This window comes from Aegilops tauschii, chromosome 5, assembly GCF_002575655.3.
Source record: "Aegilops tauschii subsp. strangulata cultivar AL8/78 chromosome 5, Aet v6.0, whole genome shotgun sequence".
NCBI classification, from domain to species: domain Eukaryota; kingdom Viridiplantae; phylum Streptophyta; class Magnoliopsida; order Poales; family Poaceae; genus Aegilops; species Aegilops tauschii.
Genome location: NC_053039.3, coordinates 165,125,607 through 165,197,695, shown reverse-complemented (window position 1 = coordinate 165,197,695; position 72,089 = coordinate 165,125,607). Strand labels below are relative to the sequence as shown.

Below are 72,089 nucleotides of genomic sequence, written 5' to 3'. Positions count from 1 at the left end.
AGCTCGGACTTGCGCTCCTTGGGGAAGCGGTCCTTGCGGATATGTAACCATACTAGATCGCCCAGTTGGAAGACCATCGGTGACTTGTTGATGTTGAGCTTGGAGGTGAGGCAGTGTACTTGATGCTCGATCGTGGAACGTGTTCCTTCATGCATCTTATTGAGGTAGGTGGCTCTTGCGCTAGCGTCCATGTTCACTCATTCTTGTAGCGGTAGAGGAAGGATGTCCAATGGCGACAAAGGGTTGAAGCCGTAGACAACCTCAAAGGGGGACTTGCCGGTAGTAGAGTGTGTTGCACTGTTGTAGACGTACTAGGCGATGGGTAAGCACTCCTCCCACTCCTTGATGTTCTTCTTGATCAACATGCATAGGAGAGTGGCGAGCGTCCGGTTGGTGACTTTCGTGCCATCGGTTTGAGGATGATATGACGTGGAGAAGAGTAGCTTGATTCCGAGCTTGGCGCATAACGTCTTCCAAAAGTAGCTTAAGAACTTGACGTCTCGGTCCGACACAATTGTCTTTGGCACTCCGTGTAACCTCAAGATTTCCCTACAACAAAGATTTGCAACATGTCAAGCATCGTCTATCTTATTGCATGGGATAAAATGAGCCATTTTAGAGAATCGGTCGACAACAACAAATACAGAATCCTTGCCATCTTGAGTCCTAGGTAACCCGAGCATAAAATCCATGCTAATATCTTCCCACGGTTGATGTGGAATAGGAAGTGGCATATGTAAACCGTGGGATTGAGATTGTGACTTAGTTTTGCGGCATGTAGAGCACCCATTGGTGAAGCGTGAGACATCGCGGAACATCTTGGGCCAAAAGTAGTTCTTGGAGAGCGTGGCAAAAGTCTTGTCACGTCCAAAATGTCCCATGAGTCCGCCTCCATGAGCCTCTTGCAAAAGTAACACACGAAGAGAAGACTCGGGGATGCATAGTTTGTTAGCTCTCATTAGATAACCATATTTGATATAATATCGTTCCCAAGATGTATGCATCACACACTTAGCAAAAGGAGTAGCAAAAGTCACATCGTGCTCATACAAATCTTTGGTATGATCAAATCCAACAACATTCAATTCAAGTTGAGTAATTAACATGCATTTGCGGGAAAGAGCATCCGCCACAACATTCTCTTTGCCCTTAATGTACTTGATCACATAAGGAAAAGATTCAATAAATTCACTCCATTTAGCATGTCGTTTATTCAACTTGGTTTGACCTTTAAGGTACTTAAGTGTCTCATGATCGGTATGTATGACAAACTCATGTGGGCGAAGATAATGCTCCCAAACATGCAACACACACGCTAAAGCGTACAATTCTTTGTCATAGATGGGATAGTTAAGTTGAGCGCCGGAAAGTTTTTCACTAAAATATGCAATGGCTCGCTTTTCTTGCATCAAGACTCCACCAATTCCATTACCACTAGCATCACAATGAACCTCAAAAGTTTTGTCGAAGTTAGGCAAAGCAAGAATCGGAGCATGAGTAAGCAAAGATTTGAGCTCATCAAATGCGGTAGATTGCAAAGGTCCCCAAACAAAGGGTGCATTTTTCTTATTCAAAGCATGCAACGGTACGGCAATAGTGCTAAACTCTTTCACAAAGCGACGATAGAAACCCGCTAGACCAAGGAAACTACGCACTTGTTGCAAATTAGTTGGTTGTGGCCAATTTTTAATTGCTTCAATTTTTTACTCATCAACATGGACACCCTTTGAAGAAACAACGAAACCCAAGAAAACAAGCTTCTCAACACCAAAAGTGCATTTTTTCATGTTGGCATAAAGATGTTCCTTACGAAGAGTTTGCAAAACGGCCCCAAGATGATTTAGATTATCTTTGATGGATTTTCTAAACACAAGTATGTCGTCAAAGTAGACCACAACAAACACGCCAATGTAAGGACGAAGCACAAAATGCATAAGACGCATGAAAGTACTGGGAGCTTCCGACAAACCCATAGGCATAATAACCACTCGTACAAGCCAAATTTAGTTTTAAAAGTGGTTTTCCATTCATCACCTTCTTGAATGCGGAATTGGTAATAGCCACTTTTAAGATCAACTTTTGAGAAAATGGTGGCACCGCTAAGCTCATCTAGCATATCATCAAGGCGAGGAATGGGGTGCCTATAACAAACGGTGATAGCATTGATGGGTCTACAATTGGAGCACATGCGAAAACTACCGTCTTTCTTAGGCACAAGGATAACCGGAATTGCACAAGGGCTTAAGCTTTCACGTACATGACCATTGTCGATGAGTTGTTGTACTTGCCATTGGATCACCTTAGTTTCGTCGAGGTTGACGCGGTAGGGAGCCTTGTTTGGAAGAGGTGCTCTGGGGATGAGGTCGATCCGTTGTTCGATGCCATGTATAGGAGGAAGACCCGGAGGTAGCTCATCGGGGAAGACATCCGTGAATTCCTGCAACAAGTTAGAGAACACTAGAGGAAGAGGATTAGAAGTGTTAGTTTTTGCCACCTCATCTTTGCATAGTAGGACATAGTGGATGACACTTGATGGGTTCTCACACACTTCTCTCATCTCTCTTTTTGTGGCTAGGAGGACTAAGTTTTCTCTCTAGGCGAAGAGTCACTCAATTTGGGCTTGTGGCGCTCACTTTCTTTGTAGTGGTTCATTCTCTCACTAGTATCTCCATGATGTGTGGATGCTTGCTTGTCGGCGATCACTTGGCTTGGTGACATTGGTCATAGCACGTACTCCTTGCCCTTCATCTTGAAGCTATAGTGGTTTGTTCTTCCGTTGTAGATGACGCTGTGGTCGAATTGCCAAGGTCTTGCTAAGAGAATATGGCACACGGACATAGGAACCACGTCGCACTCCAAGGTGTCCTCGTAGGCGCCGATCTTACAAGAAACTTGCACCATATGCTCCACTTGAATAGTGTCAGAGTCGCTTAACCATTGCACCTTGTAGGGACGAGGATGCTTCTTCTTGGCCAATTGCAGCTTGGAACATAGCTCTTCACTTGCCAAGTTGTGGCAACTTCCTCCATCGATGATGACTTTCAAGAAACGCCCGTTGATGCCGGCCTTGGTGTGGAAGATGTGGTACCGTTGGTCTTCTTCTTGGTGGTGTTGGAGCGTCAAGACCTTGGGGACCATGAGAGCGGGACTTGAATCGTTGTCACAAAAGACTTGATCATCTTCATCTTTGTTCACGCGCCGGTGCATGGCCACGTGCTCAAGGGCTTCCATTTCTTCTTCACTCATGGAGTTGTATCTGCCATCATCGTTGAAGATCATGGTTCGCTTGTTGGTTCATTCGAAGGACTTGTGTCCTCGGCCACCACATGTGAAGCACTTGATAGAACTTGTCTTGATGGGGTCATTCGGTGGCGCCGAAGATGAGGGAGTCCTGGATTTGTAGGTGCTTGCCGGAGGACGACTCGAGGAAGGCGTAACTTGCTTGGAACTTGACTTGTCGCCGGTACTTGGTGATGCTCTAGTTGAGGTAGGAGGTGCCGAAGTCGTGGGAGCTTGAGTGTAGGAGCCGTAGGTCTTGGAAGAGTACTTGGCATATTTGAAGTCATCTTGCACTTGTCGCTCGGCCTTGGTCGCTTGATGAACTAGCTCGAGAAGGTTGGAGTATGGTTGGAAGTCGGCAATCCGCTTGATTGGGTGGTTGAGGCCATTCAAGAAGCGTGCCATAGTTTGCTCGTCATCTTCCTTGACATTGGCTCTTATCATGGCAACCTCCATTTCTTGGTAGTATTCTTCCACCATCTTCGTGCCTTGCTTGAGGAGTTGCAATTTCTTGAAAAGATCACGGGTGTAGTGTGTAGGCACGAAGCGAGCTCTCATGACATCCTTCATTTGTGTCCAAGTTGTGATTGGTGGTTCGCCTCTTGCTTGTCGTCGCTCGATCACTTGTTCCCACCAAATGAGGACGTAATCTTGAAACTCGAGGGAGGCCATGGCGATGTTCTTTTCCTCGTCGTAGTTTTGAAGACAAAATATCTTGTCCACCTTCAATGCCCATGAGAGATATTCTTCGGGATCATTGCTTCCGAAGAACTTGGGCATGGTGAATGCGAGCTTGCCGTAGCGGAGTTCTTCATCGTAGTGGCGGTTTTGATGTTGCTCTTGACAAGGAGTAAGGTCCTCAAATGCTCGTTCCCCATGATGTCGCTCTTGTCGTGGAGGAGGACGAGGCATATGCGCTTGGTTTCTTCTTTCTTGTTGCTCTTCAAGTCGAGCGGCTTCTTCTTGTCGTGCTTGACGAAGTGCTTCTTGTTCACGGACTTGGCGGTTGCGCTCGGTGACGGCTCTAGCGGCCTCATTGAGTGTGCGTTGTGTTTGAGTGCTTGAGCTTCATGTTCGAGTGCTTGTGCTTCACGGCGCTCTTGTGCTTGTCGGATAGCATCACCGTCTTGAGGTGTTTGACGTTGCACTTGTGGAGGTATTTGCTCTTGCTCCATTTCTTCTTGTGCTTGTTGTTGCAACCTTTCACATGCTCGGACTCGGTCTTAGCCATTGCCTTGGAATGGATTTTATTGCACTTGCCGATCTTGGGGGTCATCACGTTGAGGAAAACGAGCTCATGGAGGACTTGCATCGTAAGAGGAGTAGTCCGAAGATTGCCGACTTGAGCAGCGGCTTGAGTGTCGCCGTCTTGACAAAGATGTTGAGGAAGACTGGCGTCTTGCAAACATGTTGCGGAATTCTTCCATTTGTGTGGTGAACTTGGCGTCGATGTAGTCGCGGTTCCTTGCTTCTGATTGACGAAGGTCGGTGGTGAGTTGCTCAATACGTTCACCCAAGGCTTCACTTTCTTGATGGAGAGCTCGTTGCATGATGAAGAAGTGGTTCTTGGTGACGTAGTCGCGATCGTCACCTTGCTCCTCCAAACGTGGGTTCGCCAAAGAACTTGGCCTATCCATCATAATCAAGTGGGGTGAGTCGGAAAATGAGAGAACAATGCCGAAGTTACCTTTTCCGAGGATTGTGGATGTATCAAGTGTCGCTCAATGTAATGCCACAGTAGGAGAATTGGTACCGGGTTGGTTTCTCACACCTAGACAAGTAAAGCTTATGGAGTAGCTTGGTTAGGGCGGTGGCCCAAAAATTTCAAGCAAATGTTAGTCAAGATATCGAGAAGGTTGAGAAGGTTCACAAAATTGCAAGTAAAGCAAATAGATCAAACCCAAGAATATCACTAGGAACACACACACGGACGATAGATGGGATCCGCACAACCAAGGAGTGAGCTCAAAATGTGTAACCATGGAAAATGCTCTTGTTGTACGGATGCTAGAGAGACGCTAGCTCGATTGCTCAAATGGGCAAGATACGCTTGTGCACCAACCTATGAGAGAAATGTGTCATCTTCAATCCCAACTATGCGATGTATGTGGTGACCAAGATGATATATCGATGCAAAATGGCTCAATGCTATTGCTTACAAGCTCTTTGTTTCTCCTCTTTTGCTTAAAAGCTTTTCTTTCTTTCTCTTTTTTTCACTATGCTTGATGCTCGAGCCAAATATGATATGAGACAAGTATGTAAGATATGCACGGGAGAGACTTAGGGCACAAAGATGATAGCAAGATCACTACGGTGCACAATAGCGTGGCCCGGCAATTCTCAACTCGCTAGTCTCTATGGGTAAGTGACACAAAATGGCTCGGGTTATCAATGCAAACGCAAGGAAATGAACTAAGTGTCGTCGAGGTTACCGTCCTTTCTTACGGTTAGTGGTGTCCACGGTGAAGATCGTTGGCGAAGACGACTCTGAGGCGATGATGAATGGCGGTGATGTCAATGTCACACATTCCTAAGTAGCCGAAACACCTTAGGAAACAGAAACCGCAACTCAAAATCGATCAAATGCGGAAGGTGGGCGCCTTTGTGGCCAAAACGGAGGTGGAGTTGGGCAGTTTCGGGGTGCGGGCACCCGCGGGTGGGAGGTGCGGGTGCCCGGGGTGGTCAGGGCAAACAGCCCGGGGGTGCGGGCACCCGGGGGTTCAGGGTGCGGGTGCCCGGGGGTGTCGGCTTTCGGCGAAATTTTTTGGGGAATGGCCAAATTCGGTGGATTTCGTGGTGGGAAGGGTGGGGGTTGATGGGTAGGGTCTAGATCCACTTGACAACCAACAAATCCATGGACCAAAACAACCAAATCTCACAAGATCCAACAAGTTGCAACAAACCATTTTTTGGGCTATTTTTGTGGGGATTTTCGAATTAAGACGAAAAACAACAAAATCAAGCGAGCAAATGGGGGGACGGGACTCCAAGATGTGAATCAACCTTGCTCATGATACCAAGATGTTGTAGGGTGAAACTCTAGAGGGGGTCTTTTCACACTTGGAGGGGGAAAGAGGAAGAATACACAGGAACACAAGGAGGAAATCACTCAAACAAACCCAAATAACACATCCACTAGAGTAGCATACATGAGGTTCACAAGCATATAAGAACAATTCAAGGAAAATAGCACTACTGTAAAAGTTCTTACCACTAGGTGAGGTCTTGATATCCAAGAGGATCTTCTCCAAGAGGAGGGCTTGATCTCCAAGAGGAGCTTCTCCAGGAGGAGGTCTAGATCTCCAAGAGGAGGAAGATGAGCAAAGCTCTCTCTTTATCTATGTAATACTTTGCTATCCTCTCAAATGAGCTAGGGGGATTTATATAGCCTAGGGACGAATTATGAGGGAGAGAGGGATACAAGGGTCAAAAAACCCAAAATGCACGCAGGCATACGGAGGGGTCCGGGCACCTGGGGTGAAGGGGCCCGGGCACCCGGAGATGGGGCGGCTGTAGGTGACCGGGCACCCGGGGGCTAAAAGCCTGGGCACCCAGACCGGTCAGGGCGCCTTGGCCGGGGCGCTGTAGGTGGCCGGGCACCCGGGGGTTGAGAACCCGGGCACCCGGGGAGGCAGCTGGCGCAGCCCGGGCAGGCGGCCGGGCAACCAGGGCGGGCTGGGGCGAGGCCCAAGCCGCCAGGCGGCAGCCGGGCACCCGGAGCCGAAACGGTCGAGCACCCGGGGTGTCCAGGGGGCTTTGCCCTTCCTGTGGCTGCGTGTCCGGGCACCCGGGGTCCTTCTGTCCAGGTACCCGGGGTGTCCAGGTACCCGGGTGTCCAGGAACTCCGTTCCTTCATTCTTCTCGTCCTCCTCTTCCTTCTCTTGCTCCGTGGATGCTCGAGTCTCCATCCTCTCCTTGTCATGATCATCTCCTTGGTATCTAAGAATGCATAACATGTCTCTTTGAGGTAGAACCCAATTCTCATGTGAATCCGAACGAAACTCGAAGAGGAAAGAATCGACCTCGTTCTCGATGGCGCGTGCACGTGCTCTTGTCATTGGTCCTCTTGGTGCTTGTGGTGGTGATGGAGTGTCCATGTGGGTGGATGAGGGATGCTCTGCATCATTATCTCTAGGAGAGGCGTCTTGCCCTCCAAGTCTTTTACTCAATATATACTCGCCCTCGAGGATCAGTAATACACACATCGATTTCATCAATCACTCTCTATCCTTTCTAATAGTATGCTCTTCCCATTGAAGTTTCAATACTTGGGTTTTAGAGCTGCATTTATAGACAACCGGCGACAAGTAATATGGATCGGGGGCACAATTTTTTTGGTTCAATCTGTTCCCGCACATTTCATAAAACACAAACTTGAAAACAAATAGGAGGATAGGGCTTTCAATTGGTTTGTCCTATATATAATTCTAAATCATGTACTTATTTTATTTGCTTCCTGTTGGTTTCATGTATTTTCCCTTTTGTTTTTCCTATGACAAGCTCACAATGAGTTTCTATTGAAAGGGGAAATAATTTGGTATGTGAGGCCGTTTGAATGCACCTATTTCTTGTTGTTGTATGTTGGCGATGGTATCAGCACTGCATCCCTCTAACGGCTCTACTAGAGTTTATGTGCTTCAGAGTCTAGCCTGCTCCATGGTGTCAGGATCCAAAACATCAATCTACAAGAGTTGATGTGCTTCAGAGTCTAGCCTGTTAGAAGGGAGAGAGACGGATTGTTGCGGAATATGATGGATGTATTATTGAAACTCGAGGGCGAGTATATATTGAGTACATGACTTGGAGGGCAAGAAACCTCCTAGAGATAACATGGAAATAACTCTATCTAATCCCGGGCAATCTCTACTACCAAATATATCTCTAATACCCCCCCCCCCCCGTTGGGAAACGTAGCATGCAATTTCAAAAATTTCCTACGCTCACGCAAGATCTATCTAGGAGATTCATAGAAACGAGGGGGAGAGTGTGTCTACGTACCCTCATACACCGAAAGCAGAAGCGTTTGACAACGCGGTTGATGTAGTCGAACTTCTTCTAGCTCTGACAGATCAAGCACCGAACGTACGGCACCTCCGAGTTCTGCACACGTTCAGCATGATGACGTCCCTCGCCTTCTTGATCCAGCAAGGTGTTGAGGAAGTAGATGAGTTACGTCAACACGACGGGGTGGTGACGGTGATGGTGAAGTGATCCGCGTAGGGCTTCGCCTAAGCACCGCGAGAATATGACCGGGGGTGTAAACTGTGGAGGGGGCGTCGCACACGGCTAACAATTGATGTTGTGTGCTTGTGAGGCGCCCCCTCCCCACATATATAAGGTGGGAGGGGAGGAGAGGCAGCCAGGGCGCCCAAGGGCTTGGCCGCCGCCCCCTAGGGGCTCTCCCTTGCCCTGCCCCCCCCCCCCTTTCCTTGTATACGGAAGGGGGGAAGGAAAGAAGGGAGGTGGGGAAGGAAGGGGGATTCCTATTCCCTCTCTTTCCTTTCCTCCTCCCCTTTTCCTTCTCCAATTAGGCCGGCCCATATGGGGGGCGCACCAGCCCCTTGTGGCTGGTGTGTTTCCCCTCTTGGCCCATAAGGCCCATACCTTTTGCTGGGGGTGCCCGGAACCCCTTCCGGTGACCCGATATGTACTCGGTACCCTCCGAAACACTTTCGGTGTCCGAATACCATCATCCTATATATCAATCTTTACCTCTCGACCATTTCGAGACTCCTCGTCATGTCTGTGATCTCATTCAGGACTCCGAACAACATTCGGTCACCAAATCACATAAATCATATAATACTAAATCGTCATCGAACATTAAGCGTGCGGACCCTACGTGTTCGAGAACTATGTAGACATGACCGAGACACCTCTTCGGTCAATAGCCAATAGCGGAACCTGGATGCTCATATTGGTTCTGACATGTTCTATGAAGATCTTTATCGGTCGAACCGTTATGACAACATATGTTATTCCCTTTGTCATCGGTATGTTACTTACCCGAGATTCGATCGTCGGTATCTACATACCTAGTTCAATCTCGTTACCGGCAGGTCTCTTTACTCGTTCCGTAATACATCATCTTGTAACTAACTCATTAGTCACTTTGCTTGCAAGGCTTCTTATGATGTGCATTACCGAGAGGGCCTAGAGATACCTCTCCGATACTCGGAGTGACAAATCCTAATATCGATCTATGCCAACCCAACAAACAACTTCGGAGATACCTGTAGAGCATCTTTATAATCACCCAGTTTTGTTGTGACGTTTGATAGCACATAAGGTATTCCTCCGGTATCCGGGAGTTGCATAATCTCATAGTCGAAGGAATATGTATTTCACATGAATAAAGCAATAGCAATAAAACTGAACGATCAATATGCTAAGCTAACGGATGGGTCTTGTCCATCACATTGTTCTCCTAATGATGTGATCTCGTTCATCAAATGACAACACATGTCTATGGTTAGGAAACTTAACAATCTTTGATTAACGAGCTAGTCTGGTAGAGGCTTACTAGGGACACGGTGTTTTGTCTATGTATCCACACATGTATCAAGTTTCCGGTTAATACAATTCTAGCATGAATAATAAACATCTATCATGATATAAGGAAATATAAAATAACAACTTTAGTATTGCCTCTAGGGTATATTTCCTTCAGTCTCCCACTTGCACTAGAGTCAATAATCTAGTTCACATTGCCATGTGATTTAACACCAATAGTTTACATCTTTATATGATTAACACCCATAGTTCACATCGCCATGTGACGAACACCCAAAGGGTTTACTAGAGTCGATAATCTAGTTCACATCGCTATGTGATTAACACCCAAAGAGTACTAAGGTGTGATCATGTTCTGCTTGTGAGAGAAGTTTAGTCAACGGGTCTGCCACATTGAGATCCGTATGTATTTTGCAAATTTCTATGTCTACAATGCTCTGCATGGAGCTACTCTAGCTAATTGCTCCCACGTTCAATACGTATCTAGATTGAGATATAGAGTCATCTAGATCAGTGTCAAAGCTTGCCTCGACGTAACTCTTTATGACGAACTCGTTATCACCTCCATAACTGAGAAACATTTCCTTAGTCCTCTTTAGGTACCTAAGGATAATTTTGACCACTGTCCAGTGATCTACTCCTAGATCACTATTGTACACCCTTGCCAAACTCATGGCAAGGTATACAATAGGTCTGGTACACAGCATGGCATACTTTATAGAACCTATGGCTGAGGCATAGGGAATGACTTTCATTCTCTCTCTATCTTCTGCCATGTCGGGTTTTGAGTCTTACTCAACTTCACACCTTGTAACACAGGCAAGAACCCTTTCTTTGACTGATCCATTTTGAACTTCTTCAAAACTTTATCAAGGTATGTGCTTTGTGAAAGTCCTATTAAGTGTCTTGATCTATCTCTATAGATCTTGATGCCCAATATATAAATAGCTTCACCGAGGTCTTACATTGAAAAACTTTTATTCAAATATCCTTTTATGCTATCCAGAAATTCTACATCATTTCCAATCAACAATATGTCATCCACATATAATATTAGAAATGCTACAGAGCTCCCACTCACTTTCTTGTAAATACAGGCTTCTCCGAAAGTCTGTATAAAACCAAATGGTTTGATCACCTCATCAAAGCGTATATTCCAACTCTGAGATGCTTGCACCAGTCCATAGATGGATCACTGGAGCTTGCACACTGTGTTAGCATCTTTAGGATTGACAAAACCTTCTAGTTGCATCATATACAACTCTTCTTTAATATCCATTAAGGAATGCATTTTTGGACATCCATTTGCCAGATTTCATAATCATAAAATGTGGCAATTGCTAACATGATTCGGACAGACTTAAGCATCGCTACGGGTGAGAAAGTCTCATCGTAGTCAACTCCTTGAACTTTGTCGAAAACCTTTTACGACAAGTCGAGCTTTGTAGATAGTGACATTACTATCAACGTCAGTCTTCTTCTTGAAGATCCATTTATTCTCAGTGGCTTGCCGATCATCGAACAGTCCACCAAAGTCCACACTTTGTTCTCATACATGGATCATATCTCAGATTTCATAGCCTCAAGCCATCTCTCGGCATCTGGGCTCGTCATAGCTTCTTCGTAGTTCATAGGTTCGCCGTGGTCTAATAGCATGACTTCCAAGATAGGATTACTGTACCACTCTGGTGTGGAACGTGTTCTGGTCGACCTACGAAGTTCTGTAGTAACTTGATCTGAAGTTTCATGATCATCATCATTAGCTTCCTTTCTAGTTGGTGTAGGCATCGCGGGAACGGTTTTTGTCTGATGTGCTACTCTCCAATTCGAGAGAAGGTACAATTACCTCATCAAGTTCTACTTTCCTCCCACTCACTTCTTTCGAGAGAAACTCCTTCTCTAGAAAGTTTCCATTCTTGGCAACAAATATCTTGCCTTCAGATTTGTGGTACAAGGTATACCCAATTGTTTCCTTAGGGTATCCTATGAAGACGCACTTCTCCGATTTGGGTTTGAGCTTATCAGGCTGAAGCCTTTTGACATAAGTGTACCAACCCCAAACTTTAAGAAATGACAGCTTAGGTTTCTTGCCAAACCATAGTTCAAACGTTGTTGTCTCAATGGATTTAGACGGTGCCCTATTTAACGTGAATGCAGTTGTCTCTAATGCATAACCCCAAAACGATAGTGGTAAATCAGTAAGAGACATCATAGATCACACCATATCTAATAAAGTACGGTTACGATGTCCGGACACACCATTACGTTGTGGTGTTCCAGGTGGCGTGAGTTGTGAAACTATTCCACATTGTTTTAAATGAAGGTCAAACTCGTAACTCAAATATTCGCCCCCGCGATCAGATCGTAGAAACTTTATTTTCTTGTTACGATGATTCTCCACTTCACTCTGAAATTCTTTGAACTTTTCAAATGTTTTAGACTTGTGTTTCATTAAGTAGATATACCCATATCTGCTCAAATCATCTGTGAAGGTCAGAAAATAACGATACCCGCCGCGTTCTTCAATACTCATCAGACCGCATACATTGATATGTATTATATCCAATAAGTCATTAGCTCGCTCCATTGTTCCAGAGAATGGAGTTTCGTTATCTTGCCTATGAGGCATGGTTCGCAAGTATCAAATGATTCATAATCAAGTGATTCCAAAAGTCCATCTGCATGGAGTTTCTTCATGCGCTTTACACCAATATGACCAAAACGGCAATGCCACAAGTATGTTGCACTATCATTATCAACTTTGCATCTTTTGGCATCAATATTATGAATATGTGTATTACTACGATCGAGATTCAATAAACCATTGACATTGGGTGTATGAGCATAGAAGGTTTTATTCATGTAAACAGAACAACAATTATTCTCTCACTTAAATGAATAACCGAATGCAATAAACATGATCCAATCATATTCATGCTCAACGCAACACCAAATAACATTTATTTAGGTTCAACACTAATCCCGAAGGTAGAGGGAGTATGCGATGGTGATCTTATCAACCTTGGAATCACTTCCAACACACATCATCACCACGCCCTCAACTAGTCTCTGTTCATTTTGTAACTCCTGATTCGAGTTATTGATCTTAGCAACTGAACCGGTATCAAATACCCATGGGCTACTATGAACACTAGTAAAGTACACATCAATAACATGTATATCAAATATACCTTTGTTCACTTTGCCATCCTTCTTATCCGCCAAGTATTTGGGGCAGTTCCGCTTCCAGTGGCCATTTCCTTTGCAGTAGAAGCACTCAGTTTCAGGCTTGGGTCTAGCTTTGGGTTTCTTCATGGGAGCGGCAACTTGTTTGTTGTCTTCTTGATGTTCCCTTTCTGTCCCTTGCCCTTTTCTTGAAACTAGTGGTTTTGTTAACCATCAACACTTGATGCTCTTTCTTGATTTCTACCTTCGTCGATTTCAGCATCGCAAAGGTCTTGGGAATTGTTTTCGTCATCCCTTGCATATTATAGTTCATCATGAAGTTCTAGTAGCTTGGTGATAGTGACTAGAGAACTCTGTCAATCACTATCTTGTATGGAAGACTAACTCCCATTTGATTCAAGCGATTGTAGTACCCAGACATTCTAAGTACATGCTCACTGGCTGAGCTATTCTCCTCCATCTTGTAGGCAAAGTACTTGTCAGAGGTCTCATACCTCTCAACATGGGCATGAGTCTGGAATACCAACTTCAACTCTTGGAACATCTCATATGTTCCGTGGCGTTCAAAACATTTTTGAAGTCCCGGTTCTAAGACGTAAAGCATGGTGCACTAAACTATCAAGTAGTCATCATACCGAGCTTGTCAAACGTTCATAACGCCTGCATCTGCTCCTGCAATAGGTCTGTCGCCTAGCGGTGCATCAAGGACATAATTCTTCTGTGCAGCAATGAGGATAATCCTCAGATCATGGACCCAGTCTGCGTCATTGCTAATATCATCTTTCAACTTTTCTCTAGGAACATATCAAAAATATATAGGAGCTATATCGCGGTATTGATCTACAACATAGATATGCAAATACTATTAGGACTAAGTTCATGATTAATTAAATTCAATTAATCAAATTACTTAAGAACTCACACTTAGATAGACATCCCTCAAGTCATCTAAATGATACGTGATCCAAATCAACTAAACCATGTCCGATTATCACGTGAGATGGAGTAGTCATCAATGGTGAACATCTCTACGTTGATCATATCTACTATATGATTCACGTTCGACCTTTCGGCCTCCAGTGTTCTGAGGCCATGTCTGTACATGCCAGGCTCGTCAAGTTTAACCCGAGTATTCCGCATGTGCAAAATTGTCTTGCACCCGTTGTATTTGAACGTAGAGTATATCACACCCGATCATCACGTGGTGTCTCAACACGACGAACTGTCGCAACGGTGCATACTCAGGGAGAACACTTATACCTTGAAATTTTAGTTAAGGGATCATCTTATAATGCTACCGCCGTACTAAGCATAATAAGATGCATAAAAATAAACATCACATGCAATCAAAATATGTGACATGATATGGCCATCATCATATTGTGCTTTTGATCTCCATCTCCAAAGCATCGTCATGATCTCCATCGTCACCGGCTCGACACCTTGATCTCCATCATAGCGTCGTGGTCGTCTCGCCAACTATTGCTTCTACAACTATCTCTAACGCATAGTGATAAAGTAAAGCAAATACATGGCGTTTGCATTTCATACAATAAAGAGACAATCATAAGGCTCCTGCTGGTTGCCGATAACTTTTACAAAACATGATCATCTCATACAACAATGTATATCACATCATGTCTTGACCATATCACATCACAACATGCCCTGCAAAAACAAGTTAGACGTCCTCTACTTTGTTGTTGCAAGTTTTACGTGGCTGCTACGGGCTTCTAGCAAGAACCGTTCTTACCTACGCATCAAAACCACAACGGTGATTTATCAAGTTTGTTGTTTTAACCTTCAACAAGGACCGGCCGCAGTCGAATTTGATTCAACAAAAGTAGGAGAAACAGACACCCGCTAGCCACCTTTATGCAAAACTAGTTGCATGTCTGTCGGTGGAACCAGTCTCATGAACGTGGTCATGTAAGGTTGGTCCGGGCCACTTCATCCAACAATACCGCCGAATCAAAATAAGACATTGGTGGTAAGCAGTATGACTATCACCGCCCACAACTCTTTGTGTTCTACTCATGCATACCATCTACGCATAGACCTGGCTCGGATGCCACGTTGGGAAACGTAGCATGCAATTTCAAAATTTTCCTACGCTCATGCAAGATCTATCTAGGAGATGCATAGCAACAAGGGGTAGAGTGTGTCTACGTACCCTCGTAGACCGAAAGCGGAAGTGTATGACAACGCGGTTGATGTAGTCGAACTTCTTCTAGCTCCGACTGATCAAGCACCGAACGTACGACACCTCCAAGTTCTGCACACATTCAGCGCGATGATGTCCCTCGCCTTGTTGATCCAGCAAGGTGTCGAGGAAGTAGATGAGTTCCGTCAACACGACGGCGTGGTGGCGGTAGTGGTGAAGTGATCAGCGCTGGGCTTCGCCTAAGCACCGCGAGAATATGACCGGGGGTGTAAATTGTGGAGGGAGGCGTCGCACATGGCTAACAATTGATGTTGTGTGCTTGTGAGGCGCCCCCTCCCCACATATATATATAGATGGGAGGGGAGGAGAGGCAGCCAGGGCACCCTAGGGCTTGGCCGCCGCCCCTAGGGGCTCTGCCTTGCCCTGCGCCCCACTTTCCTTGTATACGGAAGGGGGAAGGAAAGAGGGGAGAGGGGCAAGGAAGGGGGAATCCTATTCCCTCTCTTTCCTTTCCTCCTCCCTTTTCCTTCTTATTGTAGGGTGGATGTAACGCCCCGGATCCGATGCGCCAGGTGTCTGCCAGTTATTCGCCGTCCTTGCCTTGTCATCTGCTTGCATGTTGCATTTTGCCATGTCATCATCTGCTTTTCATATGCATGTTTTTCAAAACTTGCTTCCGTTCGGGTTCCGCAGGTTCTCCCCGTTGTCCGTTCCGAGCCCTTTCACACTCGCACGCGTCCGCGGCACCTCCAAAATATTATTTTTATAAGTGGCATAAAAATGTTCTCGGAATGGGGTGAAAGTTGGCGTGCGGTCTTATTATAGTGTAGACAGACAGCCTGTCAAATTTTGTCGCATTTGGAGCTCGTTTGACTGGCCAACCGTTAAACGTATAGCGGTACCGCTTCTGGTACCTGCGTCGGACGTTTTCGGTCTCCGAAAACCGTGCCGGGCTGCATTTTCTCCTCTCTCCTCTCAGCCCGAGCCTCTCTCACAGCCCACCTAGGCCCAGCCTAACCCCCCTCCGCTCCGGACCGTCCGATCGAGATCGAACGGCTCCGAAACAGAGCAAATCCCCTAACCCTAGACCCCTTTCCTATTTAAACACCTCCCCTTGTCAGATTTGGAAGCTTAGCTTCCCCTACCTCTAGCCTCCCACCTCCCTCCTCGGAATCCGTGCACAGCCGCTCCACCGCCGCCACTTGGCGCCGCCCAAGCGGGTAGCCGTCACCTGCGCCGCCGCCCGTGGCCAATCCGGAGCCTCCACGTCGCCAAGCCGCCGCTCCTCCTCCAATCCTGCGCTGCCACGCGCCCCCTGGCTTCCCCGCCGCCAAGGCCCGCCCGGCCCATGTTCGTCCCGTGACGGGCCGAAGCGGGCCCGAACCCCGCCGCTGCAGCGCCCGAGCGCCCCGGCTCCCGCACCGCTCGACCTCGTCGCCATGCCGCGCCGTCATCCGCCGTCTAGCCTCGACGGACCCTGCCCCGGGATCTCCTCCGCCGCCCCTTCGTGCCTCGTGTCGCGCCGCCACCGTCCCGGTGAGCCCGCGCCATCCCCGCTTTCTTCTCCTCCCTCTCTTGTCTCTCTCGCACCGCCTCTCTCTCCCGCAGGATCTCGCCGACATCGGAGCTTCGAGCTCGCCGTTCCCGCGCCGGATCCGGCAAGCCACCGCCCGGATCCATCCATCCCCGACGCGGATCCGGCCTCCCTCGCCCTTCTCCCTTCGCCGGAGCTCTGCCGCCCCTTGCCCGGCCTCGCTCGCCCTCCTCCCGTCGGGGGAGACGACGAGCGCCCGCTCGTGGGCCGCCTTCCCCTCGCGCCCGTGGGCCCCTCCCCGGCCCAGCGCACCCCGCGGCCCAGTTCGCCGCTCCCTCTGCTGCAGCCTACCCCCACACCGACCTGGGCCGAGCCCATTGGTGAGAAACCACTAGATCCCGCCCGTGCGCTTTTTAGCTAAAAAGCGCCCATCCTAATTTTTTTCCCTGAATTTGACCGTCCCCAGGAATCATAACAGCATGTGTGCAACTTTGATTGCTTGTAACGTTTTGCCTGTAGCTCCGTTTTGCATGCATGATATATCGAAATGTTCATTGAGAGATGCTCTACATTTCATTCCATTGTGCCATGTTTTTTTGAGCTCATCCCGATGCCCTAATCATCGTTGCAAGACTGCTATGTGATGTTAACTGCTGTTTGTTATCAGAACTTGATGATTTGCCTTTTTCGTTGCATTTTGTGTGTGCATCCTATGAGCATGAGCTCTATATGTGATTTGAACTACATCATGTAATCTTTATAGAGGTGCTTGTCTTGTATTTTTAGGAGCTCTGTGGTGACTAGCACAAGCATGCAAAGTAGCCTCCGTGATGTTGCTGATTTCTGTGACAGTGATTTCTGCCAAGTCTGAGTCTGTTATATTTTGTTGCCATGTAAACCTGCTGCTACAAGTCATTCTATGCATAATCTGGAGATGTTCACTAAGGGTGTTCTATTATACATGTTATGCGCTATCCATCCATGCCCTTGTTTGCATTTATAGCCTGCTGTAGCTTGTTGTTATCTTGCTCTACTTTTGTTATAAAATGTTCCTGGCAGATTGTTTACATGTTAATCAATTTTGCCATGGTTGTTACTAGTGATCCATGTACCCTATGACTATGCTATTGCCATTCTTAGCTTAATATTTATGCCTTCTTGCTGTTGGTTGACTTCACATGCCATAAAATACTCTGTGGTGAGTGGTTCAAGCTCACCAACATGCCTACTTATCGTTATTTCTGCCATGCTCTGTTTTTCTTCTAAGCCTGAATCTGTTTATGAAACTTGCTATGTTTACATGGGTGCCATTATATCTTCTGAGCCTTTTTGGCTCATGTTCATTAAGGGACATTTGTTATATGCTTTGAGTAGAATCATGCCATGTTTTCATTTGCCATGATAAGTTCCTGTAGCATGTTGTAGGATAGCTCTAAACTTTGTAACCTGTTGTTATTTCTGCCATGCCCAGTGATTTCTGCTAAGTCTGTGAATCTGTTATTATTTGCAATCTTGTCATGTCCTTTTGAGCATGTTCTAGTGATTTCTGGAGATAGCTCAGTGTTCATGTTTTGTCATGGTTTACCTGTAGATCATGTCCATGCCTTTTGTTTTCATGTTGAGTTGCTGTAGCATATTGTTTTGATGCTTGCTAAATGCCTAGTTGCTGTTTTGGACAGATTGTTGCTATGTCTTGTTTGGAGTGTATGTGTTGCACCGTTGCTCCGTTTTGAGCATGCTCTATATAAAACTTGCTTAGAATTGCATGTAGTTTCATATTATCATGTTGCATCCATGCTTTCAGTGTGTTTGTTTGATGTTTGAATGCATTTTGCATCAATGCCATGTTTAACTTCTTTTGCTCATATCTTCTAGGCCGTAGCTCCGAATTAAATGAACTTTATATGAAACTTGACTAGAATTTTGTGTAGATCATCTTGGTGCATCTTAACTTGTTGTTTAACAACTTGAACATAAGGCTTACTCAGTTCTGGACCAATTTCGAAATTTGCATATGAGGACTTACCGGAGTTGTTATATCTTGTTTCCGGCCTCATTTAAACTTGCTTTGATGTGTTGTTCTTGTATGCATCATCTCTTGTCATGAGTAGCTTCATGTAGCCTTGTCATGCATCATTCTTGGTTGAGCATCATGCCTTGTTCATGTGTGGTGTGTTTACCATGTTGTGTGCTTCTTCTCGATAGTTCCCGTGTCGTTGCGATCGTGAGGATTCGTTCGTCTTCGTGGCTTCATGTTCTTCATGGACTCGTTCTTCTTCCTAGTGGGATTTCAGGCAAGATGACTGTCACCTTGGATCTCATTACTATCATTGCTATGCTAGTTGCTTCGTTCTATCTCTATGTTGCGCTACCTATCACTTGTTCTTCAAGCCTCCCAAATTGCCATGAACCTCTAACCTTTGCCACCCTTCCTAGCAAACCATTGTTTGGCTATGTTACCGCTTTTGCTCAGCCCCTCTTATAGCGTTGCTAGTTGCAGGTGAAGTTGAAGATTGCTCCATGTTGGATTATGTTTATGTTGGGATATCATAATATCTCTTATATTATTAATGCATCTATATACTTGGTAAAGGGTGGAAGGCTCGGCATTATGCCTGGTGTTTTGTTCCACTCTTGCCGCCCTAGTTTCCGTCATACCGGTGTTATGTTCCTTGATTTTGCGCCCCTTACGCGGTTGGGTGATTTATGGGACCCCCTTGACAGTTCGCTTTGAATAAAACTCCTCCAGCAAGGCCCAACCTTGGTTTTACATTTGCCTCACCTAGCCTTTTTCCCTTGGGAGTCGCGCTCCCGAGGGTCAGTGCTCCTCAGAGTGTTGGTCCAAACTAGAGCCACTTGCAGCGCCACCTCGGGGAAACTTGAGGGCTGGTTTTAGTTGTACGTAGTGTTCATCCGGTGTGTCCTGAGAACGAGGTACGTGCGACTCCTATCGGGATTGTCGACACATCGGGCGGCTTTGCTGGACTTGTTTTACCATTGTCTAAATGTCTTGTAACCGGGATTCCGAGACTGATCGGGTCTTCCCGGGAGAAGGAATATCCTTCGTTGACCGTGAGAGCTTATAATGGGCTAAGTTGGGACACCCCTGCAGGGTATTATCTTTTGAAAGCCGTGCCCGCGGTTATGTGGCAGATGGGAATTTGTTAATATCCGGTTGTAGAGAACTTGACACTTGACCTTAATTAAAACGCATCAACCGCGTGTGTAGCCGTTATGGTCTCTTCTCGGCGGAGTCCGGGAAGTGAACACGGTTTCTGGGTTATGTTTGACGTAAGTAGGAGTTCAGGATCACTTCTTGATCATTTCTAGCTTCACGACTGTTCCTTTGCTTCTCTTCTCGCTCTTTTTTGCGTAAATTAGCCACCATACATGCTTAGTCGCTGCTGCAACCTCACCACTTTACCCCTTCCTTACCCATTAAGCTTTGCTAGTCTTGAAACCCATGGTAATGGGATTGCTGAGTCCTCGTGGCTCACAGATTACTACAACACCAGTTGCTGGTATAGGTTTTGCGATGATCATGACGCGAGAGCGATGTTGTTTGTTTTGGAGTTCTTCTTCTGCTTCTTCTTCGATCAGGGGATAGGTTCCAGGTCGGCAGCCTGGGCTAGCAGGGTGGATGTCGTTTGAGTTTCTGTTTATGTTTCATCCGTAGCCGGATGTTGATCTTATGTATGATGTATTGTTGTATTCTTGCGGCAGTTGTATGCCTTGTATGTATCCCCAACTATTATGTAATGTTGATGTAATGATATCCACCTTGCAAAAGCGTCTTCAAGATGCGCTTCTATCCTTGGTGGGACCTTCGTGTTCCTTTAGGATAGGGTCGCATCTTGGGTGTGACAGTGGAACCCTAGATGGAGATCTTTCATGAATTGGAGGGGAAATCCCCAAGAACAAGAAGAACACAAAGGGGGAAAACAAGAGGAACACTCAAATTGACTTGATCCAATCACACATGTGCTAGATCCAATTACACAAAGAGGGACACAAAGGTCGAAATCCAACACAAGAAGATACAAGAGGTAAATAGTTCATCCCAATCCTATGAGGAGAGAGGTCTTGATGATCCTATGATGGAGATCCTTCCCTAGATGGGGGCTTGAATCCACTAGGGATCTTCTCCATAGGAGGTCTTGATCTCCATGGGACAGGTCTCTCTCTCTCTCTCTCAAGAGGAGGTAAAAGGAGCAAAGCTCACTAAATCATGTCATATACTTTGCTATCCTCTCAAATGAGCTAGGTAGGGTACTTATAGTCTAGGGGTGAAATAAGAGGGGGAGAGGGTTACAAGGGCAAAAGCCCCAACTTGCACGCAGGCATTCGCGAAGTGGTCCGGGCACCCGGTGCAAAGGGGTTCGGGAACCCGGACCGGTCAGGGACCAACACACCGGTTCGGCCAGGCACCCGGGGGCGAAGGGGCCGGGCACCTGGCCTGTACAAGGGCGCGGTTGTAGGGTGGCCGGGCACCTAGGGGTCCCAAGTCGGGGCACCCGAGTGGCGTCGTGCGGCTGGGACAAGGGCCCGGGCACCCAGAGGGCGGCTCGGGGCAGGAGGCCGGGCACCCGGGGCCGGCTGGGAGCGGCGCTAGGGGGGCCGGGCCTCCGGGGCCAAAGTGCCTGGGCACCCGGGGTGTAACACCCCGCATGTAACTTTCCATATTTGTAACTCCAACTCTTGCCATTTTCGGCTTTGTGTTATGATATTCTCTTCGTGGTCGGGTTTTGTTTTTCGTTTTGCATTTTGTTCATGTCACGCATATCATATCATGTCATCATGTGCATTGCATTTGCATACGTGTTCGTCTCATGCATCCGAACATTTTCCCCGTTGTCCGTTTTGCAATCCGACGCTCCTATCTCCTCCGGCGCACCCCTCTTGTTTTCTTTCATGAGCGGGTGTCAAACATTCTCGGAATAGACCGAGGCTTGTCAAGTGGCCTTGGTATACCACCCGGAGACCACCGGTCAAGTTTCGTTCCATTTGGAGGTCGTTTGGTACTCCAACGGTTAACCGGGTAACCGCAGATGCCTTCTGTGTGTTGCAGCAAAACCCCCCTAAAAACCAGCCCAAAACCCACCAAACTCTCTTCCATGCTGTAGGTCGTTCGATCACGATCGTGTGGGCGAAAACCGCACCTCATTTGGACTCTCGTAGCTCCCTCTACCTATTTATATGCCTCCCCTCCCGAAATCGAATCGCAGATCAAACCCTAACCTTCGTCCCTCCGTGCGCCGGACACGTCCGCCCGGCGCCGGACGAAGTCGCCGCCACCGCCCGGCCAACCGCGTCGCGCCACCTGTCCCCGTCGGCTCTCCCACCGCCGCGGGCCCGCCGGCCCGTACGCCGCCCGCGCCCCGCCGGCCCGTACGCCGCCCGCGCCCCGCCCGGCCGCCGCCGCCTCGCCCGCGCGCCGCCGCCGCGGGACACCGCCCGCCGGGCCCCGCATCACCGTCGTCCGCCGCCGCGCCTCCCGCCGGCCACCGGCGCCGCCTCCCCTCCGACGCCGACCCCGCCATCCTCCGCCTCCCCAACGCCGGGCGCCTCCTCTCCTTCCTCTCCTGTCGCCGGCGAGCGACCCCGGCCTCGATCCGATCTGGGTCAACTGCGTACGTTGACTTTTCCCGAAGCCCGAAAATCCTCCAAGTCTTTTTCTGTTACAGCAAGTGCACATGTTCAACAGTGCGTAACTCTCTGCATATAGCTCCGTTTCGCGCGTATAATATGTCAAATTCTTCTTCTCGTGATGCTCTACATTTTGTTCAATTGCACCATATTCATTAGAGGTCATCTTGATGCCCAAATCTCTGTTGCAAGAGGGCTAGTTGCTGTTATCTGCTGGTTCTTAACAGAACTTGTAGATTTGTCATTTTTGTATCATTTTATCTGTGCATCTTATGGGCATGAGCTCTACATGTGTTTTGTTGTATGCCATGCCCTTTCCAGTGGTTTATGCCATGTATTTTTATGATCTCTGTGGTGACTATCACAAGCATGCAAACTAGGCTCCATAATGTTTCTGATTTCAGGGACTTAGTGATTTCTCCAAGGCCTTGTCTGCTGTTATTTTGTTACCATGTAAACTTAATGCTACAGAGAGATCCATGCATATTTTGGAGATGTTCAGTAAGGATGTTTTGTAGCTATTGTTGTAATTGATCTATTCCTACCCTTGGTTGCAATTATGGAGTACCTTAGCATGACTCAATCTTCCTCTACGTTTACTATAAAATATTTCTGGCAGATTCTTAACATGATATTCATTTTTGCCAAGCTTGTTGTAGTTGATCCATACATGCTATGCTTTTGTTCTTGCCATGTCTAGCTTCATAAACATGCCATCTTGCTGTAGGTATGCTTGTTTTGTCATGAATTGCTTTGTGATGAGTGCATCAAGCTCACAAAGATGCCCTCATATTATTGTTTCTGCCATGCTCTGTTTTCTGCCAAGTCTGAACCTGATAACGAAACTTGCTATGTTTACATGCTTGCCATCATATCTTCTGGTCCTTTTTGGCTTATGGTCACTAAGGGACTTTTGTCATATGCATTTAGTATAATACTGAGATGCCTTGTTTTGCAATGTTAAGTTCCTGTAGCTTGTTGATTTTGTGCTCTAAACATTGCTACCTGATGCTGTTTTCTGCCATGTCCAGTAATTTCACCAAGTCTGTGAACCTGTTATCTTTTGCACTTTTGCCATGCTTGTTTGAGCTTGTTATGTTGTGAACTAGCCGTAGCTCAATGTTCATATTTTGTGAAGCATCTCCTGTAGATTACTGCCATATGCTTTGTTGCTATGTTGGAGTGCTGTAGCATTGTTGCTTGTTGCATTTTAAGTGCTATCATGCTGTTAATCGCAGATTCGTGTCATTCTTGTTTTGCTTGCCATTTGCAAACCGTGCATCCGTTTCCGGTGATCTTTATATCGATTTCGACCGAAACCATCTCATCTTTCCAGTGCATGCTTGGTTTGCCAAGTTACTGCCTTGTTCATCATTTTCCTTCCGGAGCACGCATATGCATCGCATATCATATCTTGCATATCATACATGTTTTGCATCATGTTGCTTGTGCATTTCTCGTGATTGATTGTGGTTCTGTTGCTTGTGTTCTTGTCTTGGGTAGAGCCGGGAGACGAGTTCGTGAACGAGGAACCTATTGAGTACGCTTACGAGGATCAAGCTTTCGATAACTCTGAGAACCTTGCAGGCAAGATGACCACCCCTCGAAATCACTTCTATCTTTGCTTTGCTAGTTGTTCGTTCTATTGCCATGCTGCGCTACCTATCACTTGCTATATCATGCCTCCCATATTGCCATGTCAGCCTCTAACCATCCTTTCCTAGCAAACCGTTGTTTGGCTATGTTACCGCTTTTGCTCAGCCCTTCTTATAGCGTTGCTAGTTGCAGGTGAAGTTGAAGTTGGTTCCATGTTGGAACATGGATTTGATGGGATATCACAATATCTCTTATTTAATTAATGCATCTATATATTTTGGTAAAGGGTGGAAGGCTCGGCCTTATGCCTGGTGTTTTGTTCCACTCTTGCCGCCCTAGTTTCTGTCATACCGGTATTATGTTCCTTGAGTTTGCATTCCTTAGGCGGTCGGGTGATTTATGGGACCCCCTCGACAGTTCGCCTTGAATAAAACTCCTCCAGCAAGGCCCAACCTTGGTTTTACCATTTGCCACCTAAGCCTTTTTCCCCCGGGTTTTCTAGAGCCCGAGGGTCATCTTTATTTTAAACCCCCGGGCCAGTGCTCCTCTGAGTATTGGTCCAACCTGTCAGTCGCCGGTGGCCACCAGGGGCAACTCTGGTCTGGCCTATCGGAAGCTTGGACAATCCGGTGTGCCCTGAGAACGAGATATGTGCAGCTCCTATCGGGATTTGTCGGCACATTCGGGTGGCTTTGCTGGTCTTGTTTTACCATTGTCGAAATGTCTTGTAAACCGGGATTCCGAGACTGATCGGGTCTTTCCGGGAGAAGGTTTATCCTTCGTTGACCGTGAGAGCTTATGATGGGCTAAGTTGGGACACCCCTGCAGGGTATTATCTTTCGAAAGCCGTGCCCGTGGTTATGAGGCAGATGGGAATTTGTTAATGTCCGGTTGTAGAGAACTTGTCACTTGACTCAATTAAAATACATCAATCGGGTGTGTAGCCGTGATGGTCTTTTCTCGGCGGAGCCCGGGAAGTGAACACGGCTTGAGTTATGAATGACGTAAGTAGGAGTTCAGGATCACTTCTTGGTCATTGCTAGATGACGACCGTTCCGTTGCTTCTCTTCTCGCTCTCTTTTGCGTATGTTAGCCACCATATATGCTTATTGCCTGCTGCAGCTCCACCTCATTACACCATCCTTTCCTATAAGCTTAAATAGTCTTGATCTCGCGGGTGTGAGATTGCTGAGTCCCCGTGACTCACAGATTCTACCAAAACAGTTGCAGGTGCCGGCGATGCCAGTGCAGATGATGGGATCGATCTCAAGTGGGAGTTCGATGAGGAACGTGGTCGTTACTATGTGTCTTTTCCTGATGATCAGTAGTGGAGCCCAGTTGGGACGATCGGGGATCTAGCATTTGGGGTTATCTTATTTTCTTCTGGATTTTGACCGTAGTCGGTCTATATGTGTGTATTTTGGATGATGTATGAATTATATTTATGTATTGTGTGAAGTGGCGATTGTAAGCCAACTCTTTATCCCATTCTTGTTCATTACATGGGATTGTGTGAAGATGACCCTTCTTGCGACAAAACCACTATGCGGTTATGCCTCTAAGTCGTGCCTCGACACGTGGGAGATATAGCCGCATCGTGGGTGTTACACGGGGTGTCCAGGGCACCTCCTTCTTCACTCTTGTCGCCCCCTTCCTCCTTCTTCTCATCCGTAGGTGCTCGGGTCTTCGTGCTAGCTTCTTCATGGACTTCTTCTTGGTACCTAAGAATGCACAACAATTCCGTTTGAGGTAGAAGCCGATTCTCATGTGAATTCGAATGGAGTTTGAAGAGGAAGGAGTCAACCTCGGTTTCGGTGGCACGTGCGTGTGCTCTTGTCATCGGTCTTCTCCGTCCTTGCGGTGGTGGTGTGACGTCCATGGTGATGGTCGAGGGATGCTACGCATCATCTCCCCCCCCCTCCCTTGCGAGAGATCCGTCCACGGATCGTGATCTTCATCACCATGGTAAAGAGAGGGCGTCGCCATGTAGAAGTGGACAACCACCAAGCACTTATCATTTTGAAGCTCGAAATGGGCACTCTCCAATGTCGTACCATCTTGTGATTCCTTCAAAAGGAGCAAGTATAACAAACACTTGGAGAAACAAATGTGGCTAGCGTTAGTGCCAAACCAAGCATTCACGAGGTGATTCACCAAACAAGTGTGGTCATCAAGCATAATATATGGTGTGACAAGGGATTGTCACATGTCATGTAAGCGCATAAATGTAGCAAAATCAAGGATATCATGGAAACAAGCATGTAAATGTGAGGTAGAGATGCAAATATGTGTGCCAAGAGAATAAGCATCGACCTCAATGTCATAGCAAGCATGCATAAGACTCTCAATGAACGGTCTATGGTAGGCATAAGAGTCGTTCACAACACCAAATGAAATGCAAGTCTAAACACATGGGGCAAGTGCAAGATAATCCAAGCATAATGTGCATATGGTGTGGTGAAGAAAGTGAGGCACTCAGCACAAATGATATAGCAATATTGCAACATGTGCGAGGCAATCAAGTCAAGCAAGTGACACGCAATGGGACATGGCATATGTGAAGTAATGACATTGTTGCAACCAAACATATGATAGGAGCAACTAATCCAAGAATTGGATGCAACAAGAGAAAGCATAGAAATCAAGTCGTGCAAACTAGTGGAGCGAAGATGCAACACACTAGAGGAAATCATGGCAATCATGTCATGTGAGTAAATAATAGATATAGGAAGTGCACATGACATATCGCGAGCACGAGCACAAAGCAAGATCATAGTATCATCATAGGAATGTGGCATAAATGGAACATGGCAATAACAAGCAATATCTCCACCAAGCTTGCAAATACACATACAAGTAGTAGCATCAATCATCATGTGTAATGCAAAGCATGGGTCACAAATGCATGGCAAATGTAAAGAAATGAGCATATCATGCAAAGTGAACATGGCACATGTAGAAGAAATGCGTGAAGACTTTGCGCGAAGAGAGCGGTGGTAAGAACAATCCACGGTGTCCCAAATCATCATTGCTCTCTAGAGCTCGTTTCGTCAACTCATGGGATTGCGAGGTTGACGAGGTAGAATGTGTACCTACACAAAAGAGACACAAACCAAAGAAATTGTGCACTTGGTAAATGTACGCATCATCCATCATGATGTGTATGTGCATGCGTGAGTTAGCACAAGATAAGCATCGCTCAAAGAAATTTGATGCATGGTATAAGAACATGTCATCCATCATGAAAAAATAGTTGTTATGTATGGCACGATGGGGACACAAATTGAGAATGCAAGTATATGGCATATCACTAGCATGTTTATTCATGGGGAGCATATGGTGCACACAAGTATTGGGATCATGCAATGGATAGGATGAATCAAAATCTCCTAAAATGTATGAGGAAACTATGGGGGTCTCCTCATGAGCATTCGTGGAAACATCACATTGAGAATATTGACAACATCCAAAACAATGCATATCCGAAGCTAGGTTCTCATGGCATGGCATATGAGATAAATGATGCAAAGGGAGCATATCAATATCATCACAAGAAAAACAAATGCCAATAACCATGGGCTTGTCATCTATGCCATTGTGCAAATTGGGTTTATGTTGACGGCATATGCATAGTCACTACGATGAGATTGTAAATATGACATATTGTTGATCTCATGCATAGCATATGACAAGTCAAGCGGATTGTCAAACATGATGTGACCGAGAGAATTATCACAAGAAATCCTATGCAACACGGCATCACGACTAATAGACGCCACATGGCAATCAACAAACTCATCATAAATGGGTAAATCATCGCATGGGGAAGTCACACTAGCATGAAGCATGGTAATAGGTGGATCAACATCATCCAAGCAATCAATGTCGAGAATGTCCACTAGTGGGACTAGAGCATCACCTTCACCTATAATACCTTGTTCATTCCACTCAAGTGGTGTAGGTGAGGTGGCAAAGACCAAATGGTGGTCATCATCTTCATCTTGATGGAACAATGTGGGGGTGCATCATATTCCAACATGGACATCGTCTTGTCCAAAGGGAGGACACGGTCGTCGAGGATCGGCGCGTCATCATAAATGGGACCTAGCACCAAATGAGAAGACATAATAGAGGTAGAGGTTAAGTTGTTAGAAATCGAAATGGCCTCACATGCCCTATCAACTATCACACTCTCTATGTGGTCGTTCACTCACTCCCTCAAAATAGGTGCACTCAATGTCACATATGGTGGAGTCACTCATCTCACTCAAGTGATGGGGGTTGTGGCTCTCCTCACATGGGAATTTTGGCAACTCATCATATATGGGGCTAGTGGTGAAGTCACTCGCACTCTCAATACGGTGGCACAAGTCACTCAAGTCATCATACGTCGTCGTGGTCGAAGGAAAAATTCTGTGCTCAACCGTCTCGTAGTCGTCGCCATGGATGAAGGCCGAAGATGGCACATCATCACTCTCGTCTTGGATGAAGGCCGAAGATGGCACATCGTCAATCTCGTTGTGGATAAAGGCCGAAGATGGCACAACATCACCCTCGTTGTGGATGAAGGCCGAAGATGGCACATCATCACTCGTCTCCATGACCGAAGGGAAAATCCCATGCTCGATCATCTTCCTTGAGGGGCTTCCGAAGATGGGAGTGTCACCCTCGCTTGTACGTGGTCGCCTTGGACTTGATGATCTCGATGTAGTTGTACTCGTGGGAAGTAGACGAAGATGTCGTACGTCCAAAGGCGAAGATGCCGAAGTAGTCGTGGTAGTCGGAGCTTCCTCTTGGTGGTGCTTGTCTCGTGGTCTTCTCTTTGCTCATGAAGCTTATCCTTGGCATGAAGTAGAGCATGTTCGGACTTGTAGGTTTGCGTGTGTCGAGCATCTTCAGCTTGATGGTGTTGTAGTGCTTGAGCTCGATGGCGTTCCGAAGATTTGCTACTCGAGCGTCGCCGCCTTGAAGATGACGAAGGGGAAGAAGACTTGTAGTTGGCCAACATGTCTCGTACTTGATCCATTTGTTCGTTCAACTTGGTGTCGATGTAGTCCCTTTTCCTTGCTTCATTTTGGCGAATGTCGAAGGCGAGTCGCTCAATGCCTTGCATTGCTTGTTGTAGTCCGAAGATGGACATTTTGTTGATGTTGTTGTTCGCGCCGTCGTTGTCGTGGAAGAACAGAGATGAAATGCCTTATCTATCCATCACAAGACTCGAGCAAATGTGAGTGGAAGAAAGGAAAGAACTAGACCAAATGTACCTTTCCAATGTTGAAGATGGATCAATGATCACTCAATAATGTATCAAGGAAATAGCACAATTGGTACCGGATCTTGTCAATTCTCACACCTACACAAGTAAGGCTTATGGTGGAGCTCGGCGAGGATAGTGGCACAAAAATTTGATGCAAAATATTAGCAAGAGTCAATAATGTTGGAAAAGATTCACAAATTCGCAAGTGAAACAAGTAGACCAATAGCAATGGGTGGCACACGGAAACACACACACGGATAGATAAATGGGGTCGTGCAACCAAGGAATGAGCACAAAATGTGGAATCCACGGAAAATGCTCGTGTTGCACAACTCTAGAGAGACGCTAGCACGATTGCTCAATAGGCGGATACGACACTTGTGCACAACCTAGAAGATGCAAAATGTATCAACTTTCTATCCCAAGTATGCTATAGATGTATGATGTTCCGTTGTTTCGCACACGATGATCCAAGATGATCAATATGGTAGAATGGTATGCAATGTGGCGGTGTTATGGCTCTTGCTTACAAGCTTCTTTGCTCTCTTTTTGCTTAAAAGCTTATTCTATTTTTTTGTATGGCCACTTATGCGAAATGCACAGACCAAGATAGCTATTGTGTATATGCGGGAACAATCTTGTGACACAAGGGATGATATGATGATACCAAGATGATACCAATATGATATGGTATGTATGCAATGGAAGGTACGGATCACTAATGTGCACAAGTAACGTTGCCGGCAATACTCAAAGACTAGTCTCGATAGGCAAGTGACGCAAAATGGGCTAAGGGGTTAACAATGCAATGGCAAGAATGAATGTACAATGGGATACCACGATACCAAGATGATATAGAGGTTACCGTTCTTGCTTACGGTTAGCGTGTCAAAATGGTGAAGGTGGTCGATGATGATTCCTTGACGAAGTTGAGTGGCGGTGTTGTCGATGTCGAACTGTTCCTAGTTAGCCGAAACACCCTAGGAAACAGAAAAACCACAAACTCAAAATCTCAAAGGAAAATGTCAAATGGTGGTAGTAGAATGTGTTGGTGGTTCAGGAAGTTAGCAATGCGGAAGTGGTGGTGGTGGTTGATGAAGAAGCAACCGTCCCTAAGTAGCCAAAACACCTTAGGAGACTCAAGTCACCACTCAAACAATCACAAATGCTAAATGGAGCAAAATGGGTTAGGTTGAGGAAAGCTATGGTGGTTTGCGGATGATATGGTGGATGGCCTAAGTAAAGATGCGAAAATGCCAAAAAAATGGAGTCAAATGATGTTGGAACCTATCTAGATGGATGGGGGATGTCAATAGCTACTCAACGAGCTAAAGAAGGTCAAAATCAGACTTCGGGGGGTGAAAGTTATGGTCGAAACGGTTTTTGTTGGTGAGCTGAAACTGGGAGTTGCGGGTGCCCGGGGGTCGGAGGTGCGGGCACCCAGGGTGGTCAGCGGGGTTGGGCAGAAAAAGTGGCCCGGGGGTAAGTGGTGCGGGCACCCGGGGTGGTCAGCGGGGTTGGGCGGAACTTGCTCGGGGGGTCCAGGTGCCCGGGGTTTGAGGTCCGGGCGCCCGGGGGTCACGGATTTGGGCGGAAATTTGTGGGAAAATGGAAGAAATTGATGGATTTCTGGTGGGGAAAGGTGGAGATGGATGGGGAAGGCTAGATCCACTTGAAACCAAGCAAATCCATGGATCAAATCCAACAAAACATCATCAAACCAACAAATCACAACAACAAAAATTGGGGCTATCTTTGGTGGGGAATTTTCCAAATTGAGGAAGAACACAACAAAATTAGGCTAGAGAACAAGAAGGGGGGCTCCAATTTTGTGATAAACCATGGCTCATGATACCAAGATGTTGTAGGGTGGAACCCTAGATGGAGATCTTTCACGAATTGGAGGGAAAATCCCCAAGAACAAGAAGAACACAAAGGGGGAAACAAGAGGAACACTCAAATTGACTTGATCCAATCACACATGTGCCAGATCCAATTACACAAAGACGGATACAAAGGTCCAAATCCAACACAAGAAGATACAAGAGATAACTAGTTCATCCCAATCCTATGAGGAGAGAGGTCTTGATGATCCTATGATGGAGATCCTTCCCTAGATGGGGGCTTGAATCTACTAGGGATCTTCTCCATAGGAGGTCTTGATCTCCATGGGAGAGGTCTCTCTCTCTCTCAAGAGGAGGTACAAGGAGCAAAGCTCACTAAATCATGTCATATACTTTGCTATCCTCTCAAATGAGCTAGGTGGGGGGTACTTATAGTCTAGGGGCGAAATAAGAGGGGGAGAGGATTACAAGGGCAAAAGCCCCAACTTGCACGCAGGCATTCGCGGAGTGGTCCGGGCACCCGGGACAAAGGGGTCCAGACACCCGGACCGGTCAGGGACCAACACACCGGTTCGGCCGGGCACCCGGGGGCGGAGGGGCTGGGCACCTGGCCTGTACAGGGGCGCGGCTGTAGGTTGGCCGGGCACCCGGGGGTCCCAAGCCCGGGCACCCAGGGTGGCGCCGTGCGGGTGGGACAAGGACCCGAGCACCCGGGGCTCCGTGGCCGGGCACCCGGAGGGTGGCTGGGCGCAGGAGGCCGGGCACCCGGGGGCCAAGGCCGGGCACCCAGGGTGGTGCGGGCACCCGGGCCCTCCATGGTCGGGCACCCGGGGCCGGCTGGGAGCGGCGCCAGGGGGCGGGCCTTCGGGGCCAAAGTGCCCGGGCACCCGGGGTGTCCAGGGCACCTCCTTATTCACTCTTGTCGCCCCCTTCCTCCTTCTTCTCGTCCGTAGGTGCTCGGGTCTTCGTGATAGCTTCTTCATGGACTTCTTCTTGGTACCTAAGAATGCACAACAATTCCGTTTGAGGTAGAACCCGATTCTCGTGTGAATTCGAATGGAGTTTGAAGAGGAAGGAGTCAACCTCGGTTTCGGTGGCACGTGCGTGTGCTCTTGTCATCGGTCTTCTCCGTCCTTGCGGTGGTGGTGTGACGTCCATGGTGATGGTCGAGGGATGCTCCACATCACTTCTCCACTTAGGCCGGCCCATATGGGGGGCGCACCAGCCCCTTGTGGCTGGTGTGTTTCCCCTCTTGGCCCATAAGGCCCATATCTTTTGTCGGGGGTGCCTGGAACCCCTTCCAGTGACCCGATATGTACCCGGTACCCTCCGGAACATTTCCGGTGTCCGAATACCATCGTCCTATATATCAATCTTTACCTCTCGACCATTTGGAGACTCCTCATCATGTCCGTGATCTCATTCGGGACTCCGAACAACATTCGGTCACCAAATCACATAACTCATATAATACTAAATCATCATCGAACGTTAAGCGCCCTACGGGTTCGAGAACTATGTAGACATGACCGAGACACCTCTCCGGTCAATAACCAATAGCGGAACCTGGATGCTCATATTGGTTCCTACATATTCTACGAAGATCTTTATCGGTCGAACCGTTATGACAACATACGTTATTCCCTTTGTCATCGGTATGTTACTTGCCCGAGATTCGATCATCGGTATCTACATACCTAGTTCAATCTCGTTACCGGCAAGTCTCTTTACTCGTTCCGTAATACATCATCTTGTAACTAACTCATTAGTCACTTTGCTTGCAAGGCTTCTTATGATGTGCATTACCGAGAGGGCCCAGAGATACCTCTCCGATACTCGGAGTGACAAATCCTAATCTCGATCAATGCCAACCCAACAAACACCTTCGAAGATACCTGTAGAGCATCTTTATAATCACCCAGTTACGTTGTGACGTTTGATAGCACACAAGGTATTCCTCCGGTATCCGGGAGTTGCATAATCTCATAGTCAAAGGAATATTTATTTCACATGAAGAAAGCAATAGCAATAAAACTGAACGATCAATATGCTAAGCTAACGGATGGGTCTTGTCCATCACATTATTCTCCTAATGATGTGATCATGTTCATCAAATGACAACACATGTCTATGGTTAGGAAACTTAATCATCTTTGATTAACGAGCTAGCCTAGTAGAGGCTTACTAGGGACACGGTGTTTTCTCTATGTATCCACACATGTATCAAGTTTCCGGTTAATACAATTCTAGCATGAATAATAAACATTCATCATGATATAAGGGAATATAAAATAACAACTTTATTATTGCCTCTAGGGCATATTTCCTTCAACCCCCCCCCCTTCCCCGCGCAGTCGTACCGGTAGCGTTGCAAACAACAGGAGCGTCGCGAACGGTCAGACTGGAGAGAATAGCAGCCGACGGGCTGACATCCCCCCGCAGTCATGGTGGGAGCGTCGTGGACGGTGTCACGTTGCTGACGCATTGACTATAGAGGAAGCCAACGAGTTGCTCAAGCGGATGATAACCCTTTGTGTCGATGTCGAGGTAGCCGAGAGCGTAGAGTGGTGTAGCCGTGGACGAGGTAGCCGTGCGAAGAACGCCTTGGTCGATGTCGAGTTGGGGTAGCCGGTGTCAAGGGAGTCGCCATGGAGCTGCGGGCGCAAGGAGGCGCCAAGTTATTCATGGGCGTAGCGGTTTTGAAGTACTGGTGCGCCGGGAAGAAGACGGTGTTGACGAGGCGTCGCGCCGGGTTTGCCAAACCCGGTGACACGTCGTAGACGAACGCACGCGTCGGTGTTGCCAGCATCGGGCATGCGTAGATGGAAGAAGACGAAGTTGGCGAAGCGCCGCACCAGGCTTGCCAGGCCCGGGGACACGTCATGGACGAAGGCACACATCGGTGTTGCTAGCACCGAGCATGCGTAGACAGGGACCTGCACGAGCTGTACGCCATGTCGGAGAAGTCGGAGAGGCCAGCAGAGAAGAACTCGACGACGGTTGCGGCGTCCATCGACGCGGGGCCGATGTCACCAACGGTGGTCGGAGTGGATGAAATGGTCGGGGTAGATGACGACGACGCTGGCGATGGGCTGGTGCTTGGACAAAGCTGAAGGGGGTGGACGGGCGGCGGCGGCTAGGTTAGTAGTGCGGCGGCGGTGCTCGAAGTAGACGAGGAACCCAACTGCGGGATGAAGACCGGCGCGGACAATGGCGTTCCCACGCCAAGGCCGGCGGCACGGCGCATACCACGAGAGGTTGACGCGCGGGGACGGCGGTGGACCGCGGGCCGCGTCGCTATAGCCCGAAGGGGCGGCGGGCAGGTCGGGGCAACGGCGAAAGACCTCGGGGCGGTTGCTGGGACTGCGGGCCGCGGCGCTACGGCTCGAAGGGGCGGTGCAGCGGCTGAGCGTGGTACAGTGCAACCGCGGGGACGGCCTCGAGGCGGCGGCAGGGACCGCGTATCGCGGCACTACGGCCCGAAGGGGCGACGCAGGGGCGACGCGCAAGTCGATGTAGCCGCTACGAGAACCACGGGGCGGCAGGGACCGCGTATCGCGGCACTACGGCCCGAAGGGGCGACGCAAGGGCGACACGCAAGTCGATGTAGCTGCATATAATGTAATTATTTTTCATGTTAAATGTTAAAGTGGAACAATTAGTAATGTGATTCTGTTGTTGTGTTCTGTATTAGCTACCAATAAGGACAAGCTGATGGTGAGATTTGTTGTTGAAATTGTATTCAGTTCCAAGGATAGCATAATAACAAATGTAAGATATTGACCACATTATCGCTAGAGGATACGAGACAACATCACAACATGCAAAAAAAGTGCTCACATTAGTTCTTATGCTTTTAAGATTTGGCTGCTGTAGAAGTTATATTCTGTCATGCAGACAAATTTTTATTTTCTTAGATGAAAATAAGATTGGCAATATATATATTCTGCTGGACGGCCATCCTTCTGGCAGCATTTTAGAAATATAAATATGTTCAGTTGTTACCTTATCAAGTTAACCCCTTGTAAGTATAAATTGTGGAGGATAGCTCATTGTTCAATGTTCGAAAGATAGGTATTAGAAATCCTATAGTTAGGCTCAACCTGAACAATAATATATCTAGCATTAGTAAAAAAAGTGATACAAATTTATTTGAATTCATATTTTCTAGATTTTTTTCGGATGTTTGATGAAATATCTTAACTTATTCATAAACCTGCCTTCGATGTTAGGCTCAATTATTCCTAAATTTGGTGTTGACTATCCTACGATTTCGTGTTGACTACCCCACAAGACAATTTCTCGACCCAGCCAACAATGGTTCATAGAATTTGCGCGTATCCTCCCGTTGCAACGAACGGGCACCTTTACTAGTTGTAGTAAACCTAATTTGTAAAATAGTTTTGGGCCTTCTATTTTTGTATGAAAATACTTTTATAACCTATACACATGCATGATCATTGAGAAAAATTCCAGATCAAGGGCAGGAAATATGAGAGAGTAGGATTTTCTATGATTTTAAGGCAAGCATGACGAGCAATGCAAATGAAATCCAATGAGAAGCAAATGAACAACAATTTTTTTTAAATGATCCTAATTTTCAACCATCCAAACTCAAGAAAATAGTTATACATATCTATCCAAACTCAAGCAAATAGTCCTACAAGTCTCAGGATGTTACACGGGCGCCCACGGTTTTCTAGGCCACGCGCATGTACAATGCGGGAGCAGGCGAATGTATGGGCAGCCAGCTTAAATGCGGTAGGAAGACGTCCCATCCCCCAATGTGGTAGCATCGCTCGAGTCAGCATCAGCGTGGATAGCGAGTAAGCGGACGTGATGCTCTCAGCCGGCATGCCCGGAAAGCTACAGAGCAGCGATGGCATGGGTGGGAGAGGGTTTTGGATGGGCAGGGTGGTCAGTTCTATGTGGCGACCGTACGGTCGCCAGACATGTGGGGCACAGCGTTGGATGGCAAAAACATTCAAACGCGTCGCGCATTGGATGGCAATAAACATTCGGATGTGTTGGTCCAGACATTTCCGGGCGATGTTGGAGATGTCCTAAACACCTATATTTAATACCAACGTTAACTCTTTTTGCAAGGAAAGTACCATCGTTATCTACGTATGTTAATGCCGGTGAGCAAATCTATGACCCTGCAATTTCCACAAAGCATAAGGCAACACAATTTCTTTCAACTGTGCTAATACCGGTGGAATGGGACTTTGATCCACGTCAACTTTCATGTTGACTCCGGTATACAGGCAGTTGTCCCTTGCTCGTAAGACTACCCAAAGTGGGGGGTAACTTAGACTTGCTAACATATGGGTAGTCAAATATAGCAAAAGTTGTGCCGCAATTGTTGAGTAGACTTGAGGATGTTGAGGATGGATTCAGTCCAGGGCAGTGAATATACAGACCTGATTAGTGGTATGCCTCCTAAAGCCAAACATCGGAAGCATACTGTTTCAACGAGGTAAGGCATGGAGCACAAGGGCATCCGTTTTTTCTCCAGGAGTTCCAAGACCAGGTTTTCTATTCATCAGACAACATTCTAAGCTGTAATTCAGCCATGATACCATAACTTCTCTCACCATGCATAGATAGGTGGTGGAGAAAAGCTGCCAAAAAGATCAATTACATGCTTCCTCCGCTTGTCAACAACCTTCCTGGGCATCCAAGAAATATGCTCCCAATGTGCACAACGGGTGACTTGCAGGATCTTCATTTTCAGCAAAACTCTTGAGCGGCAAAATCATGCTCGTAATTTCAAACATACGTAGTTCACTACTCTGTGCGTAGGGTCCTAAAGTGTTGCACTGCCTTACCATTGAGTCCAACATTCAGATGGGCTTGTCAGTGACTTTGTTTGTGTAGGTAGGTCCTGACAGGTTGCCACTGCCTTACCAACATCATGATCATCAAAACAGCATAACGTGAGTCCTTGGGGGATTCTGACATCATGTCTTCATTGCCTCCAGCGCATGTAGGGAGCAACTTATTTTATTCCTGACATCTTAAGCATCAGACAGCTATGCTGACTTTGCACTTCACTGCTGGACAAACTGGTGACTACATCCAAATGCAGCAACTGGAAGCATCATGGCCAGGCACAGTTCAATCCACCAACAGGGGCTTCACTGATATACAATTTGTAGCAGAATCTCTTTTCAACTTCCCTGTGGAGAAAGGAAATTATCACGACAGTGACACAGAACAGGGGCTTCCAGACAACCAGAAACTTCTATGGCACAAGTTCACTCTTCCCCACTCTCTTCCCCCAAAACCACAACAAAACTTAATGCCTGCAAATGAACCCAATCGCCCACACGCCCACATTCAAGACCTTCCAAGTGTTGCTAGGGCACTCTTGATTTCCCATATCTCCAACTGGTATGATAATCCATCTTGATCTCTTTTCAGGGATGTCTAGAAAATATGATGTTTTAGAAGAGCGCATTCCTAGATGTATCAGTTAACTGGCATAGAACCTTCGGCATCAGAAAGGCAACAGTTATCCCCATTACCATATTTATTACTGTTTTCTGGCAGTGACGGCTCCTTCACATGAACAAATACATCTTCTGTCATCAGAGGAAGGACCAACTCAGGATTCAACCTGTAAGGTAAACAACAGCAGTGTTAGACATTTGGTCCCAAACAGAATATCATCTGAAGAGTTGTACATAACAGTAAAAATAATAATTAATAAATAACACAAAATGCACAAAACAGTGAACAGAAACACAAGAACATGAATAGGAGAAAATCAGTACACTCCATGGCAATTTCAAGCTAGAATCAGTTTGTAAGGAGGGCTATATGAGGTGCCGTGGGTTTTAAAGGCAAGCAATGAGTATTTTCTCCACCGCTCCCCGTTTACTGTTCCTGTCACGGTGCCAACCTCCCGTCACCAATGGTTATAATCTACAATGCCAAACCCTGACTCATAACAGATAAAGTTGATGAAGATCATAGCCTACAATCTGTACCCTCTTGCAAATCATACATGTGCCCCACAAGTACAACTGTGGGTGGTATTACAGGAAAAGTTAATACCATTCTCAAGATATGTCTGCATTCCTTCTTATGGTTCATGAAAGTAAAATATAAGGCGAAATTCTGAAACCACAAAGCAAAATAACATTTGCCTAGAGATATGGGAATTTTTTTCCTTCTGTAGCTCATCAACTAATCTCCCCGCATCTGACATGGAAACAAACGGTAACAGTGTGTCTCTAAAACCAATGGGGTGACATTGAAAAGAAATAAACCATGAACCTTTAATTGTTTCCTACTGCACTCCTGAAGCAGTAAGCCAGTAACACTTGTTGCTCAATAAAACCCCATGGTTTGCAACATATGGTCTGTACAGTTAAATTGTTCTCGGTTTCTCTCAGAGAGATCCAGCCACATCTCATCCACCAAAGAAGTGCCAACTTCTAAGAAGTCCAAGAACCTCAAGATCAAGATGCATGTGTGCGTATAGTCCAGGAGGGGGATCTAGAATCCTTGATCATGCATGGTCTTATCAGATCCTGCTGGACTGTAGAATGGCAGAAGACGTCTTGAATACAATTCAGATCAGATTGTGACTTCAATTATCCAAATAAGCATGCCTTGTAACAATATTTAAGAAACTACTATTAGTTCGCACCTGCCAAAATGCTAATAATATGTCCTGAGTCCATAACATGTTAAAGCCACATTCAGATAAGGTTACTGTGGCAATTAATCACCATATCCAGGACTGTCCACCAGAAATTAAATAATGCTCAAGAAGTGTTCATAAAATTGCTAGGCGCTAGATGCAAGGCCAGACCGTCAGGCAGTGGTCGAGCCGATTTTGTCAGAGGTTGAGCTGTGGAAGATGACAGTGCAAAGGTGCTTCGCAGTCTCACGCTTCATATTATGCCTCCTGATGTAGGGGGTGCGTAAGAGGGAGGGCCTGTCTTCTCCCTCTTCTCCTGAGTGTCCTGGTCTGATGGAGAGGAGACAAAGAGCAAGGAGGGCCTGGGAGGGAGACAAAGAAAGGGAAGGGGAAGTTGAGGGCATCAAACTCAACAGAGACAAGGAGGCTCACCCTCAAGGTCTTCTTGCTTTCCTAGGGTTGCTTCCTCTTTAAATGGTTCAACTCAACCAGGACACTCAGGTGGTCAAAACATCCCAATGAGCCTATACCGCCCATCAGACCATCTTCCACACCACTATTTAGCTCAAACTATTCCCGTGACCTTGTCTTCCTCCAACCACAGATGTGTCGTGGCCCTTACCTCTGAGCTCCAATGAGGCCTCTACTACACCTCAACACATGTCCATACACGACTGTGCCTACCTCACACAGAACTTGGCTGACTTTTAGAAACATATTACTAACCAGGCTTCTCCAACACATGGCAATACTAACAAGACCCTATAGTAAAACTAATTGGGTTCCCCAGGGCTTATTGAATATCCAAATATAAAGATAGAAAATTAACATACTACTAGGTTAATGAAGGTGCACTGTCAAGAATAAATGTTTAATTTAAAATAATATATACAGAGACTCGGCGTAACTTCTGCCGTGGATGAAGAAACTACTTGCCTCATGTTTGGTAAGCCATCACCAGATTGCTTCGGTCATTTGAAAAGCTTCAGAATGATCTCCGCTGTTTGACCCATCCAAGAATAATCTCGACAAGCTAGCAAAGCAATCATCTCCCACAGAACACAAGAGTCCAGCCTATTAAGACTCGATATGGGCTGATGGACTTAAAAAGGGTAAAAGGGTAAATCCTTATAAATCCATATAGTCCAAGTGCCAATAAACTTCCCAACCAACTTCTGTTCAAGAGTCAAGTCTGCTTTAAGCGTTCTATGGCATCAAAGATCAAACTACCATCCATCTGATGTCATGAAGAAACAGAGGAATGCTTTCCCCTTCTCACAAACTGAGAAAGGTTTCCAGCACTAAGAGCTCATTCAGTTCACGCACCATACTCTCCAGCCAACTTCAGTAAATAAGTTGTCCCACCCCAGATTGATCTCCATAGCGGACACGCTAAAAAGTGCTCTTGTGAGCATGAGCTCACATGCACCCTTTGTTACAGTAAAATCCAGAAAAAATGATAAAATTTAAAAAAAAATGATTTTTACAACAAACGTTGATGCCTATTCACATGCGTGCAAATTTTTGTGATGGAATGACATTCATGGAGGGGTCTGGGCAAAAAAACAAAATTGATGAGCATTGATTTTGTTTTTGTTTCCCAGACCTCCGCGAATGGCATTCCATCGTGAAAATTTGTAAGCATGTGAAAAAATACATCAATGTTTTTGAAATTGTTTAATATTTTTTCGGGTTTTACTGTAGCAAAGGATGCGTGTGAGCTCGTGCTCACAAACTCTATGTGTCTGAGCACCCAAAATTACACTCTATACTTGGGATGATTAAGTCTAGCCTGTTGGGGCTAAATAGACCTAATCAGATTACCAGCTTATCTCCTACTCAAATCTGCACTGTGTTTCAAGCATCACATGGAAGAACACGTCAAACTTCTGTCTGCTGCTTTCACACAAAACTCGGAGTGCTTTCCCCTTATCACGATCTGAGCAACATTTACTGTACAAGGAGCTCAGACACAACTCTTAAGCCAACACCCATTCAAAACCAACACTGCTTTTGAGCATTAAAGTGAAGAATGCATCAAGGTTCCACATGCAAGAACACTGTTATGGACAGCCTCTTGTATCAGAGCCAATCACCGGGGCTTTCACTCCAAGGAGAATCCTCCATGTTAAAATCTGGTAAGTACTCATATCACAGACAGTGTGCTTCTTCAAATCTTTGGTTCTCTTGGGAGTTGTGTAACCATTGAAATATGTTCCAGGGAGATCAAGGGCCGTGGCCTACATCAAATATGGTTCAGACCATATGCCGCACAAGCTTTCAGGAGGTTGCCAGGCCGATGCATCTACAACTGCTTCTCCCAATTGGTATCAGAAGGTAATCTTTATCTTCTACAACAAGTGCTTTCCTTAGTCAAAAAAACACTGTAGTGTGGTCACTAGTCAGAAAAAACACGGCGGTCCTTTCATGTTCTCCACCTGAGCAAAATCTTTCAAATCTAAGAGCTCATAAAGTTCAGGCACGGTACTCTGAATTACATCCATGATCCATTAGATGTTACTAGATCAGTCCAATTGTACTAAACTGAACTGCTGATTGATGTCTGGAAGCTGGAGATACCAATGGGTCTAATACAGAAGATGACCAACTTAACAGCTAGCACATCAGCCAAATAGAGAGCTAACCATGTGGGTAATTGGCAAACAATAGTAATCATGTCCCAGCCTCACTCATACAGCATCAATCCAGGAAAAAAATGGGAGAAGTGGCATGTTGATGCACACGCTACTGGTCTAATTTCACGGAGCAAGAGAGGCCATGTTACACCATCATCAGCGCAGATCCAATATTTGTCCTGTGACTAATGGTAGTCACAACTTGCTTAAAAGAGCTCCTAGATCAACCTCTTCATGTGCAAGAATTGCCGATGCTGACTTCTAATATCTAACAACTGATAACTGATAAGTCTGTGAATAGCCTCATTCTTCTCTAATATTTTGCAAGAGAACAGAGCCACCTAAGGCTTCATGCACCAGACAGACAATCCAAATATGCTAGAAAGTAACCAGCCTAATACCGTAAAAGCTTAACTAGAACTTACACAAAGGGCCAGAGCAAGAATTTTCTAATCGAGCTCACACAAGGTCTGGAAGTTTGAATTCCTCATAACGATCAAAATAAGCATCAAGACAAATACAAACTAAAAAACGGATGATGTAAACCAATTAAGATGAGACAGCTTATGCTGTTGAACAACCGTGGAGTTTAATAGCATAACTTACTACCCATAAGAAATGCAATCATTGTCCTAGATAATATATAGACTTGTCCACACTATTATGGTTTATAGTGATTTAAGGAGGTAAGGTTAGTTCTCTTACAACAAATATCACTTACTGATCCCTATCTGCTGATAACAGAATTGGATCCACTACACATTCAAATATGCAGCAGTTGACATGAATCTAGCCAAACGTATAATCACTACTTCAGACTTCCATTTTTACAGAAAATCTGCAGCAAACACCTGAATAATTTGCTAATTATAAACATTAAAACCACCTTTGCATTAAGTGACTAACATCACCAACATAGTTTAACATGAGAGAAACCTACACTTGGTTATAACCAAGAGTGAACTTTACACACATGTACTACATGCACTATCTGTATCATCTCACATCAAACTCATTAATTCATTGTGTAACCGCGTGATGGAAGTTTTTTCTGTAAAAACATACATTCAAAGTTTAGCAGTTAGACCCCCCCCCCCTGCTTCGCATTAAATTCAGAACACTTGCTCTATATGTGACACGACTAAGTCACTCTGATTTTCCAAAGTCGAAGCCACGGTAAAATAATTGCTAGTCATAGATCCATCTAACAAGGAAACCTGGATATCCTGGTAACATGCATAAATCTGGAGCCAATATGTAAATAGTAACAGGATACTGTCAGGACAAATATTATCAACTAACACAGAAAGTATAATTATTCGAAGCATAAAGAAGTCTGGAGTCTTAACACAAACAAGTAGGTAGATAAGATACTCTAAACCATGTTATATGATAATTAACACCTAGAGGTGATTCTTTCTCCCCGGAATGTAGCAGCTGGGATCTTAGCGGTACTGGAAACGGTTCTTCTCAAATGTGCCCCACGAAGATTCAGGAGGGTGCGAAGGACCTTTCTCAGAAACTCCCTGATAACAACACAGTACATTTTGAATAAAATAGAAAACAAAGAATGAAACTGTCTAAGATTATACTGTTTTAAAAGATCATACCGCATGTATATTGTATTTATCTCCATATTGAGTAGGGAAGGTCGCTTCAGGACTTCCCAGCTTCATCCCATGTGCTCCACCTTAGAGAGCAGATAGACATAGTACCATGAGAGCGAATTTTCTTTGTTCCATGAAATATAAAGTGTTAACAGCAATGCATCCAATGATGATATATTCAGGTAGTCTAGCCTAAGAGAAAATCACCATCTAGGATAACTCTGTTATGCTTATGTTTTGAAGATGATGTATGCTCTCATTGTTGACAAGGAACACTCCTGGTTTTGCTTTGTGGGTGGTATGGTATTAGAATTTATATTTTTTTATTGGTCCATTATCTTTTACTAGTAAAGGGGAATATGCCGTCGTAATGGTTCAACCTCCCCTCCCGCGCTCCCCGTACAGTAAAAATTTCAGCCCACGCGTGCATATTAACACAATACGAGCAAGAAAACCCGTAAAACCATCGCACGCACGCACGACTAGGGGGAATGGAAACTGCCGCAATCCATGCATAGACGACACACACACACACCTCATCTCCTCCCAACCCTCGCTACAGATCTCATCTCTCTCCCGGGAAAAGTTATTGCCGCCCCTGCGACAGTAGGTTTTAGCCCACCATCGCATTTGCCCTTTCGCCCCTCTGGTCGCAATCTCTATCACCAGTCAGATGCCCACGGTGACCATCATGGCCTGATGCCCTTTCGGAACCCATCTGTTGGCGGCGCTGACCCATCTTCTGGTGCTGGATGCGGCGGCCATGGCGAAGGAGAAGAATTCACCATACATCAACACCACCGCCGGCCTGCAGGGGACCCATTGACCGCTGTCGTGGCCTTCAGGTCGGCCACGGAGAAGTCCTCGAAAGGTGGCGGGTCCAAGTGGATGCACAGCGCTGCGGCGAGCGCCATCGTGAGCAACATCACTTCAATCATCATGAAGTGAACCAATGGGATCGAGCGGAAGTATGCACAGAACAAGACACAGTACTCGTGCTCTCCACTTTATAAGGATGGGTTAATTTTGGCGGTGGACAGTGGTAATGCGGGGAAGCTTCCAGTTTGGAGCTTGTTGGTGATTCTCTAGTAGCCTTGCTGGTTCTGAATCCAAAGTGCACAATGGTCCCAAAGAGTTTGACTCTTTGAATCAGAGGAAAACAAGGCTGGTTGCATGTGGTAATATTTTCTTAACCCGTGAGAAAAAGCAAGGATTTCACATACGATGTACGCTTGACCTCTCCATATTGGATATTTCTACCACGTTTGTCACTGCAATTTGATTTTTCTTTCTTCCGTAGCAACGCATTGTACTCATAGTTAAAAAAGGCGCGCCTAAGCAAGCGCTTAAGTGCGCCTAGGCTCTAGGCGATAGCAAAACGCCTAGTGCATAGCTGCGCTTAATCTACGCCTAATTGCGCATAAGCATGCGCTTTGATCAGAAAAGCGCAAGGCGGCGGCAAGACGCACAATTAACGCCTAGCACTTTTTTGAACTATGATTGTACTTACATCTATAGAAGAACACTCGGATATATATTGCTACAGCCTACAGGTTAAACTATGATGGTGAAAAAAGATTAGCTACATCAAATAAAGAGCTCCCTAACACACAAACCAAATGGCTGCCCTGGACTATCTTGTTTCTGTCTTACATGATGTTTTTATTTCCTGTACTAATGGAAACATGACTAAAGTTGTTGAAGGACACCGATGCATGTCTATTTCTGACCTTCATAATATGAATTAATGAATATCCTTTCTTATTGCTACCATGTGTGTTAGGACCATAGTTGTCAGTCTCCTCTCCACCGCCGCCACTTCCTTCATTTTCATTTTGCCTTTTGGCTGTTGCACACCGCTGCCAAGGCTACCCATCCGTTGCCTTTCCATGGCAAGTTCCTTTGATCCTTCGCCTCATCAATTCGTTACACATCTCTGTATCCTCCAGTGGCGGACATGGTGATGAAGAACTGCAGCAATGATGGAAGACAGATGATGGGGGGTTTGCGGAGGTACGAGTCCGACGATGTTCTCTGTATTCATCTATTATTTCTCGACATTTCCCTCAGTTCGCACTCTCTGCCTCTCTCCCCACCGGGATCGCGTCCCGGCCATCGATCCACGTTGACCCCAGAGTAGATCCCAACCTTTGATTTGGGTCGACAACCCTGGGTCGTAGAACACAGCACCGACCCGCGATCCGGAATACTAAGATTAGGACATACATGGTTAGCTGGGTGGAACGTGAGAAGAAAATAAATATGTGTGTGCACACGCAGGGCTATAGTGTATAGCTCTCATGTGGATGTATATGTTTGTTTTGAAGAATCACTACTATAGTGAGCAAGAATGAACCCAGCAAAATAAACACTCGAGGTTAAAATGAAAAGTTTACATGTTACAATAGGTTAATGGGCTTCCACTTAACCATACAGTTTGATACGAACAAACTTATTTGGTCAGCAAGAAAAAAAATAGTTCTGTCCATGTGGTTATTTCTATTTTTGATTTGGGTATACTTTTTGCTGCTAGATAGCAAAGCAAAACAGACAGTGGAATGAGCTGTTGCTCATGTTGACGCAGAGCTGGGACAACTTTTAGGATCAAAGCAGGAGAAAGAAAGGGAGGTATAGAGCAACTGGATAGATTTGGTGGCTGAATTTCATGGTAAGAAAGAATCAGTGCTTGTTCTGTTCTCATGGTGAAAATCACTTTACTTAATACAATCAGAATGTTATGGCAGATTATATACGGATGACAAACATGAATATAGAATCAGTTCTTATGGTGTTTCCTTGATTTAAGTCAAGGCACTCCATCACCCGTGTTGGATGTGTTATGCCCAATTTTGTTATTCAGTATTTGACATGCTTGATACTCGATTTCGTTTGATAGTACGAAGTTACACCGGACAATTATGTATATATATATCTCTTGTGGCGAAGTGGAATTTCCATGTTTTTGGAACACTATCTAAATTATTTGTATACACATGAATTTTCACATGCATCGTGTTGCGTTCTGCAAGGAAAGAGATACAAGTGGCATGAGGTGATCGTCGAGTGGAAGCAAGTGTAAGGTGATATTGTTGCAACGGTCATAAGCCACATACAACGCACACGTCGGGTGTGTTTGGTTGAGGAACCAAGTAGAATCTAATGTCATGGTTCCATTCCATTCTTGTGTTTGGTTGCAGTCAAATGATGGAATGGAATGGTTCTGTCTCACTGTTTGGTTGAAGGAATGGAACAAAGACAAATTTGATTCAACTCATCTCTCTTGTAGGAATGGTGAAGTTCTCATATATGCATGACATCCTTGATTTTAATATATACTCATGGCATATACCAAGAAGTCAACTACCAATACTATACAATTTTGAACAAATATGTCTAAATTTTACCTCACATCTCTCTTGAAAAGATGAAAAAATTGAAGAAAATCAAAACCAGGATGAACTACTGTTTCTTCCATCCAATGAAAAGGTTAGAAACAAAATTAATTAAAAACTCTTAGAACTAGTAGAGGTGAGGTTCTTCTGGATGAACGGCACACATTAGTCCCTAAAACCAATCCAGATCGGTGAGATGTCCAGCTCCCTCTTCCCTGCTGCTGCCCTTCATCACCGGACTTGCTTGCATGTCATCGCTACTCCTCTTCCCTGCTGCCAGCGCCGTTGATCTACTCCTGTGCTTTCTGCTGCGTTGTAGCCGCTGCTCTACTCCCGGCCAGATCGGCAACAATATCTGCGCTGCGGCGTTGCAGCTGCCCTGCTCTCTTCAGGCGTGATGAAGAACTCCGGGCGGAGGTAGTCCATGCTGGGTCATGGCTTCCTTCGCAGTCGCCGCTGCCGGAGACCATCTCGCCGCCCACCTCGCCGGTACCAGACGTCATACCTGCTTGCCCGCCGCCCCGATCCTAGTTCGCCGCCGGGGAGGGAGAGGCGGTGCCATGTGAGTCCAGCGCTAGTGGCAGATCGACAGGGGGAGAGAGGCGGGCGGCGGCGCTGAGATAAAGATGGGGATTGGGCCTTTGGGGTGAGTGAATCGAGGGGAGAGGTGAGGTGCAAGAGCGGTTCCGCGTGGTTCCTCCAAATCGGAGGTACGAGCACATTCCGCATATAGAGGGAATATGCCGTTCCCTAGAACGAGTAGGTTCTCGTTCCTCGACCCAACCAAACAAGGGAATGACCCCTGGGGACGGAACGGACCTGTTACGTTCCACCTGATGACTCAAACCAAACACACCCGTCATGAATTACAATGATATTTTAACTAATGTAACTTCATCTCAGTTTATTATTCCGTGGCCACGCACGGGCACTAAAGTAGTACAAAGTAAACGTTGAGGTAGGAAACTGCAAAAAGATCAGGCTGTAGCCAGATTAAATCTCGTTGATTCATTTCGTGAGGCTGATATGTAACATGTTGTCTTCTTAATAGTGTATAGGGGGGGCACTTCTCATTATTTTTTTAATGCATGTAAGCGAGCTACAGGATAACTGATAATATTCTGGTAACAGAAAATAACATGATTTCCATCCATACCAGCAGTAAAGAAAAAACATCCACACATGCATTTTGGACGCATACTAAGTACAAAATTCGGCATGGTTTTAACTCCTTTTAAAATTTGTATATACCCAGAAAGACTGGCAAACTCGAGAAGGGCCCAGCATATGAACTGAAGACCCTCCACGTATACTATTTAAAAACATATATTTTGTGTATGTAGTTATAATGTAAATATCACCTTGTCAGATATAAGAAGACAATTTCTATTAAAAATGAAAATGCGGGAGATCCTGCTCAAAAAAATTACCAATCATAAATCAAGACATTTCAACGCAAAATTCTCTATATATTGGGAGCCATGTCATTGTAGGGTAGTAATCGGTGGGCACAAGAAACTGCCACGTAGGGTTAGACCCCGGACAATGGGATAGGCAGTGGCTTTAATGAGCCTAAGATGGCTACAATTTTCCTAGCCTTGCCCATCGAGTTAGGCCTTTGAATTTAAATATGAGTGTCAGAGTGTGTGCCTAAATTACGAGGTAGTGAAAGTGCGAATTAAGAAATCATTAAAGTAGAAGACATTAGACAAGGTATATCATATCTCTTGTATTGCAATCTATCCCTAGTTGTAAGAGCATCTCCAACAGCGGCGGGGCGGCTGTTCGGCGATGGTCCGTCAGCAGCGGCGGCAGTCTGCACCGTGGCAGCTGAGCGGCGGCAGCAGTGGTCCAGTGGCCATTTAGCGGAGCGCTGACATCGCAGTATAGGGGATCATATTGGGAGAGGGCCAACTCGCCCTCCATTTAGGGAAAGATGGGTTGTTTTATTAGTGATCACCAATAATTTATTGGGGAAAGGGAAGCTGTTGGAGCAGAGTTTTTGGCTCAACTCCCCCAATACCAGGAAATTATTGGGGAATGGGGAGCTGTTGGAGATGCTCTAAGCAGGCAATCTATCAAGGCAAGGAAGAAAATAGGATGGCCTTTTGCCCTCCCCCTGTCTCATGTGCAACAGTACCACACTAGCGGCATCTCTGTCATCCCGAATTTCCTATGGCACCGATCACGCAAGCAGAGAAGCTCCCCCCCCCCCCCCCCCTCCTCCCCCAAGGCAGCCAACTATTTGCAATGTGTCAATCCAGAAGTTCACACTGGCACGCATAATATGTTCAGTAGTAGCATCAATGCGTTTCCAATATTAATTGACAACTAGCATCTCCAAACAAATTAAGTAATTGGCTGATGTCCTCTTTCTTAGAAACCCATGCAAAGTGCTGGCAGATAGCAGATTCCTAACTCAGGATTGCTGATAATACAGAACCCTACCATATGTGCATGTACAACTTCAAATCCAGAAAAAATATGACAGTGAAAAAGGAAAATATGTAGAATGGATAACTGAAATTTACAAACACTGTAGAAGATCCCAATAACATACCTGTGCCCCATGGTCTGCCATCAAAATTAGCTAATTCGGCCCGCATTTGTTGAATTTCTTGTGCCATCGAAATCATACTCTTCTCCATTGCTTTCCTTTGTTCCACCAACTCGAAATTCCCCTTCTGCTCCAATTCACATGCATTCCTGCAAACAATACAATTATAGAAACCAATGATACTCGAAGTTTCCAGTCCCCAAACAATTTACTGGGATAACTGAGTCAGGTCCAGCAAAAGAGATGGTGTGTGTACCTTGCATGAGTAAGTTCCAGTTGAAGGCCCTCAATCTCTGCTTTCAGCATAGGTAACTGTTGTTTATCAGATCTCTCCCTACTCAGCTCCTGCATGAGTGATGCAGCCTTTGCAGAGAGTTCTTTCCTAACAGCAAGGAGCTTCTCGATTTCACCACGAAGATGCACAACCTCATCTCTCAAAGGCTCATTTGATCTAAGTTCAGCTTCAAGCTTCCTTCTCTTGTCAACGAGCTCGCTGATATAAGCTTCCTTCTTGGCATTAATCTCTGCGATGATCATGTTAAGGTGACAGACCTCCTCCTTTCCGGCTTGCAACTCCCTGTGCAACTCCATCCGTTCCTCAGCTAGAGCATGACGATCAGCCATAAGCCTGCGGAAATCAACCTTGTGCAACTGAATTTCTTCCTCTAGGACATCCGGGTGAGAGCGAGGAGCCACCCTCATGAGCGGCCTTTCGTGAATCTCAGGGTAGGCTCTACGATCCTCAATCACACGACCTGCAGGATAGGCTCTGCGATCATCGACTACATGGATCTCATGATGGCCCCTACGATCATCAACCACTCGGATACCAGGATGATGACCCCTGCGATCCTCAGCCACACGGGCGTCAACATAGCCCCTTCCATCTTCGACAAAACGGCGCGGCAGGCGATCTCTTCCTGACATGATGATTCTAGGTAACCTGGTGGCCTGAAAGCAGCATAAGAAATGAACATCGAACCAATGTAAATCCACCTCTGTTACCAAACCAAAAGCGGATCTAGATGGAAATTTGTGGAGAATAGTTAGCTTGGGATTAAGTAATCGCTGGATGATCCAAAAGCTCCTACCTTCAGAAACCAATGTCCAAGGTTTCGGACGGGGTGAATACGGCAGGGACGTGACGAGGTGGAATGGGAACGGCGATGGTGGCGGCGACGCGCGTGAGAGGTGGGTTAGGGTTTGGGCCGTGAGGCGTCGGCAACGACGCTCGGCAGCAGCTGGCGTAGCGCGGTAGACTAGAGAAGATTTTTAATGAGCAGGGATTGGGGCTCTGGTAGGTCAGAGCAGAGATTGGTTAGGTCATGGGACCTTATTTTCGAAACTTTGTTTGTTTGTTTCTTTATAAATGCGAAACCTTGGGTCACGAGACTCGGAAGGAAGAGGGAAGGCACATGATGACTGTATGAGTTTGATGTCGTTGTTTTTATACATCTATATATATATATATATTGAGACAATCTTGCGAAAATTTTATAATGTCACAATGTTTACAGGGACGAACATCAAAGTGTCCTAACCAAACATGACGACCCATCCCTAATTTCAAAGCATGCTTCGCTAAATTGTGAGTTTTAAAGTTGGAACTCCTAAACTCATGGACAAAGTTACATAAAATGAAAGAACTATTATAGGCTATAAATTCATGTATGATGACTCCATAGCTGGCCAGACTCCGGTGCATGATATCGTCCACCACCACCTTGCAATCGGATGCAACGTGAATTCTCCGTTGGTTCAAATCCTCGGCGAGGGCTAGTACCTCCCGGACAGCAAGAGCCTCCAGTGTTGTCGGATCGGTTATACCTCTAATAATGATCACTGAAGCTCCAAGAAAGTTGTCGTCATGCTCTCTGCATACTGCAGCAACAGCTCCTCTTCTATGTACGTTTGCAACTGATGCGTTAACATTAATCTTCACCAATGTAGCCGGCGGCCTCAACCAGTTAGTCGGGCGTGCCAACTGGGGACCCGGCGGCGGAATACTTCTCGGTTTGTCCATTGCCTGCAGGTCCGCTAGATAGGACTGGATAAATTGATGTGTTGACATCGGGCTGGTAAAGATATCTTCAAATATTGCCTTTCTCCTTGATTTCCACACTGCCCAAAGTGTTATGATCATCCGCACAAAATCTGCATGGGATAATGCATCGTGCAAAGCAAAAGGCCAATTCTTGGCATTAGTATCTCCGTTCAAGCTCATTTGTTCTACCATATGTTCATCTGCTAGGGCCCATATGCATCTGGACATAGTGCAGTCTGGTAAAGCATGCCTCCACGAGTCTCTAGCTCCGCACAAAACGCACAAAGGTGATTCTGACATATGACGGTGGTGCAGTAGATCAGCAGTTGGCACTGAATTCCGAGCAAGACGCCATACGAAAATCTTTTGCTTCGACGGCACTTTGATCCGCCACAGAGATGTCCAAGCCTCACTCTCTGTCGCCACGTTCGAGATGCCCGCGTTTTCCTCCAACCATTTTTCTCTCTGCAACTTTGTGTTCAACACCATCTGATAAGCAGATTTGGCAGTAAAGAAACCCCGGCGTTCAACGCTCCATGACCAAAAGTCACTCATGTTTCTCGTGCACAGCGGTATTGCCAAGATGGCATCCGCATCAAAGGGGAGAAATACCGTTTTGATAAGGCCTTCCTTCCATGTGGCAGTGGTCATGTCAATGAGCTCAGAAACCATCCTTGGCGGGTTAGGGATCAGCGAAGTGATATGTCTCATGGGTCCCACTCTCGGGATCCAGTTATCTTCCCAAATGTCGGTTGAAGCTCCATTACCTATCCTTTTAATTAAGCCCTGCTTCAAGATGTCCCTTCCATCTATAATCGCCCGACATATCTGAGACGGGTGGTTTCCCAATTCTGCATCAAGTATACAGCCATTGGATACATCTATATACCTATACCTACCTAAAGTAAGCAGGAGCATACTTTGCTTAGGCCCGCTTGGAATCCTAGTAATTATTTTACAACTGTATATAATTACCACTGTATATTAGTACTCCTACTAAAGATCCGTATATAATTACCACTGTACGGCGCGCTTGTTGGTCGGATTCGACAGACTCCATGAACGCCAAGAAGAAAGGCCGGCGGCCGACGACCACCACAAGTATTCTACGAAGAGAGTGCACGACCACGACACATGGTTGGCCACGAACCTGGATGCTGCCATGACGCGAGACGCCGTCGAGACCACCATCGGCCATGGATCCATGGTCACCCTCGCCTCAACTCACATGTCGGCGGAAGCTTCCGCCATGCGCCAACTGTATCACCAAGGACCAGCGATGAAGCTACATGCCCCACTAGGCCCTTGGTCCTCGGGCCTCCCCCAGTGGCAGAGCAACGCGGCGGCGGCGCTTCGGAGGCGGCGACGCGGGAAGGCGCTGTGGTGGCGGCGCATGGATACGCTTCGGTGGTAGCACGGACACGGCAGTGGCGTCAGCCCTGAGCTCGGGGGGCACGGGCACCGATCGTGGTAGAGGCCGACGTTGGTCGTCGGTTGCAGGCCGCCGTTGTCGAGCTGATGCGGTGGGAGGCGACGACACTGGCGGTTGAAGGTAGTGTATGCGGAGCATCCTACGATCATCCACATGTACACTCGACTATTCCCCAAGACCCAAGTGGACATACAACGATACCTCAAACATGTGCCATTGGACATAAGGTGAACTCTCTCCTTGTTAAACTTCCCTTGGACCCACATGAGACATGGCTACTACCTCAAACAAGGACACTTTGTGTGCTTAGGTACCAAGGAACCAACAAGGAGAAGGAATGGTGCAAGATGGATACCAAGAGCATGGAGAGGGATTTTCCCAGCGCAGAGATAGAGGTACAACCGCCCAACTACCGGTCGACCGGTACAACCGCCCAACTACCGCCCAACTACCGGTCCACCAGTACAACCGCTCAACTACCGCCCAACTACCGCTCCAGCTTATGTGATCGAGCGGTGCAAGGCCGGTACTGCCCCGGTTTGTCCCCGTAACAGCCGTATGACCGGTACAACGGCTCCAACCACCAGTACAACCGCTAAGGACTTCCGGGAACACCTCCAGGAACCAGTACAAGAGCTCCAGGCGGTACAACCGCTCCCATGACCGGTACAACCGCTCTGCCTGCGCGCAGTAAAAGGTCAATGACCCGTGTAACCCCCAACTTACCCCTTGGACTATAAATACTCGTCCCCTAGCTCTGTATTAGGGTTAGCATTGGTTTAGCTCATACTTGAGATAGAGCTTCGCTCATCCATACGGATCTACTCCACCGAGAGAGACCCCGGCCTCTACGGAGAAGATCCACCTTGGAATCAAGACCCCATTAATGGGATGACCCTTGAGGCCTCCTCATGGAGATGAACTAGTTACCTCTTGTATCGTCCCTTGTTGGATTCGGATCGTGTATCTCTTTGTGTTTCGAGGATCTAGCATATGTGTGACCGAATCTTGTTGGTTGAGTGATTTCTCTCGTGCTTTTCTCCTCGTGTTCTTCGTGTTCTTCGTAGGATCCCCTCCATTTCGTGAAAGATCGGGCATCTAGGGTTCTACCCTACATCATCTTGGTATCATGAGCCAGGTTGATCACGAATTTGGAGTCTCCCCTACCATTTTCTAGCCTTCTTTTATTTGCTTTCGTCCTAAATTCGAAAATCCCCACCAAAAATAGCCCCAATTTTTTTTTGATTTGTTGGTTTGGTGATATTTTATTGATTTTGATCCATGGATTTGCTTGGTTTCGAGTGGATCTAGCTTCCCATAAATCCACAAAATCTCCGCAATTTTGCCCCCAAAATCATCCATTTCCGCCACAAATCCATCCCGATCCAGATTTGAGGATATTTTCCTGACAAAAGCGGTACAACCGGCCACCAAGGCGGTACAACCGCTCCCCCAACACCTGATACTTCTGCCAGCCAAATCTGGAACCCGGGACGCCACAGGAGCGGTACAACCGCCCTTGCAAGCGGTACAACCGCCCCTCCCAGATTCAGTCTCGGCTGATTGACAGTTTTGACCATAACTAATTCATTCGGACTTGGATTTTGATGTTCTTTACTCCCTCCATTCCCTTATACAAGGCCACAAATCAAATTACAGGTATTAAGGTAAAATTTAATGACTGCTTTGCAAGTTCACTTTTCTTTTCGTTAACTGGGATCATTAATACATCCACATGCATGCAAGGAGGGAATTAGAAGGAAGTACACAGTGTCATTATGATTACATGCATGCAAGTATTAAAACAGTTGGTAGTACAAGAAAACATCATTAATTTTTGCCCCGATTTCAGTTAGTGGCCTTGTATAGATGCAAATTGTATTTTTCATAGTGGCCTTGTATAAGGGAATGGAGGGAGTAGCTCGTTTTGAAGGTATTGACATCCCCCATACCGCAAAAATACTTCCAACATCATTTGACTTCGTCAAATTTTTGGAACTTTGGCATCTTTGCCTAGGGCCTTCACCACATCATCCGCTATACCACCATAGACTTCCGCAACCTAACCCATTTTGTTCACCATAGCATTAGTGGTTGCTTGAGTAGTGATTCGAGTCTCCTAAGGTGTTTCGGCTACTTAGGGACGGTTGTTTGTTCATCAACCACCACCATAACTTCCGCATAGGCTTGCCCACCATACACTTCCGCCACCCCAACTTAACCCAATTTTGTTCGTGTTGTGAGTGTGTCTCCTAAGGTGTTTTGGCTACTTAGGGACCGTGCTTTCAACTCCGACACCGTGTATAGCCCATCATACCCTTCCGCCACCTTAACCCATTTTGACCTGGTTTCCACCAATACTTCCGCAAACACCGCCGCATTCTCGCTACCACCATTTTGACATTTGACATTTGAGATTTTGAGTTTGCGGTTTTTCCGTTTCCTAAGGTGTTTCAGATAATTAGGGACGGTTCGACATCGAGCACACCGACACTCATCATCGCCACGGACGGTAACCTCCATATCATCTTGGTATCATGGTATCCCGTCATTGTGCATTCTCCTTGCAATTGCATTGTTAACCCCTAGCCCATTTTGCGTCACTTACCTATCGAGACTAGCCATTGAGTACTGCCGGCAACGTTACTTGTGCACATTAGTGATCATCGATCTACACCTTCCATTGCATACATACCATATCATCTTGGTATCATCATATCATCTCTTGTGTCACAAGTCTATTCCCGCATATATACAATTGCTATCTTGGTTCGTGCATTTCGCATTGTGGCCATACAAAAAAAAGCTTTAAGCAAAAGAAAAAGAGAGCAAAGAGCTTGTAAGCAAGAGCCATAGCATCATACCACATTGCATATAAGGTTGTCATATCTGATCATCTTGGATCATCTTGAGAGAAACACCGGGAACCATACATACATAGCATACTTGGGATAGAAAGTTTATCCATTTTGCATCTTATAGGTTGTGCACAAGTGTCGTATCCGCCTATTGAGCAATCGTGCTAGTGTCTCTCTTGAGTTGTGCAACATGAGTGTTTTCCGTGGATTCCACATTTTGTGCTCATTCATTGGTTGCACGACCCCATTTATCTATCCATGTGTGTGTTTCCGTGTGCCACATATTGCTATTGGTCTACTTGTTTCACTTGCGAATTTATGAATCTCTTTCAACATAATTGACTCTTGCTAACAATTTGCATCAAATTTTTGTGCCACTATCCTCACCGAGCTCTACCAAAAGCTTTACTTGTGTAGGTGTGAGAATTGACAAGATCTGGTACCAATTGTGTTATTTCCTTGCTACAATATTGAGTGATCATTGATCCATTTTCAACATTGGATAAGGTACATTTGGTCTAGTTCTTCTCTTTCTCCCACTCATATTTGCTCGAGTTTTGTGATGGATAGGCAAGGCATTTCATCTCCCGTCTTCCACGACAACGATGGTACGAACAACTACATCACTAAAACGTCCATCTTCGATATACAACAACAAATGCAAGGCGCACAATCAAGCTTGCGAGAGCGCATCGACAACCTCGCCATCGACATACGACACTCCGAGCTACGTACAAGAGACTACCTCGACTACACGCTTTCCGCACAAAAGGAGGAGGAAGATGCAAAGGTGGAGGAGATTTGGGCCTTGTTGGTCAAGCGTCCTCCCCCTCGTCATCATCAAGGCGGCGGCGAGCAAGTCGATCATCTTCAGAGCGCCCATGCGATGCAAGCGCTATTCTCCACATCCCTCTCCATGGCGACCACCATCACGTTTGTGATCCACATCGTCATGAAGGGCACGTCACTTCCAAGAAACATGTGCACGACGACGACGAACGACATCTACTACGAGCTCAAGTGCAACAACAACACCATCATCATGAAGCTCGCCAAGCGCAAACGTACAAGTCCCAACAAGCTCTCCTTCACGCCAAGGCCAAGCCTCGAGAGCACACAAGAAGACCGCGAGACAAGCACAACCAAGAGGAAGCTACGGCTACCACCACCACTTCGGCATCTTCGCAAAGTGTTATCAAGGCATCTTCGCCTTTGGACGTATGACATCTTCGCCTACTTCCCATGAGTACGCCTACATCGACATCTTCAAGTCCAAGGTGACCACCTACAAGCAAGGGCGACCCTTCCATCTTCGGAAGCCCCTCAAGGAAGTTGGCCGAGCATGGGAAATTCCCTTCGGTCATGGAGACGAGCTACGAGGTGCCACATCATATGGGCCTCATACAAGAAGATGACAAGAAGGCCGAGCAAGGGCCATCCCCTTCGATCACGGCGACGAGAGTGAACCTTTTCAACAACATGAAGACGGCGCCCCAACGGGACTCATACTCCGAGTCAAGCTATGAGACCGCACATGAGACCCTCTCTTTGGTCTCGAAGGAGAGCGATGATTTGCCACATCCTACGACATTCATCTTTGGAGGCGTTATGGATGAGGAGGTTGAGCATGGGACTATCCCTTCAACCATGGCCGCGATAGGAGTTGAGCATGGAGACATTTGCACCTACATCTCTCTGACACCCACATATGATGAGATGCCCCAATTGCCATGTGAGGAGAGCCACTACCCCATGAGTGAGATGAGTGACTCCACCATATGTAACATTGAGTGCATTTCCTATGAGAGGATGAGTGTGACCACCACTAGCCCCACACATGAGAGCATGCCACACATGTTATGTGAGGTTGAGAGCCATTTGAGTGACTCCACCAACCATACGAGTGAGAGCATAGAAGAGGGAGTGAGTGAGCCACACCACTTAGTGAGTGAGATACTTGACACGGCATGTGAGTCCACGATGATTTCTAACGACTTACCCTCTACTCCGAGTATGTTTTCCCTTTTGGTGCCAGGTCTCCTACATAACGACATGCCTATCCTCGACGAGTCCATACGTCCAATGGAGACGACGATGGCCATGGTGGACGATGATGCACCACCCACATGGTTCCATCATGATGCGGAGCATCCCTCGACTACCCACACCGACACTCCATCACCAACGCAAGCACCGAGAGGACCAATGACAAGAGCACATGCACGCAACATCACTAACGAGTTCACTTCTTTCCTCTCCGAGTTTCGTTCGGTTTCCCATGAGAATGAGATTCTACCTCAAAGAGATACGCTATGCATTCTTAGGTACCAAGAAGATGATCGTGAGAAGGAGAGGACGGAAACCCAAGCATCCGAGAAGGAGAAGAAGGAGGAAGGAGACGTGAAGAAGAAGGACGTGGAGGTCCTGGACACCCCGGGTGCCCGGCCATATACGGCCCCGGGTGCCCGGCACCAGCTGGGGATCGCCCCTTGCCACCACGGGTGCCCGGCCTGGAGGCCTCGGGTGCCCGGCCCCTTTGCCTGGCGCTGGCTGGGGCAGCCCGGGTGCTCGGCCCCTTCAGCCGCCCGCGGGCCAGCTCCCTGACCGCCCCGGGTGCCCGGCCAAATGGCCCAGGGTGCCCGGTCCCCTCAGCCACCCGGCCTCCTGTGCACCCCGGGTGCCCGGGCCTCACCCCCCGGGTGCCCGGACCCCTCCTCCGTGGCTATGCGTTTTAGGGATATTTTGGTCCTTGTACCCCTCTTTACCCAAGTTTCGTCCCTAGCCTTTATGTACTCTTTCCCTAGCTCATTTGGAAGGATAGCAAAGTATTTGAAACACAAAAGAGAGCTTGCTCCTTGTATCCCCTCCTCTTAGAGATCAAGCCCCCACCTAGGGAAGAATCCTTTGGATTGTCAAGGCCTCCTCTTGGAGAAGATCAACATCAAGCCCTCACCTAGTGGGAAGAACTTACCTAGTGCTATTTTCCTTGAATTGTTCATGTAATCTTGTGGATCTCATGTATGCTACTCTAGTGGATGTGATATTTGGGTTTTCTTGAGTGATTTGTTCCTTGTGTTCTTCCTCTTTTTCCCCTCCAAGTGTGAAAAGATCCCCTCTAGGGTTTCACCCTACAACACATCAAGATGAAGATGACGACATTTGGATCTTCGACACCTCACCTACAACACATGAGCAATGATCCAAAGGTAACATAGGTGATGGCGCTTCACTTGTCCCACTAGTGGACTATCCTACAAATGATTGCTTGCATGATGTTGACACACCTATTACCATGCTTCATGCTAGTGCGACTTCCTCATGTCATGACTTACCAATTTATGATGAATATGATGATGAGCATGTTGAGTTGCCTAGTTGTGATGCTATGCTCCATAGGATATCATGTGAAAATTCTTTTGGTCACATCATGTTCGACAACCCTTTAAACTTGTCATTTACCATGAGTGCGATCTCCCATATTGCATCATTTCAATCTCAACATAGTAACTATGCATGTCCCATTAAAATAAATACCATTTGCACTTATGGCATAGATGACGAGATGATGGTCATTGGCTTTTGTTTTTCATGCGATGATATTGCCATGCTTCCTTTACATGATTTGTGCAATTCATCTATGATGCCATGCCATGAACACATTGCTTCGGTTATGCATTCTTTTGGATGTTGTCAATATTCTCCATGTGATGTTTCCACTAATGCTCATGAGGAGACCCCCATAGTTTCCTCATACATATTAGGAGATTTTGATGTGATTCCCATCACCACAAAAAAAAGACACATCCGTGACATTTTGGGTCGAACCAAAAAAACTTCTGTCATACTTATGACACTTCTATGACGATAATTGTGACAAAACCCGGTACCATCATAGATGTGGTGGGGTCCTACTTCTATGACAAAAAATCATGACAGAAAATGGGCTTTTCGTCCTGGGCGGGCCGGAGACGCAGCTGCATGACATTCTTTGGGCCATCCATGACGGAAAAAACCGTGATAGAAGCGAGGGCGAGCAAAATATCGGGGAGTTCCCGGTTACGGTGGGTGGCCAGGGGCCGAGCGATGCGCGTTTCTCTCATACGTATGCGCGTGTGTGCGAGGTGTTGGGTGATACGTCTCCGTCGTATCTATAATTTTTGATTGTTCCATGCCAATATTATTCAACTTTCATATACTTTTGGCAACTTTTTATACTATTTTTGGGACTAACATATTGATCCAGTGCCCAGTGCCAGTTCCTGTTTGTTGCATGTTTTATGTTTCGTAGAAACCCCATATCAAACGGAGTCCAAACGGGATAAAAACTGACGGAGAATTATTTTTGAATATTTGTGATTTTTGGGAAGTAAAATCAACGCGAGACGGTGACCGAGGTGGCCACAAGGGTGGGGTCCACGCCCACTCCAGGCAGGCGCGCCCCTGACCCTCGTGGGCCCCCCGTAAGGCGGTTGATGCCCTTCTTCGGTCGCAAGAAAGCTAATTTTTGGAAAAAGATCTGGGCAAAGGTTTCAATCTAATCGGAGTTACGGATCTCCAGATATAAAAGAAACGGTGCGAGGGCAGGATCCGAGAACGCAGAAACAGAGAGAGACAGAGAGACAGATCCAATTTCGGGGGGGAGAGAGGCCAAGGACCAGAGGGGAAACCCTTCTCCCATCTAGGGAGGAGGTCAAGGAAGAAGAGGAAGAAGGGGGCCCCTCTCCCCTCTCTCCTCCGGTGGCGCCGGAACGCTGCCGTGGCCGCCATCATCATCACCGCGATCTTCACCAACACCTCCGCCATCTCCACCAACATCTCCATCACCTTCCCCCCTCTATCTACAACGGTCCACTCTCCCGCAACCCGTTGTACCCTCTACTTGAACATGGTGCTTTATGCTTCGTATTATTATCCAATGATGTGTTGCCATCCTATGATGTCTGAGTAGATTTTCGTTGTCCTATTGATGGTTGATGAATTGCTATGATTGATTTAATTTGCTTGTGGTTATGTTGCTGTCCTTTGGTGCCCATCATATGAGCACGCGCGTGGATCACACCATAGGGTTAGTTGTATGTTGATAGGACTATGTATTGGAGGGCAAGAGTGACAGAAGCTTCTACCTAGCATAGAAATTGATGCATACGGGATTGAAGGGGGGCCAATATATCTTAATGCTATGGTTGGGTTTTACCTTAATGAACGTTAGTAGTTGCGGACGCTTGCTAATAGTTCCAATCATAAGTGCATAGAATTCCCAGTCAGGGATGACATGCTAGCAGTGGCCTCTCCCACATAAAACTTGCTATCGGTCTAGTAAAGTAGTCAATTGCTTAGGGACAATTTCGCAACTCCTACCACCACTTTTCCACACTCGCTATACTAACTTTATTGTGTCTTTTATCTAAACAGCCCCTACTTTTTATTTACGCGCTCTTTATTTTCTTGCAAACCTATCCAACAACACCTACAAAGTACTTCTAGTTTCATACTTGTTCTAGGTAAAGCGAACGTTAAGCGTGCGTAGTGTTGTATCGGTGGTCGATAGAACTTGAGGGAATATTTGTTCTACCTTTAGCTCCTCGTTGGGTTCGACACTCTTACTTATCGAAAGAGGCTAGAATTGATCCCCTATACTTGTGGGTTATCAAGACCTTTTTCTGGCGCCGTTGTCGGGGAGCAATAGCGTGGGGTGAATATTCTCGTGTGTGCTTGTTTGCTTTATCACTAAGTAATTTTTATTTGCTGTTCTTAGTTGTTTTCTATCTTTAGTTATGGGTAGGAAACGCAAAATACCAAAAAAATTAGTTGTACCTACTGAACCAATGGTTGAAGAACCACTCAAAATCTATCACACTCCTGAAGCTTATTACTTGGATCATCTTCGATCCCTATGTGCTCGTGCTGAAACCCCAACTAGCTTAGTTGAGGGAAAATCCTTAGATGAGCATGCTTGTTATGTGCGACACCGCATATCTGAAAAAGGGAAACTTTTACTGGGTCAAATTCATCGTTTGCAATGCTATGCTTGGAATTTATGTTATATGTATGATTTTACTTGTTGTTCTGAAAACCCTAAGAAACACCTTCCCTACCAATGTGAGTTTATTGATAATGGAATCTTATCTTCGTATGCTAAAGGTGTTTATAGTTACTATGATGTTCAACAAATTGAATAATTTGTTGCTTTTAAGGGTGCTTATGAAATTGCTTCTTTGATTGAAAAGTATGGTGCTACTCTTTACAAATCTGAAAATTTTGCCATACTTAAATATTGCTATGATAATTATTCTTCTAATGCCTATGTTGAACCATATATTAAGGACTACTCCGCTGTCCAAGAAGAGACTACTATTTTGCAGGAGTCTATGGAAGAAGAAATTGATGAAACTGTGAGCTCATTGGATGAAAAAGATGATGAGGAGAGCGAAGAACAAAAGGAGGAAGAGCGGATTAGCTACCCGTGCCCACCTTCTAATGAGAGTAACCCTCCAACTCATACATTGTTTAATTTCCCTTCGTGCTTACCGAAGGATGATTGCTATGATGATTGTTATGATCCCGTTGATTCTCTTGAAATACCCCTTTTTGATGATGCTTGCTGTGCTTGTGGCTAAGATGCCAATATGAATTATGCTTATGGAGATGAACTTGCTATAGTTCCTTATGTTAAACATGAAATTGTTGCTATTGCACCCACACATGATAGTCCTATTATCTTTTTGAATTCTCCAAACTACACTATATCGGAGAAGTTTACCTTTATTAAGGATTATATTGATGGGTTGCCTTTTACCGTTGCACATGATAATTTTGATAGATATAATATGCATGTGCTTGCTGCTCCTACTTACCAATTATTATGAGAGAGGAACTATATCTCACCCTCTCTATGTTTCCCACATGACAAAATTGCAAGAAACTGTTTATACTATGCATTGGCCTTTACTTTTTGTGCATGAATTGTTCTTTTATGACATGCCGATGCATAGGAAGAGAGTTATACTTCGTCATTACATGATATATGTTGCTTTTTGCTCACTACTAAATTACAAATCATTGTTGATTCAAATGGGCTTTGATATACCTTGGGATCCGGGTGGATCCACTACTTGAGCACTATATGCCTAGCTTAATGGCTTTAAAGAAAGCGCTGCCAGGGAGACAACCCGGAAGTTTTAGAAAGTCATTTATTTCTGTTGTGTGCTTTTGTAAAGTTTAGAAATAAAAATAATGTGCCAAGGTTTGCCTTTAGGATGTTTACGATGCTTGTTGGTTTGTGCGGTGTAGGACAGAAACTTTGGCTGTAGTGCGCGATTTTTAATTTTTTACTGGAATGTCAAATGGTTTTGATTATTTTGGCACTGTCTTTCTATACAAATTGTTTATTTTTCCTAATTTTGGCAGAAATTTTCAAGTATCATAAGTATGGTGAATGTTCAGATTATTACAGACTGTTCTGTTTTAGACAGATTCTGTTTTTGATGCATAGTTTGCTTGTTTTGATGAAACTATCGATTTATATCAGTGGATTAAGCCATGAAAAAGTTATATTACAGTAGACACAATGCAAAAACAAAATATGAATTGGTTTGCAACAGTACTTAGAGTAGTGATTTGCTTTATTATACTAATGGATCTTACCGAGTTTTCTGTTGAAGTTTTGTGTGGATTGAGTGTTCGATGATCGAGAAGGTCTCGATGTGAGGAGAAGAAGGAGAGGCAAGAGCTCAAGCTTGGGGATGCCCAAGGCACCCCAATTAAATATTCAAGGAGACTCAAGCGTCTAAGCTTGGGGATGCCCTGGAAGGCATCCCCTCTTTCTTCAACAAGTATCGGTATGTTTTCGGATTCGTTTCGTTCATGCGATATATGCAATCTTGGAGCGTCTTTTGCATTTAGTTTTCACTTTTCTTTTATGCACCATGCTGGTATGAGGTATTCCTTGGTTGATTTATAGAATGCTCATTGCACTTCACTTATATTCTTTGAGTATGGCTTTATAGAATGCTTCATGTGCTTCACTTATATCATTTGAAGTTTGGATTGCCTGTTTCTCTTCACTTAGACAACCGCCATTTGTAGAATGCTCTTTTGCTTCACTTATATTTGTTAGAGCACGGGCATATCTTTTGTAGAAAGAATTAAACTCTCTTGCTTCACTTATATCTATTTAGAGAGATGACAGGAATTGGTCATTCACATGGTTAGTCATAAAATCCTACATAAAACTTGTAGATCACTGAATATGATATGTTTGATTCCTTGCAATAGTTTTGTGATATAAAGATGGTGATATTAGAGTCATGCTAGTGGGTAGTTGTGGATTGTAGAAATACTTGTGTTGAGGTTTGTGATTCCCGTAGCATGCACGTATGGTGAACCGTTATGTAACGAAGTTGGAGCATGAGGTATTTATTGATTGTCTTCCTTATGAGTGGCGGTCGGGGACGAGCGATGGTCTTTTCCTACCAATCTATCCCCCTAGGAGCATGCGCGTAGTACTTTGTTTCGATGACTAATAGATTTTTGCAATAAGTATGTGAGTTCTTTATGACTAATGTTGAGTCCATGGATTATACGCACTCTCATCCTTCCATCATTGCCAGCCTCTTCAGTACCGTGCATTGCCCTTTCTCACCTCGAGAGTTGGTGCAAACTTCGCCGGTGCATCCAAAACCCGTGATACGATACGCTCTATCACACATAAACCTCCTTATATCTTCCTCAAAACAGCCACCATACCTACCTATCATGGCATTTCCATAGCCATCCCGAGATATATTGCCATGCAACTTCCATCATCATCATATACATCACTCGAGCATTCATTTTCATATTGCTTTGCATGATCGTAAGATAGCTAGCATGATATTTTCATGGCTTGTCCGTTTTTTGATATCTTTGCTACGGTAGATCATTGCACATCCCGGTACACCGCCGGAGGCATTCATATAGAGTCATATCTTTATTCTAGTATCGAGTTGTAATATTGAGTTGTAAGTAAATAAAAGTGTGATGATCATCATTAGAGCATTGCCCCAGTGAGGAAAGGATGATGGAGACTATGATTCCCCCACAAGTCGGGATGAGACTCCGGACAAAAAAAAGAGAGAGAAAGGCCCAAAAAAGGAGAAAGCCCCAAAAAAAAGAAAACAAAAAAATGAGAGAAAAAGAGAGAAGGGGCAATGCTACGATCCTTTTACCACACTTGTGCTTCAAAGTAGCACCATGCTCTTCATATAGAGAGTCTCTTGAGTTATCACTTTCATATACTAGTGGGAATTTTCATTATAGAACTTGGCTTGTATATTCCAACGACGGGCTTCCTCAAATGCCCTAGGTCTTCATGAGCAAGCAAGTTGGATGCACACCCACTTAGTTTCAGTTAGAGCTTTCATATACTTATAGCTCTTAGTGCATCCGTTGCATGGCAATCCCTACTCACTCACATTGATATCAATTGATGGGCATCCCCATAGCCCGTTGATTAGCCGCGTCAATGTGAGACTTTCTCCTTTTTGTCTTCTCCACATAACCCCCATCATCATATTCTATTCCACCTACAGTGCTATGTCCATGGCTCGCGCTCATGTATTGCGTGAAAGTTGAAAAGGTTTGAGAACATCAAAAGTGTGAACCAATTGCTCGGCTTGTCATCGGGGTTGTGCATGATGTGAATATTTGGTGTGGTGAAGATGGAGCATAGCCAGACTATATGATTTTGTAGGGATAACTTTCTTTGGCCATGTTATTTTGAAAAGACATGATTGCTTTATTAGTAGGCTTAAAGTATTATTGTTTTTATGTCAAATGATAGACTATTGCTTTGAATCACTCGTGTCTTAATATTCATGCCATGATTAGACATGTGATCAAGATTATGCTAGGTAGCATTCCACATCAAAAATTATCTTTTTTATCATTTACCTACTCGAGGACGAGCAGGAATTAAGCTTGGGGATGTTGATATGTCTCCGTCGTATCTATAATTTTTTATTGTTCCATGCCAATATTATTCAACTTTCATATACTTTGGCAACTTTTTATACTATTTTTGGGACTAACATATTGATCCAGTGCCCAGTGCCAGTTCCTGTTTGTTGCATGTTTTATGTTTCGCAGAAACCCCATATCAAACGGAGTCCAAACGGGATAAAAGCGGACGGAGAATTATTTTGGAATATTTGTGATTTTTGGGGAGTAAACTCAACGCGAGACGGTGCCCGAGGTGGCCACGAGGGTGTGCCCACGCCCACTCCAGGCAGGCGCGCCCCTGACCCTCGTGCCCCCCCGTAAGGCGGTTGATGCCCTTCTTCGGTCGCAAGGAAGCTAATTTTTGGAAAAATATCTAGGCGAAGGTTTCAATCCAATCGGAGTTACGGATCTCCAGATATAAAAGAAACGGTGCCAGGGCAGGATCCGAGAACGCAGAAACAGAGAGAGATAGAGAGACAGATCCAATCTCGGAGGGGCTCTCGCCCCTCCCATGCCATGGAGGCCAAGGACCAGAGGGGAAACCCTTCTCCCATCTAGGGAGGAGGTCAAGGAAGAAGAGGAAGAAGGGGGCCCCTCTCCCCCTCTCCTCCGGTGGCGCCGGAACACTGCCGTGGCCGCCATCATCATCACCGCGATCTTCACCAACACCTCCGCCATCTCCACCAACATCTCCATCACCTTCCCCCCTCTATCTACAACGGTCCACTCTCCCGCAACCCGCTGTACCCTCTATTTGAACATGGTGCTTTATGCTTCGTATTATTATCCAATGATGTGTTGCCATCCTATGATGTCTGAGTAGATTTTCGTTGTCCTATCGATGGTTGATGAATTGCTATGATTGATTTAATTTGCTTGTGGTTATGTTGCTATCCTTTGGTGCCCATCATATGAGCACGCGTGTGGATCACACCATAGGGTTAGTTGTATGTTGATAGGACTATGTATTGGAGGGCAAGAGTGACAGAAGCTTCTACCTAGCATAGAAATTGATGCATACGGGATTGAAGGGGGACCAATATATCTTAATGCTATGGTTGGTTTTACCTTAATGAACGTTAGTAGTTGCGGACGCTTGCTAATAGTTCCAATCATAAGTGCATAGAATTCCAAGTCATGGATGACATGCTAGCAGTGGCCTCTCCCACATAAAACTTGCTATCGGTCTAGTAAAGTAGTCAATTGCTCAGGGACAATTTTGCAACTCCTACCACCACTTTTCCACACTCGCTATACTAACTTTATTGTGTCTTTTATCTAAACAGCCCCTACTTTTTATTTACGCGCTCTTTATTTTCTTGCAAACCTATCCAACAACACCTACAAAGTACTTCTAGTTTCATACTTGTTCTAGGTAAAGCGAACGTTAAGCGTGCGTAGAGTTGTATCGGTGGTCGATAGAACTTGAGGGAATATTTGTTCTACCTTTAGCTCCTCGTTGGGTTCGACACTCTTACTTATCGAAAGAGGCTACAATTGATCCCCTATACTTGTGGGTTATCATTGGGCTCTAACTGAACCCGAGCGAGGCGTTGGGCTCTAACTGAACCCGAGCGATTGCACTGCAGGCTACGCGTTACTGAACCCGAGCGATCGATCGATCCCTTGCTGTTAACTGAACCCGAGTGTGATTCCTTCGCTACTACTGCTAACTGAAGCTGATCGACCACTGCTGCCTCCTTCCCTGGATGAACAGTGAGCGTTGTTGAGGGGGTTTGGATGAACAGTTTCCGGTGGGGGGTTGGATGAACAGGACCCCGTGGTAGTAGAGGCCGTTGCCGCTGGATGAACAGTACCCCGATCGATCGAGCCAGTGGATGAACAGGACCCCGTGGAGGGCTAGATGAACAGGACCCCGTGGAGGGCTAGTTGAACAGTAGCCTGTGGAGGGCTGGTTGAACAGTAGCCGGTGGAGGGCTGGATGAACAGTAGCCCGTGGAGGGGTGGTTGAACAGGACCCCCGTGGAGAGGGCTGATAACCCACAAGTATAGGGGATCAATTGTAGCCTCTTTCGATAAGTAAGAGTGTCGAACCCAACGAGGAGCTAAAGGTAGAACAAATATTCCCTCAAGTTCTATCAACCACCGATAGAACTCTACGTACGCTTGACGTTCGCTTTACCTAGAACAAGTATGAAACTAGAAGTACTTTGTAGGTGTTGTTGGATAGGTTTGCAAGATAAAAAAGAGTGCGTAAATAAAAACTAGGGGCTGTTTAGATAAAGAAGCAATGAAGTTAGTATAGCGAGTGTGGAAAAGTGGTGGTAGGAGTTGCGAAATTGTCCCTAAGCAATTGACTACTTTACTAGACTGATAGGACAACGAAAATCTACTCATACATCATAGGATGGCAACACATCATTGGATAATAATATGAAGCATAAAGCACCATGTTCAAGTAGAGGGTACAACGGGTTGCGGGAGAGTGGACCGCTGTAGATAGAGGGGGGGAAGGTGATGGAGATGTTGGTGAAGATGGCGGAGGTGTTGGTGTAGATTGCGGTGATGATGATGATGGCCCCAGCGGTGTTCCGGCGCCACCGGAAGAGAGGGGGAGAGGGGCCCCCTTCTTCTTCTTCTTCTTCTTCCTTGACCTTCTCCCTAGATGGGAGAAGGGTTTCCCCTCTGGTCCTTGGCTTCCATGGCATGGGAGGGGCGAGAGCCCCTCCGAGATTGGATCTGTCTCTCTGTCTCTCTCTGTTTCTGCGCTCTCGGATTCTGCCCTTTCACCGTTTCTTATATATCCGGAGATCCGTAACCCCGATTGGATTGAAACCTTCGCCCAGATTTTTCTCCAAAAATTAGCTTTCTTGCGGCAAAATAATAGCAGTAACCGCCTTACAGGGTGCCCACGAGGGTCAGGGGCGCGCCCCCCTCGGGCACCGTCTCGCGTTGATTCTTCTTCCCAGATATCACAAATATTCCAAAAATATTCTCCGTCCGCTTTTATCCTGTTTGGACTCCGTTTGATATGGGGTTTCTGCGAAACATAAAACATGCAACAAACAGGAACTGGCACTGAGCACTGGATCAATATGTTAGTCCCAAAAATAGTATAAAAAGTTGCCTAAAGTGTATGAAAGTTGTAGAATATTGGCATGGAACAATCAAAAATTATAAATACGACGGAGACGTATCGGCATCCCCAAGCTTAATTCCTGCTCGTCCTCGAGTAGGTAAATGATAAAAAAGATAATTGTTGATGTGGAATGCTACCTAGCATAATCTTGATCATGTATCTAATCATGGCATGAATATTAAGACACGAGTGATTCAAAGCAATAGTCTATCATTTGACATTAAGACAATAATACTTGTGAGGTACGTCGATCGATGGGTGGGGGTAAAATAGTTAAAGTCGACCTAGGTATATGTAGGGAGATCGATCGGTATACATGCATGTATGTGTTAGAAGCAAATAAGGCCAGGGGAGAAGGATAGAGAGAGAGGGATGCATCTAAGAGGTGGTGCGAGAGGCATACTATATCGAGGGGGAAGGAGTGTGCGAGTACGAGATCGATGAAAAGAGTGGTGGGAGTGAGGCATGGACGGTGAGGAGAGAAGAGAGGAAGCTTGTTTGTGGTAGGCACACCTGGCTAGAGAGGCATATCGATCGATGTGTGCCCTAAAGAAGGAGCTGGGGGGCCTACACACACCGTGGGTGAATGACCTAAAGTGAAAAGACGAATTTGCGCGATGAAGCTAGAGAATGCTGAGGGAGGGTGAGAGGCATGCGGTTGTGTGCATGCACGAGAGAAAGTTAGCGCTAGTGACAAAGATAAGAGGATTGTGTGGGTGTAAAAGACGAATAGAGATCATAATTCATTATAAAAAGCGAATTCAAATATTTGAAGAATTTATCATAGTGTTTTAAACCGACGCATGCGTGAATATATATAACGGTGATACACATGGTGTGGTTATGAACATGTTATACTACATATAATATATTTTATCTCTACTCTTATAAAAAAAGAGTTGTTGATGATGGTGTGCCTGCCATCCTTCAATATAGGCCGTCCGATTTATATCTGACGGATAGGAAGGAAACTATGGCAATTTTGAAAAAAGATACCCACACCCCTCTCCATGTTTTCAAATAAGGCCTCCCCTTGATTATGTTGATGTTCCGTGGAACGCATGGGCATCTTGCTAGTACTACATATAATATATAGAACATTGACTATAATTTGGGCTAATGTGTGGCTTTTGCAGCTCAGGGCCAAATACTTGTCATAATGTAGGGGGCGGGGCACTATACTTTGTGTGATAAACACGGTGTACGTATGGAACATGGTTTAGATTATGAATATATAGTTAGTACATCAAATGTACTATTATTTGGAATCAACATCAAGTGTATTCAAAAGATTGAATTCGAGTTCATATAGTACACATAATTCATATCTATCTCTATAGTAATCATGTGGTGTGTTGTTAAGGTAATACACGAATGATGGTTGAAGTTGGCAACAATCATGATTGTAGATTCTTATTGAAATAGAGAAACGAATTCAAATTTAGTTCGAATTGCAGCGGTAGTATAAACATTTGGAATGCACTAAGATGTTGCTATGAGTAGGTTACATGCATTATACAGCCAGCGAAAAAATTTAATTGGACATAACATGGATTCATACTCTCTCTTTGTGTAGCTTTGAATAGCATTTGTATAGTAAAACGGGACAAGACTCTCTCTTTGTGTGGTGTGAATAGTTTTTATTTTTTCGTTTTTTTTCGTTGAGGGAAGTGCGAATTGATTTGGTACATACAAGTACAATATTACACGTTAGGCTTGTCCCTAAAATTCAACCTGCGCCTTGTTATATCCCGAAAATTCTGATATCGTGCTCCCAAAACTGGCGCCTTCACAACCCGCGCCTTGCTATCCCGAAATTACAACGTGCGCGAAAACTCCCTCCAGCTGCCAAATCCCGACACGCAAAATCCCCCTTCTAACCCTGAGCCGAAAGGGCCGCTAGTTCAAATCGGTGGGGGTACTTTTGTAACACACCCTACATTTTGGAGAAGCGCGTCCCTAAGTCATGGTTCCCCTCCCATCACCTCCTTTTCGCCATTACAAATCTGGCCGCCATAACCTCTCCGCAGCAGCCGTGAAACCCCACCCTCCTCCGTCCGCCACCTCACCGCTGCCCAGCCAGAGCCTCTTCCCCGACGATGTCGTCCATCGCAACAACTCGACGTCCCTCATCCGCCTCCCTGGATGAGGATTCGTCGTCCATCCCGTCGTCCCGCTGGTTTAGCCGCCCCATCCTCCACCTCCAAGGAGCTGCTCCGACGATCGCCTCGTCTATTGCGGCTGCTCCATCCCCACAGCCCCGCTTAACCTGCTCCACCGGAACCGCAACATCCTCACCGACTCCTTGGACGAAGCCGAGGCCTACTCGGCGCCACCAAAGAGGTTGTACACTCATCGCATCGCACCTTCTCCTTAACTCGACCTCCCGGCGCCGACGGTGCTCCATCCCGCACCCCCATGGAGCGGCTACCTCGAAGCCAGCACCGTGGGCGACATCTCCACGGCGGCTCTCCCCAGTGCGAGGCCCCTTCGGCGGCGGCGTCCATACCAGCCGGATCTGCTGCTGCTCCAGCTGTTGCTCAGTCGCTCGCGCTGCTGCTGCCCGGGCTCTCACTCGCTCGCTCACGCTGCTGCTGGTGCTCCGGCTCTCGCTCGCTCACTCGTGCTGCTGCTGCTCCGGCTCTCGCTCGCTCGCTCGCATTGCTGCTTTCCCCCTTGCTCGTGCTGCTGCTCTGCTCTGATTTAGCTACACTTCAGTCGACTGAATCGACTTTTGGGTCAGTCGATTTTCAGGGGGTGGTGGGTCTCGCCGGAGTTAAGGAAGAACCACCCGCAGCGGGGAGGGGGGCTCGCCGGAGAGGTACCCCACTATCTATCTTAGGGTTCTGGGTGGGGTGCTGCTCGCCGGCGGTGGGGGCGCGGTGGTGGGGCCATGGCAGGGGGATCGCCGGAGAAAAAGCTTGGCGCGCAGGGGGGCTAGAGGGCTGGCCGGGGCGGCGACATACCGACGGTGGGGAGTTGTTTCGGGGCAGGCGAGGCGGCGGCGGACCGGCGGTGGGGAGTTGTTTCGGGGCGGTGAGGCGGCGGCGGACCGATGGTGGGGAGTTGTTTCGGGGTGGCGAGGCGGCGGCGGACCGGCGGTGGGGAGTTGTTTCGGGGCGGCGGTGGGGAGTTGTTCGGGGAGGCGAGGCGACGCGGGGTTCGGCCGGTGGTGGCTGGTGGCTCAGGGGGGTGCAAGTTGAAGATGAACTGCAGACCCTCCCTAAACTATCCCATGTGAAGTGCCTCTGTGCTACCATTGCGTTCAGTTTCGACAGTAACATTCAGAGTCAACAGTTTTTACCTCATCTATTGTAGTGAGGTGGTTTTGGTGATGTAAATTTTACATCTATCACTTTTTGGTAATGCATTTTACATCATCTATTGGAGATGCTATTAGAATCCCACTTGAGATTAACAATGTCTGGCTTGTGCTGCTTTAGCCTTGACGTCTAACGGCTCACCGGAGCTGCTCCAAGGACGGAACGATCCATCACAACAGAGCAGTGCCCTGGACGCCGTCTACAGATTCCTCAGATCTTCCTCCACACCTCTGACAGCCACCTTTGCCTCAACTTCTTCAGCGACCAACCCAATGATGCTGAGGTCGACACGGCTACGGCAAAGAGATTGTACACTTGTCGCATCACTTATTACTCTACATTCATATCGATCCATTAGGGCTATTGTGGTTCAACGGAAAACATAGCAATAGGAAATTTTCCTATGGCACTCTACGATTCAATTATTCATGCATTTTGTTGAAAGGAATGGGGCAAAACATCCACCTGGACGTACTTTTCAAAATCCTA

The 72,089-nt window shown here is 46.2% G+C and overlaps 1 protein-coding gene across 2 annotated transcripts; it reads right to left on the bottom strand.

Annotated features, from left to right (window-relative positions):
* Positions 1–36,184: 36,184 nt before the first annotated feature.
* Positions 36,185–50,200, bottom strand: LOC109775192 (protein FLX-like 3). Of its 2 annotated transcripts, XM_020333943.4 has the most exons (6): positions 49,957–50,200; positions 49,122–49,816; positions 48,869–49,014; positions 42,920–42,999; positions 42,713–42,835; positions 36,185–37,641 (listed from the first exon to the last, which is right to left on the bottom strand). In XM_020333943.4, the coding sequence occupies exons 2-5, from the start codon at positions 49,790–49,792 to the stop codon at positions 42,755–42,757; spliced, it is 978 nt and encodes a 325-aa protein (XP_020189532.1). In that variant the 5' UTR covers positions 49,793–49,816; positions 49,957–50,200; the 3' UTR covers positions 36,185–37,641; positions 42,713–42,754. The 2 variants fall into 2 exon arrangements, with proteins under 2 accessions (XP_020189532.1, XP_020189531.1); XM_020333942.3 differs by lacking the exon at positions 36,185–37,641 and having other exon boundaries at positions 42,515–42,835.
* Between the last annotated feature and the right edge of the window lie 21,889 nt (positions 50,201–72,089).

Coding starts and splice junctions, on each gene's coding strand:
- LOC109775192 (XM_020333943.4), bottom strand. CDS start 49,792: ATGTCAGGAAGAGATCGCCTGCCGCGCCGTTTTGTCGAAGATGGAAGG. Junction 43,000..48,868: donor TGGCAGACCATGGGGCACAG/GTATGTTATTGG, acceptor CTGCTCTCTAAG/GTGGAGCACATGGGATGAAG. Junction 42,836..42,919: donor ATAAATACAATATACATGCG/GTATGATCTTTT, acceptor TGTTGTTATCAG/GGAGTTTCTGAGAAAGGTCC.